This window comes from Calonectris borealis, chromosome 13 (assembly GCF_964195595.1).
Source record: "Calonectris borealis chromosome 13, bCalBor7.hap1.2, whole genome shotgun sequence".
Taxonomy (NCBI): domain Eukaryota; kingdom Metazoa; phylum Chordata; class Aves; order Procellariiformes; family Procellariidae; genus Calonectris; species Calonectris borealis.
In genome coordinates this window covers 8,557,017-8,627,685 of record NC_134324.1, presented here as the reverse complement: position 1 = coordinate 8,627,685, position 70,669 = coordinate 8,557,017, and the positions used below count along the sequence as shown (strand labels likewise).

Here is a 70,669-nt window from a genome sequence, read left to right as displayed (position 1 = left end):
TTTTGTTTCAAAATGTTTCAAAACTAAAATCTATCTTAAATAATTTTTAAATGGGCGTGGGTCAAACTTGTTGACCGAGTTCCACCTTAGCATTTTTGTTTTGCCAATGTTTATGGTCCAGCCTCCACACGAATATATTGCAAGGCAGAAGAAAATTATTCAGTAAGATGAATCTGACTGAAGCTCAAGTTAATGAGAGCCTGAAAATGCTGCTTTTATAGCAATATGCTCTTTCCACTCAGTTCTAGAAAATAACATATACCCAGAAATTTCATCTAGATATCCCCTCTCTTCTGTCATTTTTACTCCACCAGACCATCTGGCACCTCTCAGATTTTTTTCCTCGACCTTTTAAAAATATCCTAATTAAATATTTAATGAGATATCATCCTAACCTACATCTTTGGCTCTCTGCCTAATTATATTTGACAGTCTACAGATCACACATCTTAACAGCTTATCTGTTAGGGTGGCTTCCTGTAAACTCTGTGCTTTATTAAACTTTATCAGTAATAAAAGAAAATGAATCTGTGCCTTGGGAAAGTTTGCTGCAGCATTAGGAGTAATAAACTAGAATGTCCCCAAGAGAAAACATTGCATTGAATACCCATTTAAATCTGTTCAGCTGTTTGCAATATGCAAGCAAGCTTTATTTTCTCTTAGGTGTCTTCTCTGCCTGGTTTCAGAGAGAGAGGGGAAACACTGAAATTCTAAAATAAAGGTTTTCTTGTCTTGATAATTGTTTTTTTATTATTATTGTCTAAAACCTCAGGTTGTTATGCTAGGTCTTAGTCATAACTTTTGAATTTCGCCAGTAATTCGGTATGACATCTCAGATACCACACGAAGCCAATGAGATTAGACATAGGAATTGGTCTAAGCTGGACAACTTCTCAGATTTTCTGCTGTTCTTAAAAGACTACAAGATACAGAAAGACTGGTAAAACTGGGAAAATCACTGACTCCCAGGACTTTCCTTGGAAAGGGAAGGTGAAAATTGGGACCCTCTGCTGGTTTTCAGTGCCATGGATGAGCCGGCCGATATCCCAGCTGGTTCCCAATGACCAAGTGTCCAACTGCCCCTGAACTGCTGACACCTCCAGTGACCTACAGACCCTTGCAGCACCACCATGCAAATAATCGCAGAGATCAGCGGGCTTTCTTGTCGAGCAGAAAAGAGGAAATCAAATCAAACTGCCTTAGTTATAAACCCTGATGACAGGCAAGATGCACCGTCTGCAAGTGCAGGTGGTGTACAGACGTACTGAATAAATGTCACAGCCTCCTTTTTCTCTGCTTTCAGGGTAATGCAGCAGTGCACTGCGTCTTTTGGGACTTTCAGAAGAACAGTAAGTGTTATTTACAGAGCTGCCGCGCTTGTTCTGTCACCAGCCTCACAGAGCCTTCGGCTCCTTGACATTGCAGCCTGAAACTTTGAGGCTGTCCTGTTGAGTCTGTGTTTCTGGTTTCCATTGACGTTGATACCTCAGTAATCAGCGTTACTACTAGGGGATACGTGCCCGGCATTGTACAATGGTGCATCGACATGAATAAGAAGTCTTAGTCTAAGAAAAAAGCAGAAATGCAACGAAACGTCAGATGACTTCTCACAGTTACTTGAGGGAAGTCAGTGGGGGCTTTGCTGTGGTCAAATCTGGCCCAGATAGTCAACAGAAAGAGAAGTGTGTATTGGGTTAACTCAGAACACGTGGGAGAGGTTTTTCTCTGCAATTACTGGTGTTAGAATGTATATATTTTTTAAATCAGAAGCTTAGCTTCTGAACATGTCATACATGCTGCATAAACAGGGTCGTAGATTTAATCTTACCAGGGAAGATCTGGCTTTTTCAGTGCTACACTCTGCCTAAACAAATCCTCTGCCCTGTAAATACTTCTTGCCTTCTGTGTTTCCACACCCTGCAGCGTAATCTAGTCCAGTGCACTTTTCCTTCCCTTCTTGCTTTCTCTGTTTGCAGGCATGTAAATGACTTTAAATATTTCTTCATTCCACCAAAGGCTTTCATCCAAGTTTTGAGGTTCTCAGGCAACTATATAAGATGTGTTCCTGTGTGAAATCTCACTTGTGTGCTGCTAAATGACCCTGCAATCTGTACTAACTTGAGCTCATATTCACACATTCTGTGTGCTGCAGAGCTATAAATGACTGAGCATGACTAACGCTGCTTAAAAATCCCTTTTTCTCTATTACACAGATGGACTGGGTGGTTGGAATACATCAGGGTGTGAAATGGAATATACAGATATGAATTACACAATCTGTTTTTGTAACCATCTTACCCATTTTGGAGTCCTACTGGTAAGTATTCTGTGAATCATCTCCAAAAAAGTCCCATGGCACTAAACAAAGTCATCGCTAGTTTTGGGGAGAGATGGGAGACTCATATCCATGCAACCTGTTAGATATCTGCAGTTTTGCCAAAATCAGTAATAACAAACAAAACAGTTATAATAATTTTTATGGTATAAAGTCCTCTAAATGTCACTTGCATCAAGGCAAATTCATTTTACAGATGTATTTGTACTTCTTTGCAATGTAACTTAATCAACGTTAATGGGTTATTTGCTGCGTTGAAAATACTGTGTTAAATTTATTACCTGCCAGTGGCAACTAATGATATATTACATCTTTCTGAAAGTTTTATCCACGCTCCATCAAAAAAGGAAGTTTAATATAAATACAGGAGATGTCATTAATTATCGTCTCTTCTTTCTCTGTAATCCAGAGAAAACTGCCTCTAAAAGTTAAACGTCAAAAAATGAGATGACTGCCTGAGAACAGGCTGCAACAAATGCAAAGTGTTAGGCAAGTTCAAAGCAAACTGAGTAGGTTAAAGTTGTCTAATCCCAGCAGGATACAACCCACACGATGGGGTAAGGCCATCCCTTTGCCTTCGGATGCTTGCCCAGCTTCCCCTAGAGGTCAGCATCTCCCTGCTCCCAGAGAGGCACGAAAGCCATCCCTGGTGGGAAAAACGTGGCTTCTACAGGAAGGAATTTAGGTGTTACAGATTTCAGACAACTTGCTAAAGTTTCCATTCAAGCAAAGAGAATTCAGTCTGATTTTAAGATCACACCTCTTCTGCACCACCCCTTTAGTAACCAGCACAGTTACAAGTATTTAACAGCACCGTCGATTGTGCATCAGAGATGTAGGTTACTAGTCTGAGGTTCGAAGTTTCACCAAATAGAAGAGAAACTGTGGCAGGGCACAACAAAATCCTCTCAACATTACTCCTGGCAGCAGCTGTGGAGAAGCAGAGCCCAGCCTCCCAGCTGATTTTTGCAGAGGGATGCTTTCTGGATGTGGAGGATCCTCCCACGCTCCAAGACATTTAGCAGGTTTGTGCGGTTCCCAAGAGTGGCAGCTGACATTGAAAGAAAGTAGAGTTTCTCCTACAAAGAGAGCCCTTAGTGGAATAATTCTGGCAAAATCCTTATTGAATTTGTGGTTTCTGAAGTACAGCTTTTCTAGCTTCACAACTTACTACTGCGTATTTTTACTAGTTTGGATATTCTGTAGGACTATACAATAAGAAACACATAAAAATATTAATGGAAACCCTCCAAAAGTAGCAGTAAGCAGAACAGAAATCGATTTCTTTACCAATGTGAAAATGTGGAAAGCAATTTTCTTTATCTGCTATGGCAAACAACTGTGATTCTTTATCTTGTAACATAGGACTTGTCCCGGATAGAGATAGATATCACGCACGATCGTATATTAACTCTGATAAGCTATGCAGGATGTGGTGCTTCTTCCCTTTTTCTGGGTATAACACTGGTGACGTATCTAGCCCTTGAGTAAGTCCGATCCTTTTTCTCATATCGCTTTTAATATTTTAGCAATAATGAATTTGCAGCAACTATCAGAATGTTTGGTAATATTTGATGCTGTGATGGGAGGGAAGACTGGGAGCTGACAGTGTAAATAATGCTTTATTTTGACCTGTGACTGTAGTGAAATAAGAGGGATTCAAATACTCCTGCTTCAATACAGGCACTGAACTGTTCAGCAGCTTCTGTGTTTCTAAATTTCATAAATTTACCCATGGACATGGGTAAAATATCATGTCAAGAATCTGGAATATTCCCTGTATACAGACTATACATTGGATGATATCAACAGTAAAATAGGGAAACTCTTCTCTTCCCTTGCTCTTGGTCTTTCTTGTGTTTTGGCCTTCTGGATAGGTTTTCTTTTATATGTATGTACCAATGGCTCCTGGCACGATGGGGCCCTAGATTTAGGTAACTGTGGGTACTGTCATAATCCAGTAATATTGCAATAACAACAATATTTGATGCAGTAGTAAAAAGATGATGTTGAGTCTGCTTCTCCTCCACCAAGTGTGAAAAACCTAGCAGGTCTCCACGTATATAGAAGCTCTGCTTTTTCAGGCTGGGCGATCTGCTTCAAAAACACACCAGTGATTTGATATAAAACAGGTAGACACAACTTACACGACAGAAAGCCAATTTATACGCTGAATACACATTTGTGCTACTTTGCATTAGTGAATGTACCCAGCACAACTCATGCAATGATAACCTTGTGGACTTTCCCCTTCTTTTTAGAAAGCTGCGGAGAGACAATCCTTCAAAAATCCTGCTCAATCTTTGTGCCGCACTCCTGATGCTCAACATGGTTTTTCTCATCAACTCCTGGCTGTCCTCGTTCAACCGGCCGGGTCTCTGTATCACGGTGGCTGTGCTCCTTCACTACTTCTTGCTTGCAGCGTTCACGTGGATGTGCCTGGAGTCTGTTCACTTTTACTTGGCTCTTGTCAAAGTTTTCAATGTTTATGTCCCAAAGTACATCCTAAAATGCTGTATTGCTGGCTGGGGTAAGTCAGCAGATTTCTCCTCCACTTCTGTGCTTGTCAACTTCTCTAAGATAGGGGCATATCTGCAAAAATAAGTAGGAGCTGCCCACAGCCTCCACCCTGCATTGGTGATGCTCGGAGGTGATTCTGATCATCTCCTCCAGGCCTCGTGTCCTCAGCTGCTGTTCTCTGCATGATTCCCCTGCGGCGGGTGGATTTGGCTTTCATTTATAGCTCTCCTGAAGACCTCACTGGTTCACCTTTCCTCCAAGCACCAAGCATCAGGGACTTGTTTGGGACAACAAAAAGGACCCAAACTGCTGGCCCAGCTGTTAGAAAAGGTGTTATCAGAGGCACTGACCCAGACAGAATTTGGTCTCTATTTTTTGGGTTGCCATTAGATGCTGTTTTAAAGGGTTTTTTAGGCTTTTGAATAGTGTGCAGCATATCATCATCTCCATCCTTAGATATAACGTCGCACATAATCGTTCTCGGGGGCAGCCATCCGCAATGGCGTTGTCGGCAGCAGTCACTCTCAACAGAAAAGCCTGAACTGAAAGAAATACGGGAAATGGGAAATGAGTGGAAGGGAAGACCGATAAAACACGGCCTGGAAAATGTCTGTCTCTATCAGATCTTAACGCAAAATGCTGTGGTCTGCTTATCTTCTGACACTCTCCTTTTTGTAATAATCAGTTGGGTTTATTTTACCAGATTGGATCCCTTCTGGAGATGTTTGAACACTCACAAACATTTTGCAAACACAGATATTTTTATGCCTACTCATTTGTAATTTACATAAATAAGGAGATTAAACCTGCTATGCCACACATTTAATTACACTCATTTCAGAAGGAGCTTTAGGGATAGAGTTTGATCCCAAGATGTACATGTCTGCTGTAATTACTCATCAGAGATTATCTGACATCTTTCCATATTCTCCATTTTATCTTTTTTACCTAAATATCTCTTTTTCTCTTGCCTTCCATATTAGGAATACCAGCTGTTGTAATTACTATTGTGCTCATTATAAATAAAGACTTCTATGGCAATGGATCACATTCTGAGAGCAATCCATTCAGCAATTTGTAAGTATAATATTTTAAGCTTTTTGATGGTCACCGGAATATCTTAAAGATGGAAGAAATAACCAGGAGGCAACTTCTCTCTTGCTTTTGTCTTTCCTCTCCCATCTTAAGCCTTTCCTTTTAGTGGTTCTGGTTCGGTGGATCATTTTGGATGTCTGGCTACTACATGGAGTAACTCTCATGTCAGTGGACTGGACTTGAGGACAGGGAGGGCTTCTGCCGGTCAACTCCGGTTTTACTCTCTGGAAAATCTCTTTCTTTACAAGACATTAACTCAGCCTGATGGGACATTTGTGTATGTTCCTGCACGTTCCAGATTTCTGATAAAACCTAAAGGCAGAATAATTGCTCTAGTGTTTTGCACGTTTGCTTCTGTTTTTTTAATGTCAATTCACATCACTGTGAATCATTTCCAATTCTTTTATTAAATCATCTCAACCTCCTCTCTTTTCCAGTGGGAAAACACTGCCTTCTTTCATCCTTTTTTAAAAGGGTTTTATAGCAAAGAATGCTTCCATTTTTTTCGCTGCTTTCTGTTTAGCACAATCTGATCGCTTGATGGTGAAGATTACCTGGAATATTTGAATTCTATCCCGTCAGAGAGGCAACGCACACCCATGACACCTCAGAGGGAAAATTGTTACCCATCCTTAGCAAAAAGGCAGCAAAACTCACTAATTGCTGTCTGAGAAAAAGCTAACCAGTGCTCATCTTTGTGCTTTACTATTATTTAGACTCCTAATTAAGTCATATTTAACTCCGTTTTCCTAAGGCAGTGTGTCTTTGTGTGTATACATTATTAAGTTGTGAAACAATTGTCAGGTTTATCTGAATTGGGCAGAAATATTAAAGTCTCAAGGTTATTGAATTTCTATAACATCCATAAAAAAGGCAAGTGGAGAGATTCTATGAATGTCTTTATTGGGGGAAAGTAATGGGCATTAGGGAATGCCCCTTACTAGGTATTGGAGAACCATTCGGGAGACTTATTTTGGATACCAGGCTTCATTAGTTTCACTGCTCACAAAACTCCTTATTAAATACATACTCCCCTTTCTTGCAGTTGCTGGATTCAAGAGAACATAGTGTTTTACATCTCCATTGTGGCCTATGTCTTCTTAATATTTTTGATGAATACAGCCATGTTCACCACTGTTCTCCTTCAAATCCACTCCGTGAAGTCAAGGACACAAAAGAGATCCAGATTCTGGAAACGGGGTTTTCTCCAAGACCTCAGAAGTGCTTTCAGCTTGATGTTTCTTTTGGGCTTAACTTGGGGCTTTGTCTTTTTTGCCTGGGGAGCAGTGAGGATATTTTTCTTGTATCTCTTCAGCATTTTTAACACCTTGCAAGGTAATTTCTGAATGGAGTACTGCTATAAATACAACAGTTTAGGACCGTGGAATAGAAATAAATTTGTAACATCCTGTAATTCAAGCATGGGGGAAGAGGAGTACTCATGTAGCTTTTGTGTTACACTGTTTAGCTATTTTAATAGGAAAGCTCCATTGCAGTGGATGATAGTGTTGTTTAGATAGCATCGCTGTGATAGACATACTATTAAAGACATGAATTCATGCTTTTGAAACATGGGTCCAAATAAATGCATCGTTTCAGAAGCTGGCACAATCCTTTTCATCTGAGCATAAAAATGGTTGATAGAATCTACAGTGACTTGCAGATTATTCTTATACCAAACCTGCAGCAAGCTCTTCCCATTACCCTTTCATATGGACAAGGGACCTGGTGCAATTCTGGGCCAACCTAATGCTGGCCCAGGGACCACCTCTCTGCCCATAACATAACAACATACTGGTAACTGAGTGGCATACAAAAAGTTTAGAGAAGGGACAGCAGGTTGGAGAATCCACCTGAAAACCTGTGAATTTCTCTTCTTACTTCTTTAGGGTTCTTTATCTTTGTGTTTCACTGCCTAATGAAGGAAGAAGTAGTGAAGCAGTGCCGAGTACACTTTTGCTGGGGAAGATTTTGTCTGAGTAATTATTCTGGTAAGCGTTGAGGGGTTTTGTTTAGCTTGACTCGTAAGTCTTCGCCTGCGACTGGTGTCACGTTTGTTCTACATTAAGAAATAAGGCTCCCCTCAAGAGCCTTTCTGCATTGCATTGGGTAATTGTTCTTTAATAGGTCTTTATCTTCTTCCATTAACCGCTTATATGATGTGATGATGGGGTGACAGCATGCAGTAAAAAACGTAGATTTCTGAAAAAGATTTCAGCTTGATCTCTAATTCTGTTCTCACATGCCATTCAGTGGTGTGAGAGCCCTTATGGGAGCTATGTTTGTGGTGGCCTTCCAGTCTTCATAAAGCTGAATTCAGAAACTTATGCAGGATATTGGACATACTAGTAGCTATTTTTTATGCACGGGAGCTGGGTTTGCTCAGCCAGGGAAGGAGAAGGGAGACGTAATTGCTGTATTTGTCTATCTGAGGGGTAGTTATAGAGAAGAGACAGGCTGTTCTTGTCTTCTCACAGCAAGAAGACCAGAGGCAACAGACACAAGTCACAGCTAGGGAAATTCCCACTAAATATAAGGAAAAACGTTCTTCACAATGAGGGTAGTTAAATAGGTGCCAGTGGCCCAGAGAGGCGGTGGAGAGAGTCTCTCTCCTTGGAGAGTCAACATTCATCTGGACGGGTGCCTGAGCAACCTGATCCAACTCTGGGCAGGAGGTCCCTTCCAACCAAAATTATTCTGAGATTCTGCTATCTACCAGCTCAGCGAGAAATGTGCTGTGGCTTATTCCGGGCTACCACAGTGATGTTGATTTTTTACAGAAATCTGGAAGAACTGAATAACTTCAGTTCCTCTGTGTGTCTACCAAAATCAGATGACATAAAGAATGGGTATAACCAAGGAGAAGCTAACTCACTTTAGTCTTTTCAGGAAGCCAGCCTGAAAATCCCATATGAACACATATGTCCTGTACACAGTGGTCCTGTGCATTGTGTGCTGCCAAGGAATATGTAGCTTTCCATTTGCAGAGGGGGAGTTCAGCTCCAAGCAGCACATAGAGAATTCTCCCTTGAGCACGAGCCAGCTCGATGCTGTACGATACAATAAGGGTAAGGCTGCCGTTCCTCTCCTTTGTGTACCTCCTGTCGTCTTCGGTATGACCTTATCCAAATCAGTATTACTAGATTGGGTCCCTAAAGGGGAAATAGAAGATTGAATCGCTGGTATCCAGCCCCACCTGTGTCAGAGCTGGTGTAAAAATTAACAGCAGGAATTGTGCATTGTGCTGCACAGCTTCAGGGCAGGTACAAGGATGGCACAAGAAGCAAGCACAGACCTTTCTCCTCCCTGATCTCTAGTAGTTTGAGATGTGACACACGTACAGAATTTTATTCCTGTGCCTTCCACTCTCCGATTTCAGACTGGAGTGGGTCAGGTGCAACTGCTGGATCTACACCAAGGCATTTAAACCACAAATCACCGTCCCAGGCTTTGTGGAGTCTAAATTCTAATGGAACAAGCTCAACTTTCAATGGTTCAGATTTTCTTCCCAGGACTTCTCCAAATATAAATTTTAGGATCGGTAAGAAAAACAGTATGCACTGCATAGAATAGAATGCAATAGGTTCCACATGGTGACTGTCAAATCCCAACCAATGGAAATAAATAGGAAACCTTTCACTGCTTTGTCTATGCCAGACCTAATTTGGGGGTTAATGGCTGTGTTACAGCTGGCTTTTGCTGTACTAAGGAAAGTAAAAAAGCCCTTAAGATCCTGGTATGGCGCTTCTCCAAAAGGAAGAGAACTCTCTGCTCAGCCTCCACCTTGGGCACCTAAGAGATCCGCTACCCCGGGCCAGCCGGCGGTCGTTCTCACGGGACCTACTTCCAGTTAGGGAGCACGATAGCCTATCTCATGCATTCCCAAAAGAGCAAAGATCTTGGGGATTACAGAAAGCTGAACAGGACCTGCTGTCAGCCTGTTCAGTCCAGAAGAATCCCAGCAGGAGATTTTGCCTTCCGAGATGGAGAAATCATTGCAAACCTGTATTCTGAAAAAGGGATGCCTTTATAGGAATTCTGACCTAAGCACAAACCATTCCTGGCTGGTTTTGGAAACACACTGATTTCTGTTGTTTCTCCAAAGACATTAAATCAGTGAGTTTTGCACAGACGTGTTTTTTTCTAAATAAATTAAACCAAATTATAATCATGGAAAATTTTCCCTAATTTCTTTTCCATAGCTGAAGTTCATTACAACCCGAGTGCTGTACCTCCAGAAGATGCTGAGACCAGACATCCTTGTTCACGAAGAATACTACCCATGGATACAGGGCTGCACTACCCACAGAAAGCAAGATTTTTTCATTGATACTGAATTTTTCTTCTCATTATCTAATGATGATTCTCTTTTGTGGCATGTAGAAATAAACATTGATTAAATAATTACTTTTAATGTACAGTTATCGCTCTGAACACAATTACAGAGCTAAAACGACCCATGATTCAACTCTCCAGGCTTTAGTGGAGCGGCAGTACTGATCACGTAAGGATTCGGTCCCCCCGTGTTTCCAAGATTAGCCCTCATGTTAAACAGAGACTGGAAACATTCTCTTCCTCATCATTAGCCCTTCTCATAGTCTGTCCTCCTTTTTTTATCTTTACATGCTCCTGCCATCCCTCTGCTCCCTTCTTCATCTGATACTTATCCTCAGAACCAATAATACTGAGTTTCAAGTCATATTTTTGAGCCTGTTAGCTGGCTATCTCAGGCAGAGATGTCTAGGCTCCTCAAGCAGTATCTTTCCTTACTTCTTCTGAGACGGACTTTGATCAACATTAAGAAATTGGACTCAGCTTTCCAAGATGTTCCTTTTAGTTGCATGTTTTTATTTTCAGATGTGCTGGCACTGCTTGGATTTAGATCTCTAAAGAGATGTAGATGCGTGTTTAAATATTTGAAAATGTTGCCCAGTACCTTCAAATGGAATGTGGAAACAAGAAAAACTGAAATTCCTACCTCTAATGGGTATCCATGTGTACAATAAAGATTTCAGATTACCTCTCCTGCAAAAAACCAGGCCGATAGCAGATAAAATCCTACCATCTTTGGAGATGGTGATTAAGAAGTTCACCCTTTTGTAATACTTTGCTGTGAATACAGCGGGAGGTAAACTCCATTTCATAACATCACAAGAGAGACTTAACTCTCTTCTCCTACTGAAGAGGAGTTTTCTTTCAACAAATGTGTTTGAATCGGTAACTTGCCTGCTCAGCCGAATCCTGGTTTCAGTTTTGAATGCCTTTTTCTGTATCATTCAAGAAAATATTTTTTGTTGATTGCTAATACAGTAAAATACTAACCTGTACTGACGACAGAGAAGTAAAAAAAACATAATGAAGTGATGTCTTAGAGCTGGTACGTACGATACCAAATACAAAAGGTTCTTTCATTCTGTGAATAACTCCCACACAGCAATTAGTGGAAAAAGATGAGTACTTCAGTGTACAGTAGCTACAGCCAGCCTACTTGAAATTAGACAGATCACATTCGGTTCCTTGGTTTTCTGGGAGAAATGTTAGCATTAAAAACATACAAATAAGTTCCACCTCGTACCCACTTGTTTGTAACTTGAAATTGCTTTCAATGAGAAAGAAATTTAATATAAAATACAGTTTGATATGTTGGACCCTTGAACTACCATTCTCTGCTTGTATTCTTTATTTTCATTAGTAAACTCTCTGTTCCACAATCTGCTGCTGAACACAAGTTTTCCCTGCTTTGCAATGAGAAGCAGGACACGCTCTGCCCTGGTGCTGGGTGCTAAAGCTCTGCCTGACTCCCCGTGCACCCCTCATCTGGCTGCTGCACGCCCCAGGAGGGTCCTGTGAGGGTAAGGAAGAAGGCTGCGGAGGTCTTCAGAGGAACTGGAGCTTTAGTCCTCCCCTGAGTCCCTTTTACATCAGTTTGTCTCTGCTATGATATCGGCGAGTCTAGGTGGAGGGATAGGCTGACCCTGTTTCCCTCCCTCCCACCCTTTGACCCTCACTGTCCTCCTTTGTGCAGTAATTCTTTCTGCATACGCTTTATAGGACAGAGGTAATAGGCTTAAATTTCGACTAGACATTAGGTAACAATTTCTAATTTTAAGGAATAAGTGGTCTAGAGCGCACATGGAGTTGCCATCATTGCAGATCTTAAAAAACAGCCATAGTCATAAGACAAATATCTGCCAGAATGGGTGTAAGTAAAGTTGATTTTGCAACGGATGGACTGGAAGACCTGTTGAAAGTCCTCCCAACTCTATTTTCTATTACTCTGATTTAAAATAAAAAGGCAGCAAAAGAGGATCAGTATGAGAGCAACGTGAGACTGGCCTTGTCTCCTGCATACTATAATCGTTTTATTTCATTCCTGATAAAAGACAAAATGTACCTTGATTTTCTGAAGATTTTGCTAAATGCCCTCATAACATCATTAAATGATTAGGAGCAACAGAGATTTGGATAAAAGCTGGACAAGCAGTGAGGAAAGTGCTGGAATACTTAAGACTTCTCAGGCTGCCGAGAAATGGCTGGAAATGCCATTTCTTGGGCAGATCCGTCAGCGCATTTTCTTCTTTGGAGGTGTAACAGTGGGAAGAAGAGCAAGCTGCCGGGTGTGGAGCGATGTCAGTTCTCCATTCTTGCTATTGATTTTTTTTTTCTATTCGAAAAGCGGAATCTGGAAGTAAATTTTTAAAAACCTGTCAACTTGCTTACGTAAAATGCAAAGCGCTATTTGTTCTGGGAAGGCGGTTAGCTCACTTCCACTCTCCATGATATGCCTAATGGCTTTTCCAGCTAAACAGCGTATCATTTATGTTTCAAGCATGGCATTGTTTAGGTTGTCAGCCGGAATGAAGATGTGTAATTTTCTTTGGGCTGAAATAATATCTTCTGCGCCGGCACCATTACATTTGCTCTTCTCCAACGTATCTACGCTGACATTCTGTCACAGAATCGTACATTGATGGTTTCCACAGGGAGAGGACATGCACAAAGACAAATCTAATAAAAAATTGCTATGCGCTTGTGATTCACATCCTAATAATTTTAAGTGATGGGAACAGCTTCCGCAGCTCTGGCTTGAGCGTGACCTGACGGGCAGCGGTGCGTTACCGACACACGCAGCCCCCTCCCCGCGGTGTTGATTGTATCGGTTGACTCTGCTCGCTCTCTGAGAAAGCAGCAATCTAAAAACGCCTTTGATTTCTAAGTCATTCTCATTTACTCCTAGATTGCTTATTTTTAGCGATACATACACCAGGAAATGCATGCTCTATTTTAAACGAACGAAAGAAGGATTTCTGAAAGTATATTTATCTGTGAAGACAATTATTTGATGTCAGATCTCAGTGGGTTGTTAACAATAGGTTAGACGATGGAAAAGAAATAAAAAAATGATAGTAAAATCACAGCAGCAGCTGTGGTGACTCGGGCAAAACCCTCCCCACTCCCAGCTTGCTATTTAGACTGGCACCCTTCGTACCAACAAGTCAGTGGATGCAGGTCCAAGGCCCAGGCAGCTCCACCAAGAGCCCCTGCAGACTTTTTATGTCTCCGCATGGACAAGTGGCTAAAGCTGCCTTCTAGCTCAATGTATGTACGGCGCATGTGATAGATAAATATTACATAGGATGACAGTTAAAGGTCAGTACAGCTTGTTTAAGTTTTCTTCTGACAGTTTATGAATCTACAGTAGTTGTTAGCAATACAGGTATATACTAACAGCCAAGAGGTAGAATTCTTTCTAAATTTAGCAGGCAGTTATTATTGGGACAACGAAAGAAATGTCATTATGGGAAACGATTTGAGATTAAAAATCAAAATACTGGGAAGATAATTACCTATTGCATAAGATGATTGTTAAGTCTTAATGCACAATACTCTGTGCTTTTAGTTATCAGAAGGTATTTAGCATGTAATGGCACTCTAATGGTTCTAAATTAAATGTATCATTGAGAGTTTCAAGGATGCCCAGAAGAATTATGCTTGCTTTATTATTTCATTGCCTGATTGTTCCTGGAACGGAAGAAACTCAAGGATATATTCCAGAGTTTATTTTTCTCTCTTTTCTGAGAAATGACACCAGTATTTCACAGGCCATTCCCATACTGAAACCGGCTGAGGAAACTCTTGGAAAAGGAGGCTGGAAGGGATGCAAGAATGGAGGAACAAGATAAAAGGTATTTGGAACCGTTGATTAATGAGAGCATTTGAGATCCCGTCACAGGCAGACCAAGTCCCACTAACTCCACTGAATAGTCTGCATTTAGACATTGTATCAAAATCAGAAGCTGTTTTCTTACATTTTAACCAAGAAGATAGCGGTCTTGTTGCTGCACCACTGAATGCTGCTCCTGACAGCGCATCCGAGCTGACCTGCCATCTCACCTTTGTAACACTGAAGGCTGGGATGGCATTATTTTTGCTCCTAGACATGCTGGTAAGTCTTGTGGTATTTGAAAGCGTAACTGGATAGCTCATCTTCAGTTCCAAAAAACAGGGACGCAGTTCCAATCAACCACTGCTGTAGGATTTGATGCCCTGAGTGTTCAGCTCCCTCTGCCCTTGGTGCAGAATCAGCTCCACAGAGGTGACAGGGAGATAAAGCCAGTATTTTATCTGTATTTTTCTCCTAAACAGTTAGTCTTTGACAATGAATGGTTACACTCTGCTATGAATGTGACACAGCCAAGTAAATTGTCACTTAAGTGTCCTAAAAAGCTATTTTCCTTTCTAATAGCTCCGTAGTTTTTTTGTCTCCAAGTGCTGAGGACACTGGGCAATGGTAAGAAACCAAAATACAGGATAGAGAAGATGTGCCCATTTAGTGGTGCAAATCATCAGACTGACAGACACCGAAACCAAGCTCTCGTGCTCACAAGTGAAGAAATCCAGCACGGGCAGTGCCTTACGCAGCCTCCCTCCCACTGCCTGACTCTGGTAGCTCCGAAATGGATCCTGGCGAGATGGGGAGGTGACGTTCTCTCTGTTTAGGGAGGGACTCAGATGTAGCGCACGGAAATGACTCATTCCTTTTCCTGCAGCAGGACAGAGCAGAACTGGAAACAGCCCTGGATGCGTTAGTGATTTGCTCTAAACACAGACCGCTGTCTCCGACATCGACGCTCACTCCGGGTGTGCATTCAGGCTTTCCCATTTAGTACCTGCCTGCCTCAACACTAGAAAATGGATTGGGAACAGTCACACAAGTCATACAGCCCATCAAATGACAGATAAAAGCTTCATCTCACTATTGATGTGGGTTATGATACTCTTTGTCCCCTCCTCTTGCCATTAATTGTCATGCTGTTGGCAATTTCAGTTTAAAGAGCAGACACTGAAGCTGCCACACAGATGCAAGTCAGAAATAAGGCAATTACGCACACCCATTCCCGAGAGCCTGCTGTCTCTAGGGCAGGGACTCCTCTCCCCAACACAAAGGTGGCAAAGACAGTTCAGAAAACACTAGGAAGAAAAAGATGTTTCAGCTAACATAATTCTAGTTATAACTGCAGAGCCCAGCTTATAAGCTAGAGTTGTTCAAGGACTCCAGGCTAGGACTTCCTGATGGAGAAGCAACAAGCCTTCCTTCACCTTTATGTCAAAAGAAGGCGACCTAAAAGAAAGGCTACTGAGATTTGCTGGAAGGGAAAGATTTACATTGATACGGGCAGACTGCTAGACTTCAAATCGGTTTTCTGCCTCCAGGGAGGAGAAAGAGGAATGTGCCTGTGGTGACCCAACGGCAGAGTCCTGCTCTGTGCTGAAGAGCCTGGGCACGTGGATAGCAATCAGGCTCGTCTGTAGAAGAGATCTTAATCTGAGAAAAGCCTTTTATAAGAGAGGATGCCACAACAGAGTCTACCAAAATTCAGGACTAGGATAGACAAGCTGTTCGGTATCTCTCTGCCGTTAACACGTGAAGAACATAAACGTCAGTTCGCTCAGCAGAGAGACAGAGAGACATCAGCCAGCAATAAACAGATGGCGAAATTGCTAGGAGAGACAATTAAAGCAAGGGTCGAAAATGAGTTGGAGACATAAAAGAAGAATTAAGGCAACGAAATAGTTCTATGCAGAAATGATACAAATAACGAGCTAAGAAAGTGAGTTACAATAAACCTAAAAACACCCCAGGCTGGCTAATATAGCTGTAGTTCACTGTGTATCGGTTTTGTGGTCCTAGCACTCTAGCTGCAAAGGATTTTGACATATCTGTATAAATAAATATCAACTCTGCATGACCAATGTATACTGAAATAATAAAAATGCACTACACAAGCTAATTACAATTTTGGAAAATCAATGTCTTTAATGGGAGTTAAGATTTTGGCTGTTTTCTCCATATTTTGCCTTCGTGCAAAGCAAATGTTCTGAAGGATTTTTCTGAGTGGGTGACACTATGCAGCACATGGAAATGACTGAAGTCAGCAGTCACGCTGCATTAAAACAGAAAATTTGCATTAAAAATACAGCAAAATCATATACTCTTGAGTATATTACTTGGGTTTTTTTTTGCAGCATGGAGTTCAAAAGGAACATTCATTTTCTGTGAATGTTTTGTGTGTTTTCTGATATTTTAAACAATAGCCAGAATTATCCAAATTGCTTTTCCCTTCACCAGAAGACAGAGCTCTAAAATAACGCCTTAGAGTTGCTTACTGTTTGGAATAATGAAGCCATTCTCTTCCTTTTCAGCTGGATTTGCACAACTGAAAGCTATCGGAATCTGTGTTAAAAACGTGATGTGTTTTCTCCTGCCTGGTTTCTACCCATGACACCAATGAAGGGCACACACTGAAATTCTACCATCATAAGCAGATTGCGTATTTGATGTTTACTACCTGTCCTTCAGTCGTCTTGAATTTCCTTGGGTCTAGAGAATGTTATTTTGTGTGCTTTTTCAAAATAATATTTTTCATCTCCTAATGATCAACCACGACAGTATCTTACGCTCTATAAAGAGAGAACCTGGCTGACTAGCTAAAACCTGCAGTAATACAAGGACTATAGGAAGAGTTGTGAGAAACGAAGGAGCTTCCTTCTGCCAGATTCCCCCAAGGAGGCAGAACCTCAGGAAAAATACAATCTCTCAGTTGAAAGAGAAAACCAAGTAGAATTTAATGTTGCTGTGAGCTGGGTTAGACATATATACTGTGGTCTATTAGAGAGAGAGCACGAAAAATGCGTCTGTGTTTCCAGGTAATGTGGGCTTCTAAAGTGTGAAGCATCAGACTGAGCATTCAGGTTCAGATACATGAATTCAGGTCCACTTTGGAATAAACAGCACACGAAATCCCAGAAGTAAACAGAATTTTAAGCCCTTGCCGCTCTCTGGGGTTGCTTTCATCTGTGGCACATGTTGGTGTCCTCAAGAGGTTTAAATATGGGTTGGGAGATCTGTCACCTTCCCCTCCGTACCTGAATCATCCCCCAAAGCAACCGTTGGGAGCACCTCATAGCTCAGAAGTCTCCAGTCCTCTGGATGATCTCTTACACAGCGGGATATCAGGTCTTCTATCCCGCTGTACAAAATGATCGAGTGACAGAATAAACCAAGCCTCAGATTTCACGTTGTCAGCCCTAATCTCTCGGGTGGCTCCGAAAGCTCTGGGACCGTACGAGGTTGGGATCTACGCTGCTAGCTGAACTTTGGTGCATCAGCCAACCTCTAGTGCAATTCAAGGCAAGTTACAAGTTTCTTTCAGCTAAATTCCAGTTTCAGCTAAACACCTGATGCCACACTTGAGTATTCAACACTTGGTGGAGAGCAATTAGTTCCCAATGTTTGGTGATACCCTACTTCTCCTATACAGGAAATCTAAACATTTTATGTAACTATCTGACATTAAGCTGTCACAATCTGCTACAGTTGCCGAACTCTATATTAAATATAATGCACACTACTACGCCAGTGTGGGTGGACAACATAATCGGGCATCCTCAGAGGCACCTAAATCTGTGAGCAACCTACATACAGTGCCTGCACAAAAATATATATTATGGTTGATCGTGACAAGAACTTCTCTTCTAAAAGCACTTTTCCAAAAACGTAATTGGAATTTTTAACCCATGCATCCTTTTTGTACCAGTGACTCCTTCTTCCACCTGGCCACAGCACTGGTCTTCCATCTGATCTACCATCTACCATCTACCCTCTGGCCTATCACCGCCTGAAAGCTATGGCATAGTTGTGTTTGCAAGGATTGGATTGGGAGAGCGAAAATTAGACTTTTCATGCGTAGTACTTAGAATTTTTTTGAGTAAATGAAACAAACTTGATTTTGTGTGTGTGCCTGTGTGCGTGCAGCTAAAGATAAAGGGACTTGGCTATAAGATTGCTTTTGTGATTTGAGCAGGGTACCTTCTCCACTTGAACATCCCAGCTGAAGAACAATCTGGAGGCAAAAATACTCCAGCTACTGATCTTCATTTTCAAGGCATAAAGCTCGGTCCTTTGATATCTTTTCCACTTACGCTATTTAGAAATTAGACCTTGGCTTTCTTAATTTCAGGAGATTTAACTCGATAGGTGACATTCCTTGTACCTTAGTTTACATTAAAGTTAATCAAGAGTTCACCACAGAGCAGAGTTTAAGATTTGACTGTTGACTAATCTAAAGATAAGAAAACTCGTAGTACTAACATGTTTGATTGAGATAGCATCATGAAAAGTTATTTTTCTCCCAGAAGATTTGAATCATCAGTTGTACCACCCAAAGCCAATAAATACATGGATTATTGCAAGATAACAGGCTTCCGTACAGCAACTATCTATAAACCTCTTCAAACTCCAGCATAAGTTGTGGTTTTGATGGCAATGGGACTGTTTCAAGGGACAAACGTAAGCTTTAATATATGGCCATAAATTTCGATCTTGTATTGCCTTTTGGAAGGTCACTCCATTTCTGTGATAGAAAGACTAATCAGAGCAGAGACAAGCACAGGCTGTCTCTATGGCTTTTTCAGCAAATACTATCTATATTCTGAGATATTTTATCTGCCATTAAGGCATACTGTAGAGTTTTGTGTTAAATTAGTATATTCTATGCTTACCTGTACTATTGAGAAAACTATTCCAGGTTTTCATTTTATTTCCTTTTTAGAATATTTTGAAAAATATTAACAAACATTTGCTAGGTAATATGCAAACCCTAATGCTACAGTAATTACAATATTTACTTGCCAGCTACCTCCAAGAAAAAAACATCATTTCAGATAATATCTTTAAAGAAACCCCTTTTCTCTTTTTTCCTCCTCCCTCTCTGCTCCACTAGCTGAAAAGCCAATAAAAAAATTCTCCACCTCCTACACAGTTCAGAAGAAGATCTGTGTGCATTTCTCCTAGACATGTTTTGAGACCCAGAAGGGGATGAAAGTAGTTAACGTGCAACGGGAATCTTAATTTCAGAGACAAATCTGTACTTTTCTATTGACCTTGCTGATATGCTGCAAGCTAAATATTAAACCATTTTTTGATCAATTTAAGTCCAGCCCGGGGAGAAGAAACAGTTACAGAAATGTCTCAAGTATACTTGCATTCAGCTAATCAGACTTTGTGTGCATCTACAAATGGTACAGAACTGAAATCAATCAGTGATAATGAAACCACAAATGAAAAATGGACCGAAGACTCCTTTCCAGGATTAGAAATACTGTGCACAATTTATGTTACATACGCTGTGATCATTTCAGTGGGTCTCCTTGGAAATGCTATACTCATCAAAGTCTTTTTCAAGATTAAATCAATGCAGACGGTTCCAAACATCTTCATCACCAGCCTGGCATTTGGAGACCTACTGCTTTTATTAACTTGTGTGCCTGTAGATGCAACACGTTATATTGTGGATACCTGGCTCTTCGGAAGAATTGGGTGCAAGCTGCTGTCTTTTATCCAGTTAACCTCAGTTGGAGTATCAGTGTTTACCCTGACTGTTCTCAGTGCTGACAGGTGGGTCTGATGCGACTGCTTTGCCAGGAGATACCGCAGGTGTGAAGTTAGAAATGAATAAAAGAGCAGAAATGATCATTTTGCACAATATTAAATGGCACATTGTAATAGACTAAAAAAAAACCAAAACCACCACTCTCCTATTTAATTTTAAAATGTGTGTTAGAAAAATTGGAGCAGTTCTTTTTAATGGAGTGAAGTGAGAAAGACTCTTTGAGTCTTCTGACCTTTTATTAGCTTGAAGTACAGTATAGGGGTTTTTTCTCAATTGCACAGAACAGGGAAATTGCTTAAGGCAGGGAAAAGACAGTATATTGGTGCTATCTAGTGGTGCACTAAAGTAGTCAGGGAAGATGAAAAAGAAAACTGTGAAAATGACTGAGTGGAAATCCTTTGTCCTATGCACTCAGGAAGGCTCTAAAATCCCAGGACGTCAAAGATTGACATATGGAGTAAAAAGCCAAAAGAAAACACAGAACAGACTGGGGGACAAATGAATGACTCTTATGATTTGATGGTTACTGCAATACTATAGTAATTTTAGCTTGGTAAGTGCTTAGCGTGACATGACACAATTTGAATATTTTCTCTTATAGTACTTATATCTTTTCCAGAGATATTTTAGCCCAGAGGTCCTGGAACTAAACTCAGGTTACAATGACAGCACTGTTAGTAGGGATCAGTGCTCCCCTCTGACTGCTGGCAGGAGTTGCTGAGCAATCAGATTTCCGTGCACGTCTTTTCTGAATGAATAAAACTAAGATGAGATTTCAGTTCAATCAGCATGAGCATGTCAAGGAGCAGAAAAACCCAAAATGAATTTTAGTATTAAGAGGGAAAAAGATTTTCATCTCATATGCCAGCAATTGTATATTATATGTAACAGCAAGTAGTTCATGTGTCCAGAATTTAAGCAACGCTACTGTGACTGTACTCCAAAAAAAATCAGCCAATGCAGGAATGGCCACACTGGGTCAGATCAAGGATCCATGTAGACCAATACCAGCCTCCAGCAATGGTAGTATAAGGACAAGAAAAGACACATAGGAAGAATAAAAACCACTATCCAACACTACACTTATACCCTAAGCCTTCAGATGACCTCCCGAGCAGATGTGGTTTCTGTCTATTTAATAACATTAATGGATTTCTCTTCTAGATCTTTGTTCAGCCTCTTCTTGAACTTGTTTAGCAATGACTTTCACTGCCTGTTGCATGAACAACTCCTTTTTTTTGCTTTGCACGTGGCTTCATTTGATGGCCTTGGCTCTTGTGCCAGAAGAGACAGTGATCCCTATCCATCTCTCCAGGCTATTCATGTTATAGTCCATCCTTAGTATGTTTTTTTTTTGAGCAGCACATGGTGTTCAAGAGTTGCATAAACCAGACATACAGATAATTGCACAATAGTCTCTTGCTCTCCATTGTTTTCTTATAATTCCTAACATTTTGCTTTTTTGTTGGTTTTTTAGGGTTTGGTGTGGGTTTTTTACTACTGCTGAATATAAAGCTGATGTTTTCACTGAACTATCTATCACAGCTCCAAGGTCTCGGTCCTGTATGATGTCAGTTCAGAATCTATCATGGACTAGATGACCTTTAAAGGGTCCTTCCAACCCCAGCTATTCCACGATTCTATGATTTAGACACTTGCTCTGTATTTAATTCTTCATGGTAGCTGTTATGAAAATACTCCATGCTACATTTTCACAGGGTAACTATATGGTAAACTTAGTGAGAAAGCTCAGAACATCAGTCATGTGCGCAGTGCCAGACTATCATGTTCCAGTATGCCAGAAGAGCTCGAAGTCAATAAAAATGGTACGTATTTGATAAATAGCAGTCCAGCTTGCAGTTTTCTATTTAAATTTGCCTAGAGGAGAAAAAGACCAAATCCTCAGGTTGTGCAAAATGGTACAACTAAGCTGTCTTACCCTCTGGATCCTTTTTCACTGCCTTTCCTCTGATGCCAGTCTCGTACCTCACTGGAGGGGGCTCTTCCTTCTGCACCATCGAGAGTCCCTGATACTCTGGGAGCTGGGTATATTGTTTCCTGTGCTTCATCCACCTTCGTGGCAGTTGGTCCTTTTTCCATGTCCCATTTCCACACAAATTTTCACACATCTATAGATTTACCCAGATTATTCTCCTCTGTCTGACTCAGCCCACATGCTGCAGAATCACAGCCATGAATCAACAGCCGCGTTAGCTCCTGTTTCATAAACATGAATGAATACTGGAGCATTATTTTGAGTCAGATCACTGCACTCAGCTGGGATCTCAAGAACATGGAAGAAAGGAGGGGTGTACATGCTTGGTTTCATGTATCTATAAAATAGTTAACCTGTTTCATACCTTTACCAGTTTTGCATACTAATTCCCTCATTTACCTTTCTAGGCAGCGCCATAAAAATAGGAGAGATGATTGCCCTTACTGATGCTAATCCAAACAGTAGAAGTCATCTTTACTTAGGAAAGCTTTAATGACAAGTCCTGCCAGCCAATTCATTAAAATACATGCTTAAAATTAACTTTTACATGTCCATCTTAATTACAAAGAGCTAGTATCTCTTTTCATTTCCAAGACAATTCTACCACCCTTAGTTTAGCAAGAACAGAGGTGGCTTTATCCTCAAGAAGTTTGCATTGTCAGTGCTTGCATTATTTCTGTATTTATTCTGACAATGATGTTGGTTGGTTTTAGGTACAGAGCCATCGTTAAGCCCTTGGAACTGCAGACTTCGGATGCGCTCCTGAAGACCTGCTGTAAAGCTGGCTGTGTTTGGATCGTCTCCATGATATTTGCTATCCCAGAGGCTGTTTTTTCAGATTTGTATTCTTTCAGCAATCCTGAGAAAAATGTAACTTTTGAGGCATGTGCCCCCTATCCTGTATCTGAGAAGATCCTGCAGGAAGCTCACTCCCTGGTTTGCTTCTTAGTGTTCTATATTGTACCCTTAGCTGTCATTTCTGTCTATTATTTTCTTATCGCCAGAACTTTATATAAAAGTACATCCAACATGCCAGCAGAAGAACATGGTCATGCCCGTAAGCAGGTAAGCTACAATCAAGCACTAAAGTGTCCAATTTTCCAAAGTCTATCACACCGATTAAGTCTGAATTCTTGAGTGCAAAACCTTTGCCTGATAACAGAGTAAAAAGCTCCATAAACTCAGCCCATATTAGCAATCCAAATTCAGCTATGCCCTTAAGCACATTCTCATGACTCATTAACTTAATTGTGAGTGTGCATGCTTTCCTAAAGAGGGATGGGGTTTGTTTTGCTTTATTATGACCCTATTAAACTCAGGAGTTAAAAGGTTGAATTGTAAACACTGAGATCTCATCCATATGAGCTGACACATTAACTATAGTACTTTTACATCCTAGTCTAGATGAGATTGCCATGTGATTTATAATGGGAAGGGAATGTGCTCTGCACTGGAAATACTTGTTAAAAAATTATGAAATAGATTTATTTTTCTGTTGGTTTCTTGGTTTTTTTTTCCATTTTGCTTTTTTGGTCTCTAATGCATTTAGGGTTTTAGACCCCTTTGAAAATCACATAAACATGTGTTACTAATTGCTATTAATACCAGACGTGCATTATTTTCTTGTAGATTGAATCCCGCAAGAGAGTTGCAAAAACAGTGCTGGTGCTTGTTGCTTTGTTTGCCTTTTGCTGGCTGCCTAACCACATCCTCTACCTATACCGCTCCTTTACATACCATGCTTCTGTAGATGCTTCCACCTTTCATCTGATAGCTACTATTTTTTCCCGTGCCTTGGCCTTCAGCAACTCCTGCGTCAATCCTTTTGCTCTTTATTGGCTGAGTAAAAGTTTCCGGCAACATTTTAAAAAGCAAGTCTCGTGCTGCAAGGCAAAATTTCGTACAAAGCCTCCCAGTGCTACCCACAGTAATACACCTACCAGAGCCCTGTCAGTCACGGGCAGCACACATGGCTCAGAAATCAGTGTTACACTGCTAACAGATTATAGTATCACAAAAGAAGAGGAAAGTGTTTAGTCCGTCTGGGATGAAGAAGGACAGAAACTGAGCCTTTGCAATCAAGTCACTACTACTGCGATCCTGGAAAGAGGTGCCATGCCTTGCCCTGTCTGTGAAAGAGTTTTCATCAGGAGTTCCTCATTTTTTTAAACATACAATAAAGAAATCAAACTGTGTGGGAGAAGAAGCTGCAACAGCTGAACTTTCCAGCGTAAGCTCAAAGTGATTGTTCATGTTCCCAAGCACGAACACGGATCCCTAGCTGGAATTCCTGGACGGGGCAGGACAGGAGTCAGCAGAGTTGGTGCAAGAATTGGCTGTGAGGATGGTTTTGTTCTTGGTGACTTGTTCTTTGATTTGTGACTGAGAGCTCCCTCTGTCAAGTACTTGCATCTACAGCCAGCAAGCAAAACCACGTATCTTCGTAACATGACCAATCAGGCAGATTTCTGATTTATTTCTTTTTTTGTCCCGAATGTTAAAAATACATCAGAAAGTATGCTAAAATGAAAGAAAGCAAAGGTCTGTAGTACGGTGTAGTAAAAAAGAAAAAGCATTATGGGCCAGATCCACACTAACCTTTGCTCTGTCAGTGACTGACTTTGAAACTCTGGGTAAGAGCTGACTGCTGTGTAAAGAGATGCCCTTCTCAGTTCCTAAGGAAGTCAAGGGAACCAGCAGGTGATCATCTCTCTTAAAAAGCTATCATCATCTTTAACCACACTTGTAAAATTCTTTGTGATCTATGGGTAAAACATCTCAACAGTGCAGAGTTCTCTATTGTTATACTGATTTAACATCAAGAAATTGGAGTGGATCTGTATTAGAGTTCTAGTTTGGATTTACAGTGCGAACTTTTGAAGTGAACTGCTCAAACGTCCTCTCCTGCCTTACTTTGCTCTGTCTCCCAGAGCGTTCTTGAGTGCACAACCTGGATTTCTCTCAATGAAACCGTGCATCCAGTCCACAGAACCAGACTAGAGCGAGTTTGAAGTAAAGCCCCCAAAAGTGTACAGCGTGGGGGGTCAGACTAACCATTTACCTCCACAGATCCACTCCTGCGGTAGTGTACGCGGTCATATCTAAGTGGTCTGCACCTTTTCAAGCATGCTGGGAGAGCTGGATTTTTCTGTTGTACTAATTTTCTATTCTTCAAGTTATTCAAGTAGTATCCCTTTTTAATATTAGGATAGACTGTCTTTATGAGATAGACCTTCTAATCTCAAAGCCACTGATTTTATGACTTTGCACGCAGAGGCAAGTCAGTGACAGCCTGTCATGGGCAGCCCTAAAAAAGCTCAGCAGCGCTGCTGGCAGGGACTGTCTTCCCATCAGGAAATACAGGAGGCCCACATTACAAAAATGTTGAATGACACTTATTTTTACGAATTTCGTGTACCATGAACCAAAACTTTGTTCTGTGGGAGCTGATGATAGAAAACACAATAGATTTTCCATTGCTTAAACTAAGGGACTTCTATCTCAAAAAAGAATTTGTGCATTGAAGTATAGCAGAGAGGTTGCAACATATGAATTAAACAAAATAGTGCTGTCAGTCACAGAAGTTTCAATTTTAAGTAACCCTTGAAGATATAACACCCCTCCAGCTGCACAGAGCCCCTAAGACATGGTTGGAAATCCATCCATCCATGCACCATTATTTGAGTTCATTATAAGATGAGAAAATCTATTTGTAGTCTCTCTCTGTTGACTGCGCTAATCAGAATAATAAAACCAAACTATAAAACCCAAGGGCATTGGAATACAACCTCTATCTTAAACCAGTTTAATGAGTCCATTTTAATCCCATCAGGCCTGGCCTTATTTTACTACACTCTTCACGTTACAAGCTGCAGGGCTATAAGCACTAATTGTCAAATGGATTCTCCCTTTTATTGTACCAGTTGTACACCAGGATAGCACCAGTGAAACAAATGGAAATATAACAGCACAGAAATACAATTTATGGCAAAGCAGACTCCAGAGACCTTATTTTACTCTCTTTGTCTTAATATAACACATTCCCTGGTAGTGAGCTATGTACAAATATAACAAACATATTGCACTGATATTTTCCCCTTCTCTTTTTTCTTAATGGAGCTGCAGGGTGAGACTGAAATAAGTAAATAAACCTACACAGTTGTGAGCCTACTTTTATCTTCCTGGATCTTACTATAGGGAATTCTAAACAAAAGAAAAATCAACGAACATTACAGTTCCTTACATCATTATTTATTCTAGCTTATTAAAGCCTTTGGAGAACAAATCTGCCATATGTTTCTGGACTTCGCAATTTGTCTCTGTTGGAGACCAAATCCCCCACTGCAAAATCCTTGGCTACACCTCACAGTAGCCCTTAAAAACCAGAGTTTCCTAATTCACCATTTTCTTTGCTTTGCATGCAGCTACTTTTTGCATGTGTAACTACTCCTCTAACTGGATGGTCTATCTATTGCTAATATATCCTGTTACAAAATTGATGTTTTTGCTGTATGCTGCACATGTTTTGGTTAAAGACTGGCAATATTTCAAGCCATAATTTAACTATTCTGTGTACTTTATGCTTTTATAATTCTGTACTTTCAAATATTCGTGACATGTTTAATTGGAGTGATATATTGGACAACATTTATTTTTATCTAAACAATCTGATATTATTCATTCCATCTATTCCCCCAATATAATTACCCATAAAATGTCTCTACATTACCATAACTGGATTTAGGGGAAAAGGGCTGTTTCCTTTGCGATCTTTTCTCAGTGTTCCAGAAAACAGTTTTTTCACCCCTAGGTAGTACAAGTGTAATTCTGTAAGAGCATATGGGAATAATGTCTATTTACAGAAGTACTGAGTGTTATTTAGCAAAGAAATGGCATGAATAATTAGGGTTTTACTATTTATATCCACAATGAAAGAACAGGTAGAAAAAAGGCACAAAATACTGAAAGGCAAGACTCCATCAAAGGTCTTGTTCATGTGGAGTCTTATTAAGTAAATACGATTTCTAGGATGTACCTTTCTTATAGTTTGTTTTGTGAATGAGATGGACACATTAACATATAAATGTACAGATAAGTGTAACAATTAATGTTCGCGTTAGCAACAGATTTAGTATCAGTACTCTAATTCATGCTGTCATTACGAGATGCTGGTTTAGTTAAAAAAAAAAAAAATTCCACAAGAATGAACAAAACCATGTCAAAGCATGGATAGAGTGTAACAGACTGCATCTCCAGCAAATGGCACAGAATATGAAATTAACTACAGCCATTTTAAAGCTCACCCTCCTGTTTTCATAGAAAGTATTGTTTTATTTTACATAGTTAAGTATGGCCTGCCCGCTGGCACTCATGTGTTTCTGCTAAGAATATTACAGTTAACGAATAAGCTAAAGTTACACACAGCTACAGCACTTACACATTTCAATCAGAGGTACTTACAATTAAAAAAAAAAATACAGGCTCTATTCAGCGTTTAGTTAGAGGCTCTGCCACAGATGGTCCCCTCAGTGCAAGGTGAACTGTTTTGTGGAATTTCCTTTGTCAGCATAGGAAAGGGTATTGAACTTCCAGCACATCTGGGTCCAGTCCTGTCATTTTTTGCACGGTGAAAATTCCTCTTCACTCTCACTAGTCTGTGTAACATCTACAGGCTCCAGCCCCATGGAAAGCCCAAAGAGGAGTAACCTCTCTGTGCTTAATCACTAGTTACTGCCGCCTTGATTTGACATAACAAAGCATCTCAAGAAAAGAGTGTTAACTCTTTACCTAATTAAGTATTAGCTAGTGAATTGCTGGTTCCCCTCTAATAGATAGCAAACCACCACTTCAGGAAAACCAAGATTTCAACACTTTTAGTAGGTGGTATCTCTAGACCAACGATCAGCTCTGATGAACCAAGACTGCCTTTTAAGACACAGAAGAGTCAGACACAGATACAAAATCATCATGCTAATGCCTCCTTTTAATATTTACTTTGAGACATTTTGTCAGGATTTAAAACACCATTTCTTGGCAGCTTAGACTGATCTGAGCTGTGTAACACTCGAGCTCTTCGCACCATCCCCAGAACACGCAGCTTGCAGCCGCAGTGCTTGCGCAGCCATGAATTATATCGTTTCAAGGATACGATTGAGAGGAAAGCTGTCTTGACCCCCAAAATGACGCGTTTCCAGCCGAATCAGCTTCCTGAGCTGGCTCACTCTGCTGTCTTTACTGAAGAGGAAGAGAACAGACGGTGGTGACACGGTAAGAAGCTGTGCCGCAGTAGCTGCCGTCACACATGCTGTTATCTGCAGAAAGCATGAGGGAATTTGAGGTAGTTTGTCCTCATAGCTACGTTAAAGTGTGCAGATCAGATTTACCATGCACTGACCCTGCTGCACACAAGCATGCTCTCACTTCCATCAGATTGAGATTAAATTTGGATCTCCTACTCCCCAGGACAGTGCCCAAAGACTTGCTGTAGGCAGATCTGCACACTAGGGAAATCTGTACTGTGTGGGCACAGACTTCACTACATTCGCTCAGGTTTTGAATGTAAAAAAACGCCAAAATCAAATAAGCAGTTTAAGACTTAAATTGTATCGCTCTTACAATGTTTAAGGCTATGATTATCTTACTTCCAAACATAAATCCAATTCCAATTTTTATAAGCAAGCACAGTTTATGTTAAGCCTCTCATGCTCCTCACCAAAATCCAATACCTATTTGAGTGCTAATACAAATGTCTCTTAAGCTGTCAGTTTGTAAGTGATCACAAAACAATCTTTGGACAACTATCGTAATAGTCCTGCCACGAGAAAATTCTTGAAGCATGAAAGATGTCATTAACTAGGCTGGATGTTCTTTGTGTAGCAGCCAAAGGTTACTACAAGTCTATATTTATATCCTGAGCAATTTCATCTGACGGTCTGTTGACCAGCCAGTTAGCTGATGTTGGTCTCTCCCTACAGAGCTTCACAAGCTCAGGATTGTGTCTTCGATTTTATTATCATTCCAGTCTGTATGACAGCAAAGATATATTTGTTCCTGGTATACTCATTTCCAGAAAACTTCTGTACTGAATATCATTTTCATTTCTGAGTGGAAAGATTGCTTTGCCAGTGGCAATCAGCCACTGCCAGCCTCGATGGGGCTGTTCAGCTAAATTTCCATTTAAGACACATGTACTGTTTTAATACCCGGGTTTTATAGCTCTAGGTTAAATTTTGCAAAACAAAACCTAAACACTGTGCTGCTTCATTCTCTAAATAAAAATACTTTTAAATACATACTTTAGCAATTAAATTTGGTTTTGATGTAATGTTATCTGGATTACACTGTGAAAACCACTAGATGGCACTGAATGAAGGTCTTTTAAAAGAACTGATTCGAGTAAGAAAATTATATTTAAAATATTTAAGTATCCACAGACAGAGTACTGCACTGACTAATAACTAATTGCAGACTTCCTTAATGCAAAGCAATTCAAAATTTTGAAGACAAGCCTCATCCCTTGCATCGTACCAACCCTTTCGGAAGGGAGCGCGACAGCCGTAGCTGGACGCCCTCAGCCTGTCACACCCCGATCTGTGGAAAGGAGGTACTGGTGCCACCCGGGCAGACCCGAGCAGCGGCTCCTTCTCCCCAGGAGGCTTCATTGGTCAAACCATTTGCACCAGCAACCCGTGCCACGTGAGGAGCAAGAACCAATGTGATTTTTTGACATTTAGCATGCCATTTAAGTGTTATCGACCTCTTTCTGGTTTTGTCTTTGCCTCTAGTAGGATATGAAAAGAGACTTTCAGTCTCAGTGACAGATGACGGCCCGCTAGCTGCACAGCACCTCAACTGACAGCCTCAACTTGACTGTTCAGTGTTGCCAAGGCGCAATAGGGAAAAGTATTGCAGGAGGAAGTACTTTCAGTGCTTCGTGCCCCTTAGCAGGCTTTTATTTGATCACATAAGTACAACTTCAACAGCCTCCATGCAAGGCCCATTTAGGCACGGCTCTCCACCCACAGCAGGCCCAGGAGGGTCTTCAAGCCCAGGCCTCAGGGCCAGCGACCCTCATGCCAAGGCCCTGGCTGTGGTGAAACAGAGCTGCAGCCGAAGGGAAAGGATCGAGGCCGGCCTAGAGCAGCGAGGAGGCCGCCTGCCTTTACCCCAGCCCAGCCCAGCCCAGCCCAGCCCCTCGGCCCTGAGGCTGCGCCATCACCGCAGGTCTCGGCCCGCCCAGAAGCGGGAAAGTAAGCTCCGCCCCCTTCCGCGCGGCCCCAAGCGCCCGGCCCTCTCCAGGAAGGGCGCCCCTCCCTCCCGCTCTCCTCCCCATTGGCTCCGCCGCCCTCCACGTGATCAGCCAGCCCGCGGGTCAGTGGCTGCGGCTGGGATGGGGGCGGGAGCGAGGAAAAAACCCCGTACGCGGGGCGGGGGGTCACTTCCGCTCCTGCGTGCTGCGGGGCTCTGGGACGGTCACCGGCCGCGTGAGGCGGAGAGGGTCCGCGCGCGCCCGCCGGTCCCGGCTGCGCGTGCCCGCGCGCTCCCCGGCCCCGCCGCCGAGAGGGGCGGGGCGAGCGGGCGCCTCAGGCGGCGGCGGCGCGGGTGCCTAGGCCCGGTGCGGGCGTCTCCCCACCCCACCCTCCGCCGAGGCCCGCCGAACGGGCCAGGATGAGCGGCGAAGACGGGAACGAGGAGTTCTACCGGCAGCTGCAGCTGCAGCAGCAGTACGAGGCCGAGCCCGGCGGCGAGGGCGAGTCCGACCCCTTCACCTACGTGGACCCGGCCGACGGGGCCGCCTACGAGTGGGACCGGGAGAAGAAGGCCTGGTTTCCCAAGGTGGGTGCGGGGGGCGCCTCAGCGCTGCCTGAGGGCGGGCGGCGGGGCCCGCTCGGTGCCCCCTCCCCTCATCTCGCTCTGAGGAGCGGCCTCCCCGCCTGGCTCCGGTCCTCTGCGAGGCAGCCTGGCGGAGTGCCTCTCTCTCCCCCCGCACACCGCCGTGGGGCAGCGCTTTCCCGGTGGCATGCCGAAGTTTTCCCCGAGGAAGGGTGAGAAAGAAGAACGGTTTATGTTGGGTCTCTTCAGCACGGAGGTGTCTCACTGGTCTGGATTTAGCCAAATAGATGTCTGTGCAAAGTCTCTGTAGCACTGAAACACTCTTTTTTTAGAGGCAAAACCACGGCAGCTGGCGTTGTCTCCATCTGTAACCTAACCGGCTGCTTTGTGCTCTTTTGTTGCGAAGAGCTGTAGGTTGGCTTTTCTCCTTGGCTGTGAATCTGTAGAATTGCTCGGGCCTGGCATGAAGTCACAGTTATATTTGTGGATCTTAACGAATCGGTACTGCCTTTGACATGTTTAGTGTTTTTTTTTATCACAGAAGTTGTGGTGATCTTTGTCTTTGATCGGTGACTGGTGATCTGTAGAAGTGCACTGGTCTGTTAAGAGGTCTAGATGAAAATGGGCGAGTATACCCTCTTCTATTATTATCTGAAAACGATGCATGTGTAAAGATGTCTTGTTCCCTCTCCTTCGACCTTGGAAATGCACTTGAAAATTAAGCGTATTTGGCTTAGAGGCATTCCATAGAATGAAAACATGTTACAGTTTTTCATCTTTTTTTTTCATTAAATATTTTAAATATAAAAAATGAACTTTCTATAACAACGTGAGTCTTCAAGGTGAGAGGGAACATAGATTTAATGTGTTGAGCCAGCCTACTGATCTGCAAGTGAAACAGTAATTTTGTTACTATATAACAATGAATGAGGGCAATTATTTAATTTACAAATATTAAGACATTTTATAGCATATACTTGATAAATGTAATGTGCCAGTTCTTATTTGTGACTCTGAATTCATTGCGATTCAGAGAATTTGAGTGAGAATGAGGCCTGTAGTGCCAAGTTTATATGTGTGTAAACCTAGTAAGGTGTCCATACAGCAGATGGCTTACGGAGGGGTAAAAACATGTGAAAAATCCAGACTCACAAAGTGGAGCAGCGGAGAGCTGAGTATCCCTGGCTCCCTGTGGAGTGCTATATCCAGTAAGCACAGTTACTTTAAAAAGGGTTTTGTTTTTTTTTTTTTTTCCCTTTATTTATCTCTTCTTCTCAGGAGCATTGGTCTTTCCTAAATGCCTTTCTTATCTCAAATTTCCATTTTGGAGAGGACACAATATTAAGGATTAGACAGATTATATAGGAACAGCAAAGTTCATTAGTAAATGTGATGTATAGTAGAAGTTGGTAAAGAATCATTGTGAAGCACTGTGTGTCATAGATAGGTCACTGAGCTAGAGATCATAGTATCTCAGGTTACTTCATTTTGCTCATGATTATTCAACACTGTGTTTTATCAAAATAGATTTAAGAGACCGCAGGAGCCAGAAGTTGTAGTTCTTTGTCTACTCCATGAGCAGTAATAAAATTCCTTATCTCTGTTCTCTGACAAAAGATTAAAATATTCTAACTGGTCTAAGTAATCATCATCTACAGACTGGTATTGCACTGCTACTCTACTTTGGGCATAGAGTATCTGCTGGACTTCTATTAAAGCATATTTCAAAGCAATGCAAAAAGTTAATGATATTAACTGTCAACATTCCTCAGAAAAATTTGGAGACAGTCAAGTATTTAATGAAAGTGATTGCAACTTAGTGTATTATTAAATGATTTTTCTTTCAATGCTACTATATTGATAGATACCAACTTTTTATAGTCCTTCACAGACAGCACAGAATCACATGTTGAATTCATCTGCCTTCCTTCATCACTTGCTATGAAAAAACAAGATGTTGGATGTCTTCTGTAAGCGTAGGGTATCTGTTCTTCATTGGGTTAATCTATTCCTTTCCATTTCAGTGTGACCAGTAGTTAATCACATGCTAGTGTGTCCTGTAGTATTGTATTTCTTTTCCTATAAGCTTAATTGCCCCAAACTGTACAACTGTACAACCTACATGGAGGTAGAATTCATCTCTTTCTGTGATGCTGTCCACTAGAACTGGATTGAAGCCCCAAGGAAGACATTCTGTGAGTGCTTGTTTTCCATGCAGGCATGGTATGACATATATTCCAATAAAAGCCTTTATACTTGTATAAATTCCTTTATGCTTGCAACATTTTAAAATGAACTAGTTATAATGGTATATATGGTGGGATGATAGCATATTATGGGAAAAAAAAAATCTTTGTTATTGACTGGCAAAATTTGACAGTCCATGGTAGGAAATTTGCTAAGAATAAATTTAGCATTACGTGAGAATACGGTTCCCCCTGAAGTTGAAAAATAATACTGCTGCCGGAAGGTGGCTAGTTGTTGCAAGTTTAATCACTAATTTATCAGTAGGTTCTCTGATGAAAATGAATAATATTGTTCACCAGAAAGTTTAAAAGCTTAATTCTCTGGATTTCACTAACTGTGAAACTAAGGATTTGGTAAGATTGCTAGTGTCGAATATAATGAACCTTATTAGAAGACAGAGTATTCTTTTCTTCACTAAAGGTGGTTCCACTCTTCCTTTCTTTTGACATTGTGTTATGTCATGTCCATAAGAGCAGCCACTTACATTCCTGATCGAGGCATGTTGCAAATCTTGTTTAGCGTAGGAGCTATTTCATGCTAAACTTTTAAGTTATATGGGGCTCCACAGCATCTTGCATTATTCATGACAAGCCTGTTGCTGTCAATTCTGCATTTTTGATTTGTCTTAATAAAAGCTTAGAGTTGAAACATCAAGCTTCAAATCACTATGGAAGATGTGAGATTGCATTATCATTGACACTTAGTACTGTCCATTGTGCCGGTCTCTTACAATAACTTAATGACATTAAGTTTTGTTCCCTTTTGAATACAGATGAAGCAAGTGCAGCACAGGTCAGAGTCAGATAAAATTTTCAAAGGTTAAGGCTCAGTTTTGGGGATAAATCATTTCAGAGTATGTAGCTTCAGAAAGTACTTCATAATGCAGTGATGCTAGCAAAATCAGCTATGATGTATTATCTCTTTGCATGTTATTGCTAGTGGCTAGTATTAAAATTTACCTGGCTGGAAATACTGGGTGTAGTTTGTAGGGTTTTTTTGTTTGGGTCTCTAAAAGATAGACATTAGCCAATCTTACATTTTATCCAAATATAGTCTCTCTCTAGAAAAGAGCGAGCTAATTATTTTTCTATTAGTAGGATATAGAGTATATGGCCTTCTAAACAGTGTGTTAAGATACGTCTCCGTCTAAGTGCAATATTTATTGCGTGTCAACACAAATATATGTCATCTCTGAAAATGTTTCTATGAAAAGGCAGATGCCTACAAATGTCAGTCATTCATCACCTGTGGATAAGTTGTTGGCTTACCTTCAGTGTTACTTTATCTCTTCAACATGGTCAGGCGCGCTTGGTTTCTGTCCTTCAGGCAAATCCAGTTATGTTGAAAGCAGAAAGCTTTGCTTGAAAAAATGCAGAACTTGTGAAATATTTGTTTAAAAACTTCATGTGCTATGTGGGATTCCTGGGTTAGTCTAATTCAGGTAATGTCTGAACTGGTTGTTTTTGTTGTGCATATGGCTTTACAGAGATGATTTAACAACAGTTTTAAAATATTGTTACTTTCTGTGTTGTCGGATTAGAAAATGGCCATCATCAATGCACTAACATTAAAACACTTACAAACCTGAATTTGTAGTTCTTGAAATCTTGGATTAATTTTCCTAATTTCTTTTCAGATAACAGAAGATTTCCTGGCAACATATCATGCCAACTATGGCTTCCATGCAGATGATACAGACAGTTCATCTGCTGCTGGCACAGCAACTGAAAGTAAGCAACCAGTAAGTTCTAAGACATCAGGAACACAACCGTCAGCAAATGAGAAAGGACCACAACAAACCGTTCCAAAACAAAAAGCAGAAAAACGGAAGCTTGAGCCAGGTAAGTGACAAAGGATTTCCCTCTGGGTAGGCTGCAATCTGTATAGTACTGAGTGGAAACTGGCAATTGTTCAGTGTTATTGTGTACAGCAAAGAGATAGGTTGTTCTGAAAATCTCCAGCATGATTTTAAAATTGTATGATACTTCATAGGTATCCTTCTAAGTCCATGTACAAGGTGGGAAAAAAGGAAATTAAGGTGTGTTCAGAGCTCTTCTGTGGACAAGCAGAAAGTCTTAGAAATCTGATGGAATGTGAATGTTAGTGTATGCTCCCATATTTAATATATTGGCATAACTGAATTAAAACTCTGTTTTTAGGATGGTTTCATGTTGAAGAAGACAGAAACACAAATGTTTATGTGACTGGTAAGTAATAGTGTTTATTTATCTACTTTGAGCTAAAGATGGTAAAAGAGAGTTGTATATGTCTCGCTGACTTCTAATATTACCTATTCAGTCTGCCACTTGCAAGCTACTTAACATTACGTTCCTGACTGCATAATGTCTTTGTGACCTTTAAATTGCAGATGTGGGAAAGTAATGTAAGGACCATATTCCATGGTTTTATATTTTAAATGTGATATTCTGTGAGCTGTGTCAGCTAAGTCACTAATTATTTTTTTAAGTAAGCACAGCCAAGAAAAACAACCTTTGCAAACTCCTAAGGAATAGGATGATGAGAACAAATTATAAGATTGCATTGACTATACATATCATTTAATGGTTTAGTCTTTAATTTTTCTTTGATTTTATAAATACATAATTAAATTATTAGATAAGAAGGAGGAAACAGTAAGTACAAAAAAAAAGCTGGAAATAGAATGAGCAAGTAATGGGGAAGCTCAAATGAAGTTATCTGTGCATTTATTATGGTATTTCTCTACCTGTTTTGGATGTCGGAGTGCTATCTTTAGGTGCATACACAAAGGTACATTTGGTGGTTCTGAGCAGTCACAGAAATGCACACACTTGAACTCAGAAATCTTCATCCAGGCCAAACTAGCGTGGAACATTCACATAATTTTCTCCTCCATTTTGTTTTTTTTTCTTGTCCTCAATTTAAAGTTCAGACTTTGAAAACTCCATACATTATCAGTTGCCTTTTTTGTCAAATTTGTGGGTGGAGAAAATAGTCGTCTGTCTATAGGTTGGGCGGTTTTTTTTGTCTCTAATCCGTAGAGGTGCAGTGGAACTTAAAACTTGGGCAGGATAGTTAAGTTCACATAGGCCATTGTGTCCACTCCAATATGAGTGTCATGTATAGCAGTAAAGCTCTAGGTCTGCGTGTTAGGGAGCACAAAGATGTTGCTGTACGTTACACCTATTAAAAAGTAAAAGGATTTTCAAAATACTGGTATGAAGTAATGTTTAAAAGGTAATATAAGAAATACTGGTCCCAAGGGCAGTGGTTTCTTACTGTGTATGTAAAATTTCATCCTTAAGTTTGATATCTTTCATTTAAAGAAACACTGGGGGGGTTTTGTTCTAATGAGGTTTTTATAAAAAAATGAACATACTCAGGCCTTCTGTTTTAATTTATTTTGCAGGTTTACCTCCAGACATTACAAAAGATGAATTTATACAAGTCATGTCAAAATGTGGTATCATTATGCGAGATCCTCAGACAGAAGAACACAAAATCAAACTTTACAAAGATAAGGAAGGAAATCTTAAAGGAGATGGCCTCTGCTGCTATCTAAAGGTCAGTGGTGCACTGAAGTGCAGTTTTCCTTCCCGTTGAAGATCAGGCCACTGATTCAGAATCACATTCAGAAGATTCTTGAAATATCTAAAGTATAACTTCAAATTTAGGTGTCTGTTTTAAAGATTTAATCCAGAACTGCCCATTTACCTGCTTGTGCACCTCATTCGTTTTCTCTTATCCACCCCCACTCTCCCCCTGAAAATGTCCATAATACCTGCTCAACATGTCTCTACATGTTCCTGTCTTGGGTGCCAGTGATTATGGGGTGAAATGAGAGACCTCTTCACCTTCTACTTTGAAAATGCGCCAGTGTGTGGCCAAGAATACAGAAATAACGAGACAGGAAAGAACATACTGTAGTCCTGTATTTACAGCTTTTAGTTGAGAACTGATTAGGTTCAGAACTGTTCTTGCATTCTATATTAATCTATAAAAGTTTAGGCTGCAGTGCTATTTCCTTCATGTGTTTCACTTGTTAATCATTTGGAAAGTTAGTGCTTGCAAGTGCAATCTGCTTTAATTCTGCAAGCAGCACCAGGCAGTATTAAATCAACTGCCTTGTAGTCTATGCTAGTTTTGTAATTTTAGTAGTTAGGGCTGTTTAGTGCACAAGTATAAAGACAGTCTGCACTGTCTTTATATGTTAAAAATTACTTAAGAGCCTCCACGTCTGCTGTTCTTGGAAAAGTGATACAAGCTTTATAGAAAATCAGACCCCTGAAATTTTTTTATTCTCGCTTCTAAGTTCATCAGCTTGCTTGACCATTGCAGATTAGTTTTTATTTGATTGAAACGTATGCAGTTGCTTTTGGGAGCATTGATCTGCTATGACAGTGGTGAAGAAAGACTGGGTTTTGATAAAGAAAGCATTGCCAACTGTGTGTCGAGAGACTTGGAAGAGATAGGGCATTATGGTTTTCAGTGACAGGGAATTGATTCTTCGTATAATATTCTTAATTAAATGTTATTGGAATAATTTGACTGTGCGATGTGCTTTAAAGCTTGTGTTCTGTTTTATCTTCAAATAGAGAGAATCAGTTCAACTTGCACTGAGACTTCTGGATGAGGCAGAAATTAGAGGCTATAAATTGCATGTTGAAGTTGCAAAGTTTCAACTGAAGGGGGAGTATGATGCAAGCAAAAAGAAGAAGAAATGTAAAGACTACAGGAAGAAGTTGTCTCAACAGCAGAAGTTTGTATTTTTTATTTCAGTAAAACATTGCTTGAATTCTAAGTGCTATTAGTAAAGCGCTGCTTTCTTTCAAATGCAATGCTTAGAGTTATGCAAAAATTGAAGTCTTATCTGACAGCGAAATAGCTTGAATAATACACATTTGGAGGGGAGGAACTCCTAAATTAAATGTTGACATAATGAACTTCTTCGTGATTGACACATAAAAATAATACATAGGGAACCAAGGTCCTTTCAGTTACAGAAAAAATATTACAACACTGGGGAGATAAACGACTTTTCACTCAGTGTGTAAGAGTGTGCAAGTCCTGTCACCATATCTAGGCTTACTTTTTTAAGGTAATAACACTCTGGCTGTCCGCATATTGTTTGTACCATACTTTACATGTTACAAAGGGAAGAGATGCTAGCTTCCATAGGAGCAAATACTAAAATATGTCTTTCCCCAGACCTCACTCTCTGGTATAAGATATGCTGGTTTTTTTAATTGTACCTAGATTCATGCTTTTGTCACTTAAAAATTGTTTTTCTGCCTTTCGGAACCAAGAAGATGCGGATTAAAGAAGAAAAAAGTTTTAAGTATATAGAACTCTTAATATTTTAATGAAAGCAGCATTCCAGTAAACATTTTAAACAGTAATGCAAAAATATTTTGCCATAGTTAAAGGGAACAAAGTCTACTTGACATCTTATCAATTAAAAATAAAAGCAGCTTGAAATTTATCTGCCTCAGAGGTACATTGCCAGTTCTTGCTATAGGAAGTCTTCAGTGTGGAGAGAGAAGTATGAAAATAATGAACTTGCATTTGACAGCAATTTGTGTGAATAAACTGACTTCAGGTGGTGTTCCTTTTGAGTTGAAGAGCATAATTTACTTGCTACGACCTTCATTGGAAATCCAAGTTTTCTTCAGCTGAAGTAACAGACACAAGAAGGAATTTAAATAAGATTCCCTGCCCCCCCCCATGTTCTTGCATGTTTGTTTAAATAAAAGCAGTTAAATTTTACCAAAGGGAATAGTGGATCTCCTTTTGTACAAAATAAGTTAGGAAAAAATGGTAAAATACTGACATTTTTATTATACTTGGAAGCAGCGGATTCCTGAATCTGAGCTGATATTAGGAGGGAGTTAAAAAGAAGATTATTTTTTCAGTGTTTAAGAAAATGCTTTGATTTTTAAAATAATTTATATTCCCTCTATGAGCATTTAAGTACCTTAAAACCTCAACTGCTTTGTAGAAGTGGTAAAACCGGATGATTATTGCATTTTTTAGAAGAGTAACTTAACTCTTTGTGTCAAAATACATGTTTTAGTTGATATGTTGCAAGAAATGCCAAATTAATGATTTTTTTTCAACAAATACTTGTAGAAACTGAAGAGAGCCGCAACAATATCTTCTTACTGTTGCTTCATTTCATTAGACAGCTGGATTGGAGGCCTGAGAAGAAAGATGGCGCAACTCGAATGCGACATGAACGCATCATTATTATCAGGAATATGTTTCACCCAAAGGACTTCGAGGTAGGAAGATGCAGTTTGCTACTGTAGATTGTGCTGTTACAGTTAACATTGTCTGAACTTAGCAGAATTGTAGCAAAATTCTAAGCAGATGAGAACAAAATTAAACCTACTGTTTGGGCAGAGCTTTTTCCTGTGCCAAGCATCTGCTTAAAATTCGTTCATCTATTTCCAAAAAGCAAGACAAAGATATTCATATATATCTTTCAAATCGACAATATTCCTTTTTGGGATGGAAAGGGGAATAGACAGTAACTATGTTAGAATGGAGAAGCCGTATTAATAAGTAGCATTTATTAAATTCAAATAAGGGCTGTCTACCAACTCCCAAGTGGTTTTGAAAATGCAGCATAACAACACTTAATTTATGAACTTTTAATAGATTGGCAGATGCGTTCCATTGGTGATTGAACAAAAATAAAGCTGAGAGAAGTAAGTGCTTCTGTTTAATTTAACCTGTGTGATTGCCTTGCAGGAGGATCCCTTAGTGCTAAATGAGATCAGAGAAGATCTGCGGACAGAGTGTGAAAAGTTTGGTCAAGTAAAGAAGGTTCTCATATTTGATGTAGGTATTTTTTATAGGTTGTGTTGGCAGAATTAATGTAATGTGTAAATGTGCAGAACATTTAGGATTCTTGAAATATGAGTGGAGCATTTATTTGCTTTTGTGTGTTTATTTCATGGAAACTTGACCTAATCTTCCACTATTCTACAATTAGCTGGTTTGGAAATTTGTAAGTATCTGTGTACTTCAGCCTATGTGAAGGCAAACTCTAATTCTTCCCAATAACTTGGTTACATGTCACAAGTTTGAAAGTTTATAAATACATTTATTTTTGCTAAACTATTTGAAACATTTGTTTGTTTTATGTGGTCAAAAAGTTTGTTCTGTGAACCAATAGAACAAAATGTGAGAACTTGCAAATTGAGTTTTTCAAACATGTATGATCAGGATGGAACTATATCTGGTTGATTTTGTAAGACAATCTAAAGCGTGTTGGAATAAATACACTATTCGGAAAACTATTAAATGAAAGTTGTCTCTCCTTACAGCGACACCCTGATGGCGTGGCTTCTGTGTCATTTAAAGAAGCAACAGAAGCTGATCTGTGCAAGCTAACTCTAAATGGAAGGTGGTTTGGTGGACGTCAGCTCAGTGCTGAAACATGGGATGGTGTCACGGATTATCAGGTAGCCTTTCATGGTCCTGTTTCATCGAATATTTCTTCCAAACTGTAAATCTGTTTTAATTTGAGAAGTGCTTGGTGTTCCCATCCCCATACCCTTCCCCAGCCCCATCTTGCTTCTCCTCAAAAACTGCTAGATGTCTCTGAAAAATCATCCTTAATTATTCAGTTTAGCGAAAATTTAAAGGACCTGTTAAAAATTGTGTGTTGGAGATGTAAACTTAGAGGATTAGTCAGTGGATGTACGGATCATTAGTTCACAGTCAGCAGGGCCTGTTGAAGTCTTGAGGTATTACTGCAATATAAATGTTCGTATAATTTTATCTGTAAATATTCATTTTTACAAGTATGACTTTGAAATTATATGTATAAACATATCTTTAATAGGTGGAGGAGACTGCAAGAGAAAGGGAAGAAAGGCTCAAGGTGTGGGGATCATTTTTAGAGGATCCTGATGCAAAGGAGCAGCAAACTACATCTGATTCAGATTCCGCAACAAGTAGTGTTAAACTGCCTGAAGGCAGACAACCTTCAAAAGTTAATGACACATCTAAGGAGGATGTAAATGATGAAGCCCATAAGAGGGAGAATAATGGTGAGGGCATTAATGAAGATGGTGCTCCATCTACAGACAGCAGCCTTGCAGGCAGTGATGTTGAAGCAGATACATAACATCTTTAATGCTTTATGAAAGCATGGTTTTTAGGGTGATGTTTGAGTTTATCCCTTTCTTCAGGGTGACTGCAGACAATGTTCATAGGAGTATATGCATATTAGAACGTCATCAACTGTGTGCTTTGAAGTTTTCATTAAAAGCAGTATTTAATGAGGTTCTAAAAGTTTGTATTAATTGGCTGTTCAGGTAAAGTAACTCAAGTTGCCAAGAATGCAGTAAAACTCATCAGGCTTCTTTTCTTCTAACTATGCTTGTCAATGTTTCATTATGTAAGTGTGAAATATGTTCCAACCCTTAAGTTTATGTAACTGTATGTAACTTAAGTAATGCAAAATTATTACAAGATTTGTGGATTTTACTGTTAATTTTCCTGTACCCCTTGGAACTCGGTATCTCATCCTTAAAAATTACTCTTGTCCTGAGTACTTTGGATCATTTTATGGAGCAGATGCTGTGATATGTATAGAGTGAATGCATTGGATACGTTGCTATGCATTAAGTAGCAAATGATAAGAGTAGTACCAAGTCGCAAACTTAAAGGAAGTGGAAAACAAACAAGGTTGCCATAGCCAACATAAGGCAAATTGAGTGAAGATAGATTATTAGATCACAGCATTCAGTAAATTCTTTTTTCTTCCCCTGTTCAGATCTTCTGTTGATGCTTAAATCTTCTGCTGAGGCTGGAATTATGTCAAGGAGACTAGAAATGCATGAGCACAGGCATTCTAGGCCATAATGAAATAAGACTGATCTTAAACTCTCATGGTCTGTATGCAGAATAGGCTTTTGATTGATGTTTTGGCTTTGTTTAGTTTTTGCTTTAATATTAGAGTAAAGGTTTTCGTTTAACTTTGTTAGATGATGAGTGTGAGTTCTCTTCAGCATTTTAGTTAAGCCCTACGTGCTCTTCAAAGTGGGGAAGATCTCCCATATTTCATAAAATGTAAAGGCTTTTGGCAACTTGAACTACAGTTTGTTGTGCAAAAGTTAGAATACTTGAAAATATGCTTTCAAATAATATTCTTTTTTATGGAAAAAGCAAATGCTAGCCCTCTTAGAAATACTTCCAAAAGCAAGGATTTAGAAGACATTCTAACTTTAGATAATAAGTGGCAGGCTTTCAAAAATAACTTTGGGGGAGCCGTTTTGGGCGTAGTCATTCTTAATTTAGAATCCCATTATTTTGATAACTAAGGATAGAAGAATACAGATTTAGGCACTAAACAATTAAAATATTAGTGCTAAATTCATAGCACGCTGTTCATATGGATGGTTGCTAGTGCACGTTTGTAAGGAGGATCTTTTGTATTTTTTTAATTCATATTGGTTTGCAAGATAATTCTTGTATTTCCATCCTGAAGTATTCAGAATACTCTGAAAATTGGTGTTTTCAAACTTTGTGCTCTGAGATTACCATCTATATTTTTCCAGAAGCCTATATGGTACTCTAAGTTTGTTGTGTTTTTTTTTTTTTAGTATGTAATTGGTATGCATGGGTAGCTATGCCAACCAGAGCATCAAGGTTAACACTTGCCACTGTGGTTATAAATTATATCCTTTTGTGACAAAATATCTGGTCTTACAACAGAGATAATATTTGAATTCAGGGTTTAAAAGTCTGGGGGCTCTTTATCAGCTGGTGTGACAAATTTCCAATTTTGAATTGCATTATAAAGAAGAGCTGTAACTTTTGCCAGCTAAGAAAGACCATTTTCTCATCTTTACAAGTGTGCGGATTGTATGTTTCAGCAAAACAGGTCTTTGAACAGTTCAGGGAATCTGAAATACTGCCTGGTGTGTAGCTGCACGTAGTGGCATATTCAGATTACATCTCTGGGTTGTGTTGGTTCTGCCTTAGTTATTTTTATTGGTAATAAGCACCACAGACCTTTGAGGGCTGAAGGTTTTGGCATATGAAGAGTGTAATTTAGTGTGGTGGGTATTGCTTTCAGTGCTCCTTTTTTTCTTCCAGCTTCTAGACTCCAGGCTTTAGATCTGTTAGACTATTGTGTTTTGTTAGCTTTTTTTTAAAGAAAGCCTAGTCATATAACATTCTACACAGTTAAATCACCTGTTTTACAGTGGAATTACAACTGATATAGGGAAACTATTGACAAATGTATAAATATTGTACAGTTCTATGAAGCCTTATCATGGTATCAGATATAAAAAATAAGGTTAGTGTTAGTGTTTGAAAACAGTCTTTGAAAAATAAAGAATCGTTATATGTGCAGTAACCTTCCTCTCTCCAATTGATGTACAAATTTGATTGGCTTGCTTCAAAAGTCAAACATGATGTTAGTCTTTTCACCTTTTCCTCTAGACTTCACACTGAAGTACAGCACCGACAAAGACTGAGACCAAATGCTTTGCTGGCTTTCCTATTAAGTAGGATTCTTAAGAAAATAAAAGCTGTTTTTCCATGCAAATATGTTGTTCTGAAGTGCGGCATTACACTCAAACTGGTATTTTCCTTTTGTCTACCTCTGTTATTCCCCAGTAATATATAAAAATATATTTTTATAAACTATTCATTGAGCTATTGAGGCATTTAATAGTGTATGGAGAGGTTAATACAGCTGTGACTTTCTTTTCAGCGGATTTTCATTGAGACCAAATTCTTTTGATGTTCTCCTTTTTTAAATGATGCAGATTTTTATAAATTAACCTGAACATAAATTAAAATTTTTCACAAAAGTTAAAATTACTATTTTGAAGTATGATTATGATAATCCTGTACTATAGAACACTGATGTTTAATACCAAATTTTAACAAATCTGAAGCTGAACAAGCTGAGTTGCTTTTTAAACTTAAATTTTTTTCTGACTGAGCAGCTTCATAAATAAATTGGTAAGAAGTTAAAACCCCAATGCAATTTTCACTGTATTTCTTCTTTAATTAAAGTGCTTTCTAATGACTTGTCTTGCTCATTAGAAGTGACAAAATCAAACTTTTTGCTCAGTTTCTAGTTTTCCCTAGGTTCCATTCCAGTGTTCTAGTATACTGCACGTTCCTTCATCCCTAGGCTTTTGGTGAGAGGTTCATTTTAAGAAAAACTGTCTTCTTCCCTCCATATATTATGAAAACACTAGCAGTAGGTTGAAACAATTTGTGGGTAATCATTGTTGCTCAATTTTGAACTAGAGAAATAGCTGTTTCTATTAATTCGCACAGTGTAACAAAATGGATGTGAAGCCACTTAAATGTAACAGCAGGGAAAGAGTATTAACTGATACTTCAGCATAATTCAGCATAGATAATCACTTTCTTAACCATGCAATACCAAATCACTTGCTTAGCTTCAAGATATATTGGTAGTTTGCTTTACAATCAAATGCTATTTAGTGGTTTGCTGGCAAGGTAATTGTATGGAGTTACCAGTATTCATCAGAGATTACATGGTTTGAGGAGCATGGCCAAGGTAGACATCTGGAAACAAAAAGCCCTAAAAGAAAAGGCACATAAGTTGTAGCGGGTTCTCGAATGTTCATATACAGCTGTAAAGAGAGAATTAGTTTCATTTTGCATCAAAATGTTTATCTGTTTCTCCTGCTGACTTTTTTAATTACTTTTTTTAATTGAATTTCAGTCCCTCGTACAACTTAAATTTTGTATAAGGATTGCAATTCACTTAAAATCATTAGTATGTTAAATGCAGTGCATTTTAGCTAAAACATGTCCTAGACATCATTCAGTTAAGGTTAATCTATTTACAATTACAAATATTTAGCTTAATTCACTTAAGAAAACTTAAAGGTATTGGATGCTTCATAGAAACCCAAACTTGTCTAAATTTTCCAGTAAAATCAATATCCATACCCCGAATTCTTGAACTGTATAACCTAACCAAATTCTTAAAATAATAAAAACACATGCTTATAGATTTTAATTGGATTTTAAACTCTTATTTTTATTTCTGAATTTGAGGAAACATACTGCAGTATGATAAATGAATTATGTAAGTTGTGTACTTGTGTTGATTTGACTTGTCTGTACTTTAGTGCTCATTATACAAGGCTTGAAGTCTTACTGTCAGGATACTCTGAAAGTTCTGTAAAATATTTATAGAATTATGAAATCTTTTGCAGCAAATTGTTTTTTGCTCATTCTGTAATATGAAAGTATATTGTTAGATTAAACTTTTCAGTAAGTTGACTTGGAATTTTTCTGACAGGTTATTTTCTTTCGATAAGTTAAATTGATCATTTTCATTCATCTTTTAGAAAAGCAACATTAAAAAAAAAATCATATTTGAATGATTTCTAGACTTGTGACAACATCTGAGAATTCCTTGATTTGTCTTCAATTTTGTTTCTTAAAGGGGTTGTGTTTTATACTACCTTTTTAATAAACAAACTCGTGAACAAAACAAGTCTTTTCTGATTAGTTTTGAGATAACATATTTGTCTTACTTTTTTCCTCAGTAAAAGGTACCGTAGCATTTGGTGCACAGTGACTTCAATTTAGAAAGCATATGTGTTAACATGCCAGAGCTTTCCAACTGGAGTCCAGTATACATGTCGCCAGAACTGTAAGTGTTTACAGTGGGACATGGTATTTGTTCCCTCTTTGTGGGTTTTGTCTCAGACTTCGTTCTGGCTCGGTGTGTTAATGGACCTTGCACGAAGGTAAAAGGAGCAGGAGGAATGACTGCAGACGCCAGAGTTATAATGGAGGTTGGGGGGTGTTTGTTAAGGACGAGCAGAATTTCAATTTTTGTTCTCAGAAACGGAAGATTTAACAAAACTTTTTTTTTTGGTTGTTCAAAGCTTAACGTTTTGAATGCTTAAAAAGCACTGGAAATCAGTTGTTTCAACTCCTATACTACAAAGGAACAGGGATGATAATCCCATTTTTACTCAGTAATCCCATTTTTACGTTGGGCTGTTCACCTAGGAGCTTTCAACTGATGCCATCTAACAACCTTGTGAGTGCTTTAACTGCCAGCCTAAGAGGAAATTCTTGAATGAGGTCTTGAAAAGCTTTAGCAGAAGAAATCTCTGCTGTATGAAACAGTTTAGCAAAGGGGAGCAAAGAAAGAGGGATTGAGATGTTGAGGGCACTTGCCCTGCTGATAGACTGGAATCCAGTCTGTCTCAATGAAAACGTGTTTATGCAAAGAGTGTGCCAACAAAAGACTAAGCGCTGTCCCGGGAAGTCTCACAGCCTGGTAGTTAAGTTGTTCTGGGAGATGGCAGAGGGCGGATTCATACGTATTTAGGCAGAGGGAATTGGATTGTGCTCTCCTACTTTCTGGGTGAGTAAACAAACTGTTAAGCTACTGCATAAAAGACATAATGTCACCAGTTTGGTGACTCTAGTTCCCCCAGTGTATTTTTCCAGCGGAGACTGGCAAATTGGACCCTGATTCAGCATTTCTGGAATGGCTGCAATTCGGTAATTTTGGTAAACTTGCTACAAAAAAACCCCAAGCTACCTGTTTCTTGCTACAGCCCTTACAGAAAAAAGAATGATATTTTTATTTTCTCAAGATTTCTATAGTCATTTAAACAGATCTAGCAAAGGAGAGAGAGAGAATTGGTTATCCAGCTTATCTGGGATGGAGACAGGTGATCTTTTTCTTCTCGCAAATGTTTGTAGTTACACACTTAATGCTGAATATGCTCTAACCTGGCATAGGAAAGTCCTTTCTGACCCTGGCCAAGTTTGGTTCTCTGCCACAACTTGTTTATCGTCTTACTCTAAACTCTTCCAAAGTCCAGACACTGTTGTCTTTATTGTGTACACATTGTCATAAAAAAAAAAAACCAAAACAACAAACCTACTTACAATCCTATTTTCCTCATTCCTGAAACCTCCTAACCCGGTTGACTTGTTGGAGTGCATTTCATGCATTCTTAGCAGATAGGCTGAAGGAAACGCCTAGTTCACTCGCAGCTAGAGGCTAGAAAGCATGTAGGGAGTTCATGCACGTTGCTTGTCTCCTCCTGCAGTCACTGCAGAGGCAGATAGCCTGCCGGGGGAAGGATCCCACGCTGCTGGCCACAGCATGACCGTCCCACATCTGAAAAATCTTACTGGTGTGACACCGCTCGTGACAGTGAGTTAAGGTAGGAGAATTCAATGATAATTTCAATGTGTGTTCACTGACTTTCTCAAATGTTCCCTTATTTGAAAGCTACTTGATGAAAGAGAATGCCTGCTTGTTAAATTATTGCTTAATATTTGGGAAGTGGAAATTTTTAAATTTTATTTATTTTTAAAACTGGTTTGGGCTGCGTGAAATAGAGAATACAGAGTTCCCTGTCTGATGCTACAGTGATGGGTAATTAATAGTACCAGCAAGGGTGGGGAATGTGAAAAATATTGTAAAGTATTGTCACTTGTGGTGAGCAGTCGACAGCCACGTCTCTTAAGCCTGTGTTGACCGTGCATCCTTGTCCGTCTGAAGGACGAATAACCTAGACAATTACTTGCACTATTTTGCCATAATTAACCCATTCTGAGAGTAGTGTGAGGTGAGCTGAGTCCGTTTCATCCTGAGCTCCACTTCTACTATACTTTGACAGGAGTTTGTGGCAGACACAAATCGGAAGGATTTCTGCCTTTTTTTGCAGACTTCCTGCTGGAAGACGGAAGAATGGGCAGTTCAGGTAATGAAGAGCACAGTGCACCAAATCTAAGCCCTGACTCTTGGGACATTACATTCCTCATGTGCCTATGGTCGCTGAGAGGACTGAGGTATAACCGAGGTTATATCCAGCCTTCTTATGACTACTTCTTGGAAAGCGCAAGAGGTTTTTAAGGGAAATGAGAAAAAAATAGATAAATGACCATTCTTTCTTCTAAAAAAATGTATTTTTCTAGCATTGTAACTACTGTGATCACAATTCACATAACAGCTGCTACACACCAATAAACGGTGCTAAAAGAACTTACAATTAATGTCACGAGCAAGTTAAGCATGTTAATAAAGTGGTGCAAAGACACAATGGCTGGCTGAGTGAGGAACGGGAAAAATTGACCTCTGGGCCAGAGCTCTAATGCTTTTTAAATTGTATGTTGATGTGTAGCGGTGGAGCAGTGTAGGAAGAGCTGGTTCGCTGCTTGCTGTCGAGATGGCCTGATGTAGTCCTTTCTCAGGCCATATGGTCGCTGATGACTTTGCCAAGCTTTCACCGCTTGGGTTGGAATTTTCCATGGCAAGCCTTGGCCTCCAGCTGAGCAACCAGAAAGCTTCTTAACCTAAAGTGGGTTGCTTTCTAAAACAAGACTGGGAAAAAATAGTGTCTCTTCCTGTGCTTGAAGTTCTTCCAGTTGTTTGGCTGGGTTGTGCTAGTTCCTGCTCCCCTCATGTGCCTTGGGAAGGTGCCTGTAAATCGGGAGGAAGGTTTTTCGGTTTAAGTTTCTGTGTTTGGGAAAGTTTGGTCAGTTTTAAAGTTCTGAAAGATGGTCTTCTGAATCAGGTGACTATTACAGAGTATCCTTTTGCATTTCCGAACTGGTGACCAGCCTGCATGTGTCCCATCCCCACCACTGTGTTTGGGTTTGGAGCTGGGGAAAGGATGCAGGAAAGGCAAAGCAAAAGAAATCCTAAAATGAGGACCGAGAAACTCTTGAGATTGAACATAATTTGGTAGTTGATGGCAGGGGATTAGGGCTAGCTGAGCAAGGGATCATGAAGGGGGGAGAACTGAACAGAGAACATAGGGGAGGTAGAGGTAACAAGCAAAACTAGACATAGAAGCAAATGATAAACAAGAAGTTTGTAGATGAAGGCTTAAGCATAAAAAGGGGGATGGATTATGGCTGGATAATCTTAATCCTCATATTTCTTAATGTCTGAATACTTGGGTTTGCAGCCTGAACAGTGTTTTCATGTGTAAGAAACACTGAGAGACCATTTGGAGGCAGCCTTTGCAGATACTTCAGAACACCCTTCGAGACACAGATAAGTGCAATGTTTATTAGGAAGCTTCTGAGGATTTGGGGGGGTTATGATTAGAAAAGAAATCAGATAAATGTATTGGAATAGGTTAAGCAATGCTGCGTATTGCAGGGTTAGTTGGATGGAAACACAAATCTAATGATTCATTAGGTTTTGCATGATACAACTGGCTATTGGCCGAAGGTTTCCCTGGTCTCTGAAAAATAACAGCCGGCTTTTTGCTACCAAGGTAAATCAGTTATGCTATGCAGTGTGATGAGCTGACAATGAGACTGGAAAATTGAATAGAAACAGCAGGCGCTTCTCACTGCATCCATAGCCTAAGCATTGCTAAATATGATTTTGATTACAGCAGAACGTATGAGCTCTGGTTGTAGAACTAGCTCCCCTGTGGCCAGAAACTGCACAAATGCATAAAAACGATGCTTCTCCAGGGCAAGCAGTGACGTTCCTTGTCCTACTCTTACCATATCTGGCAGCAGAGATTTTTAAGGAGAACAAAAAGGAGTCTTATAGTCTTCTGTTGACTTCCTGCAAACTCTTTTAGAGTAATTCCTGCCCAAAATCCATAACTTCTGGTTGAGCTACAGTGTGTGTTTTAGCAGTCTTGCTACCAAAGTTTTAAGCAACTGGCAGACCTGCCACGTTCCTAGGTAAGTTGTTTCAAACAAAAGAAGTTTTTTGTTTGCCTTTTTTTTTTTTACTTGAATTTGCCATAATTTGAATTTCCAATCATGTAATCTGAGTGTCTTTTTCTAACAGGTGAAGCAACTAATTACTCTCAGAAGTCTTTTCCTTGTGGGGGTGTGTGCTGACAGTGATCAAGGTACTTTGAACTTTACCTTATCTAAATTTATTATTTTAAGCTCCAATTAGTATATTTTTCTTCTTTAATTTTTTTTCCGCTTTGTCAATACGGTTTTTGAACAATGCAAAAACCAGAGTTGGACAAAGCATTTTGATAAGTTCACCCTGAGCTTCATCCAGGGCTAATGCCACCTCTATATTGTCTGAATTATTTGCCGAAGTGCTTCAGTTCTTTCAGCACAGTTCCATCCTCGGGGTATGTTTGCACAGTGCTAGGTCCTAAGCCCAGGGTTATACGGATGGATGAAGGCAGGGGTGAGAAATGACAGCTGATGGATAGGTGTGCTCGTTTTATTCTTCAGTAGAGCCGATGCCATAGCGTTGGCAGGTGACTCATACAAGGTTGGTATCCATCAGGCTCTCTGCATCTCTGAGCCATTCACTGCTTTCAGGGTGCAGTATCCCTTACTAAGGTTGCATATTGTACAGTTATATCAAACTTAGAGCTCATCAGCAAAAGATACTGCATTGAAAGAGTTAAAGACTCGTTGGACTCAATTTGTCTGACTGGGAAGAATGCACTCCCATCACAATTCTGAAAAATGTAGTACATATTTATTGAAAGGTTTCTCCTTTTGTTTTATACTTAAAGTATTTCATATTAGAACTATATAATAAGGAAATCAGTAAAGAAAAGGTGCGTGGAAGAAGCAGAAACCCAGATAAAGAATCTAATCTTACTAGTAACAGCTCTTCTGGCCCTACCAGTTTCAGGAGGAAGATGGGCTCACCACTGACTGCACTTTCTTTGACCGATCTGGTTTTTTTTGGCAGAGGCTGTTGGTTCTTGAAAATGGAAGAAACAAGGAAGCTCTCTCCAAAGCCGTGTAAAAGCAAAGAACCTGTGAAAACAGAATGGGGGTCTCAGAGTGTGGTATTTACGTATTTCCAAGGGGATATTAACAGCGTGGTAGATGAACATTTTTCTAGAGCTCTAAGCAATGCCAAGAACCCGCAAGACCTGAGCACAAAGCACAAGGGCGAGACTGTTGTCCTGAAGAACGGTGAGCCGCTTTCCATGCGTGAGCGTGGCGTTAGACGGGGGTGACTAACTTTCACTAAGGAACTTAAGACGCAGCGTGCTTAAATTTGGAACTGTACGCAAACAGAAAGCAAGAAAATTGTGCTTGCAAAGCCCTGGATTATGTAGCTGGGACTTTCAGGGTAAATCCCTGTGCTTGCTGGGGTGCTTCCCAAGCTCTCCATGGGCCTGTTGGCAGGACTGGGTCCTCATTTTCCAGCCAAGAGCCTCCATCACTGTCAGATGCATTAAGTGCATTATGATTTAATTTATCGTCTTTGCAAAAATATATTTGTCTAAGCTTGCAATTGTTAAAAACCTGCCTATGCTAGTGGCCTGTAAGAAAACACATGTAATATTTATTTGAAAGTATTGATGGTGGTGGTGTAGTCTGCTTTTAGTGTGAATTTGTGGTTGATTTTTAAGATAAGCAGCACTAAAGTGAATATATATTTCTGTAAAAATGAATATGCAGTCTGGTAGCATTCCCTTTGAAGTCCGTTGGAATTTGCCGTGGAAAAAAAGTAAGAATTGATGGGACTTCAGATGCTTTCTTTCTCTTTTTAAGTAGATAGCATGTCTCCCCATCAGTGGAATTTCTCTTCACATTGCTCCAAACCATATCCGTCATCTTCTGCAACAAACATGCCAAATTCTGGTCTGAATTTTTCTGCTGCTGGTATGGCAGGCCAATACCAGCCACCAGCTCTGCGGAGTCATCCAACTCAACCTGCAGATTTATGGCCCTTCCCTTCGATGGGGACTCCCAGCCTTACCAGTTCGGTATATCATCATGCCTTGCCTGAGCTGCACGCGGTAGATGAACCGATCTCTGACAGGAAATACGGTTCTCTTCTTGGTCTCCTGCAACAGGAAAGGTGCCTAACATCCATGCAAGAATGTACCATGAAGCAACACTCAAGTTCTGCTTGTATGACTGGACCTGCTAGGTTACAAAATATAAGTCAAAGTTCAGCTCCTGGGGGAGGTAAGGAAATACTTACTATCACTTTATTCTTTGATGACATCTTATGTAAAGAGACAAAATAATACAGTCTGTTCCTAAGGTTCTCAAATTGGAGCCTTCTTCGGCCCAGCTCAGAGAAGTTTTTTTCAATAGATAACTCATGATGTGTGCTGTGGTACTTGGGATTGATTAGCTATATAGTATGGCTTAATCAAAAAATATGCATTGCTGACTTGCACAATATTTTACCTTCTGGCTTACATTAGGGGGATATTTTAAGTGAATATAAACATTATTCACGGTGCTATCAGGATCTCTACCTTATAGGTAGCAGGTATGGTGTGTACCAGATGCTCCGGTATTATGACTGGAAAGGGGTGGCCAGTAAGACCCTGAGCAACCTGTTTTACTGTGTAGGGTGTTAATTGATGTTCTGAACACAGGAGGTGAAGCTGCAGCCCTTACCAGAAAGGCCAGGGATTTCTCTCCCTCCCCAGTCTCTGTCTGTAGCTGGAAGGACGAGGGTAAAGGGGCTGGCGGGCCGGTCTTGCTTTGTCTCCCAGCTAATTGCTGCCTGCCATGAAGCACTGCCGCCCTGGTGTCAAAGGCTGCGATTGCTCTCCGCAGTAGATTCCCAGAGCTAATGCAATTCATGCAGGAGCGATGATTGTTGCTTATTTATTATTAACAATTAGTAGGAATCCCAATCCTAGGTACTGCCAGCACACAGAATAAAGATGGCTGGTGTCTGAAGTCCATTTCCTGGGAGCTGACGTCCCCACAGCACCTAAGACTGCTGGATAAAATTGCTCCCTTGTGAGTAATTTCTGCCTTTGAGAAGCTCTCTGGGATCAGGCTTCCTGGCCAGAGCCCTGGCGCCCTGTTAGCGTACGCCTGCATTGCTGTTCCTGGGCGTTACCCAGATAGTCAGCTTGGCAATGGTCTCCAAGAAAAAGGGTTGTGAAATTGTTTAGGGAGTCTGCTGGAAAAATACGACGCCTCCTACCCGGTGCTTCTAGATAAAAAGGGCCAGGCGTGTGAAGAAGTGATCCTGAGTCTTAGGTTTTGAAAAATAAGCAGCTGTGAAATACCGATGGGTTACCCAGTTCCGAATCTGCATCAGCAGGAATTTGGCAGAACACGGGCTAAAAGAACGGTTTATATCTGCGGGCAGTCTTATCCGCAGGTCCTCTTCTGAGGCTATACCGAAGCTATGTGGTTATGAGGACCCCAACTGTAGGTGTCTTGCTAACTTATTCCTGCTAGAGTGTCTAATGCCTGTGTGTGTCTGTGCATGGAAAAGGGAGAGTGTGTATGTCTCCAGCTGGAATACAAATTTTCTGCTTACGATACGTAGTTAGATAGATTTAGCTGAGGCTGTATGTATGTATTGCACAGGCACGCACCCTAGACTTTTTGCAGCTAGTAAATGACAGCCTAATTACTTTAAAGACACTGTCTGGACTTCTAGGATTTCATTTAAGAACAAGGTTAGGTGCCCTCTTCCCGCAAGGGGTCAATGTGAGCCTATCGAGGCTTGGGAGCCCGAGGAACCGACTCCTCCAAAAAAGGAGATGTTGCATGGAACTAATCTTGGGATTGAAAAAGGGGAGCAGTGCTAACAACAGTGGACTTTTGTCCAAAATTTCAGAAAGAAAATGAGAGGGGAAAAATTGAAAAGGAAATTAAACAGCTCAATGTTCCCCAACTATCGCCAATTAAATCCTTTTCTTTCAGGATGTTTACAGGGCCTTTCTGAATGTTCGAGGAACCTCATAACACCACACGTGTAACGCCACGCATGTGCTTATCAAGCAACCCAAAAAGAACAGATAATAAACGGCTGGCCCTTGTTCACAGGGAGTCTTTGGCAAATCCTTAGGATGTGTGCATCTAGTCTGGCTGTGGGAGTCCCTGTTTCTTGGCTCTATCTGTTAAATATACTTCTCGTTGCGCTGTGTCATGTTTAAGAACAGCTGATATTTATATTTATGGAAGTGTATATTGCTGTGCCAGACAGCACAGAGCTCCCCAGCACCTGTGCTATAGGCTGGGCTGCAAAAGCACAAGATTTCTTTAGGAACTACTGCCTACTTTTAGCTCTATGTTGAATCTCTGCTCATCTCCAGTATTTTATTTTTTTTTAAGAGAGGAAAGCAAGCTCTTACCAAGGCTCAGAAAATCCCAGTGTAAGCCATGCCACTGCAGGTGAGTAATGAAACCAGGAGGTTTGGAACAAATTAATACTCACCTAGGCATGATAGCTGCCTTGCTTACGCACACAGAATTAAAGGTGCTTCCTTGGTTGCTTCCAGACTGTATTTCAAAAGATATACAAGATATACACACCACCTCCCATAACTACGTTAACAGAGAAGAGGGAAATTAAAATTAATTTTAAATACATGATTAAATCAGAATTAAATACATGATTTTCTAACTCCATCTACCTTAGTTTCTGTGGTTTTATCATCAGCCTGCCACTTCACAACGCCTATTTTGCGCTGGCTGTCCAAATTTCAGATCCCAGAAAGATAGGACACCCCTTGCTTTGTATCTCAAGCACTCGGCTTAGGGTGAGGTCCCTGTTGGACCTGCGTGCTAGCGTTATTCCAGCTTTCACCAGCAAACCCACCACACTACTAGGAGAGTTGTTCTAAGAAATTATTCCCAAAGCATTCAGGCTTCCAGATTTTTATTGATCTCTTGAGACTGTGTCATACCCTGATGTTGGTTCTTTGATGTGCAATATTTTGGGGATACTTTGGATGGGTCATTGTGGTTATTCTAGTAAGGGCCTTCTTGCATCAGACCCAAAGGTGCAATTTTGTTTGCGCAACATTCTAAGAGATTGCATGGACTATGCTGTTTGACTGTCCTGATACTGCTGTGTCTTTCAGGTATTCAGATTCATGACAGAAGACGAGATTTGTACTTTTAGCAACTGGATGTTTCTACTTTATTCTGAAAGAGAACTGCTTGCTGTGAACTTTTACTATTTGCAACTGTGAATCAAGAAGAAATGAACTGCAGCTATTCTGTGCTTTTTCTCTCAGTTGGAAGAATACATGTACTATTTACTATTTGGGGAATGAAAAATCATCTTTTTCTACTCAGTAACTTCTAATAGCTGTGGTATTAAATCTGACAGTATGTTTGTTGTGAAGAAATATTGTCTACTTAAGGCTTTTCATGTAGCCCTCTCCGAAAGGACTCTTAGCACTTTTTAATCTTTCTGTGTTTATTTATTTATCTCTTATAAGAAGCACAATTCTTATCAATGCAGTTAATAACTGATAACTGCAGGGATGCAGTTAGCGTAAATTCGGTGCTGCAGCTTCTTATCTTGATTTGATATCTCTGTATCGTTTAAAATAGTCTTAGACTATGGGAAGAGACTTCAACCACAGGTCAGCAAAGCACGTTATCATATTTATGTTTTGGAAGTACAGTAATTTGTAACCATACTTGCAATTCACAGGGACATTCTTCAGAAACTATGTAATATGCATATGCCCGAAGGTTCTGTTTTGCCCTCTCATAATGTATAATCATTCTGTAGAAAACAGTGAATTAACACGAGATCTGGGAGGAAATCTGGGTCCTCACTGGATGCAATTAAAATACCAGTGAGCAAAAAGCTGGAGGTGGGAATGATCTGTTTTCCCAGGCTCTCCGCAGGTGTAAAAGGTTCTTTTTCTAAATAAACCCTGTGTGGTTGAATTTTAAATTATTGAGCTTAAAGGGCTCTGTCACCAGAACAAGCAAAAATCCTTCCGTTCGCGGTAACTGCATCCCACTGACCTCAGAACGGCTGAGCGGGGGGTGGTCTCGATGCTCCCCCGTGCAGCAGACGTGGCAGCCATGAACCGTGCCCCGATCCTGCACGTTCAGATCCCCACCTCGCTTCACCGCTCGCCCTTGGGAAATATGTTTGCTGAAGCTACTGTGAGTAAAACCTCATATGACTGATGTTTAGGTTTGTGTATATAATCCCTCCAGTAAGAGCGACTGCTTAGCCTTCATTGTAAATCCTAAGGATAAAAAAGATTTGGGTTTATTTTTCCTTCTTCATTAGCTATACATTAATTTAATGTAAAGGAGCACAATTAACTTTATCTGACAGCTCTATGCAGTTGCTTAAGGAAAGTTGACGTTTGAGATCCTAGAGCTTGTGATTTACAGGACAAATCCTTAGCTGGTGTTAAGTGTTTGTGCCTCTGTTTACAACAGATATCTACGCTGCCACTGGTCTTTTTCAGTTATAACGCCTTGTGTAATTTTATAAATAATTTGAGTTCAGCAACTTTAGACATTTATGGTACTGCTTAAAAAGAAAAATTTTAAAAATCCCGGTTTATATCATATAGACTTGCTCTAGCATATACACGAGCTAGACCAACCTGAGATCACATACAAGAGGAATCATTTTAACTAAATTAATAAAAGGTAGACCAACGTCCTGTCTTCCTGTAGATAAGCACTGAAAAATCACTCATTTTTAATATTTCTACAAAATTGCCTTTCTTCTCTTTTATGTTTAGGAATACCTCTCCAATTAGTTTTCTTTTGTCATCCACAAACCACTTAATTCTCTGATTTTTAAGGCTATGTGGTAATACAATCTGACTTCCTCTATGGGCTGAAGCAAAGATGTACTCCGTATATCTTATCTTACTAGCGTATTCTGTAATTCCAGTGAAGCTACTGCTTCAAACTACTGAAAAATTATTTTTGTCTCCCTCTGTCATACCTCCTAAAAGAAAATGCTTAAATAGTTTAGCTCTAAGGTCTGAAAAGATATATTACAGTATATCTAAATGCTCTTAAAATGCAGTGCGTCTCGGAACAGTTTGGTCCTGTGCATGTCACAGCTGGGAGTATTCAAGGTGACTTACAAAGCCCGTGTTTCTGGTGAACCAACCAAATGGGGTTGGACAGCGCAGGGGAAAAAACCCTTGTTTTTAAATGCATGTCACTTATTGCAAGGACACAAGGCATCACTGATTCTGCCTCGACACGGGAACACTTTGAGTCATTGCTGCCAGGTTTGGCAGCGCCGCGTCCTCGCCATCCGGCTGTGCGGCAGACCTGGGGAAAGGGAGCAAGTGCCCGGGCAGCCCCAGGGCCGGTGTCTGATCCCGGACCCCCCTCCTCAGCGCCGGGAGCCGTGGTGCCGGGCTCCGCACCAGGCACGTGCTCCCTGGCTGTTAGAAGAACGATGACCTTGGGGTAGGGGGCTGGGGGATGGAGGCTCTTCTGCTCCGGTATTTTGTTCTACACCACTGCAACGACGTGCACCAGGGCGTGCCTGGGTTTGTAGGCATCTTAATTTTCTTCTGTGATAAACATAGTTAACCCATCGGTGCAATTTGCCTGTAATGATTTAGTACGAATAGAGGTTTGAACATTTCACAGCAGTTTCCTACAGTAGGTAGGCTTTTATATATACATGTATATAATATATATATGTAAAATAGATACATACATATATATTCCTCTACAATATTGTTTGTCCAGAGTGAAGTGTTTCTTGCTTTCCCACTCAGGCTGTTGCTGCATTCCCGATGCTGCCATACTGCCGTCATGCTCCGATGATGGCGTCTTCATTCCCATTCAGTACGTGCGCTCTTTTGCTCGAAAGGACTTGGCAGGCGGCGCGCTGCCTTCAGCAGCTGCCATCTGCTACTTCCCACGGTTATTCTCGGTTCCTCCTCTGAATGCAGCCATCGGGTGGTGGTGGGAGGAGAAGGGATGCGGGATGTACCCGTTCCAGCAGCTTCCGACCCCCCGAACGCGAGCGCACCTCTGCAGAGGCCGCTCCGAAGGACAAACGTGGGTCCGGTGTTACATTTTCTGGTAATTACCGACCCTGTGGGAAAGCGCTATTTGCCTTCATGTGGGTCCCTTTTCTAAAGCCCTATCCAGGAATAATTTCTTTGCACGGATGGTTTTTCTCCTATCTTTTTCTGATGGGCAGATAAGATGCAGGCTACACGCTCTGTGAGCCCTGTTCAGAGATTAATGCGGAGAAACAACACTCCAGTGTTTGACGTGCCCACCCCGTGAGGAGTCTGGGGCTTTTTTTAATAAGCCGCAGGAACTGTTGTACATTTGTTTCACCGTGCATGTCCCAGGACACAAACATTTTCTTCCGCGTGTCTCGTGTTCGCCGGCGCCTTGCTCTGCCTTCTCGTCCGGGATGGCCCCGGTCCAGCCCCTCCTCTGATGGTCAGATAAAGCTCGTGGGTGGCTGGGAGCAGCGTAGCTGGCTTAGCTACTCCACCCCATTTTAGTCACTCATTAGCAGTGTTAAAAATAGTCCCGGATTGCAATGACAAACAAGAGAGATTCTTTTGCTATTAAAGAAAAACCTAAAGGTTAAAAAAAAAAAAAAAAAAAAAAAAAAGGCAGGAATGCTACTGGGTAACTCGGCCACAGTTTATATGGCCTCTTCTGGGCGTTCATTGCCTCTCTGCCCCATCAGCCTCGCTTTTTACTTGAAGTCAGCCTAGTCCCAGAAACGTGACAGAGATGTGACAGTATGTTTGCATTTATGTTTGCATTTATGTTTGCATTTATGCATTTTACAGGCTGGATCGATGGGCCGAGGCCAACTGTATGAGGTTCAACAAGGCCAAGTGCCGGGTCCTGCACTTCGGCCACAACAACCCCAGGCAACGCTACAGGCTTGGGGAAGAGTGGCTGGAAAGTGCCCAGAGGAAAAGGACCTGGGGGTGCTGGCTGACAGCCGGCTGAACATGAGCCGGCAGTGTGCCCAGGTGGCCAAGGCGGCCAACGGCATCCTGGCCTGTATCAGAACTAGTGTGGCCAGCAGGAGCAGGGAGGTGATCGTGCCCCTGTACTCGGCACTGGTGAGGCCGCACCTCGAATCCTGTGTTCAGTTTTGGGCCCCTCACCACAAGAAGGACATGGAGGTGCTGGAGCGTGTCCAGAGGAGGGCAACGAAGCTGGTGAAGGGCCTGGAGCACAAGTCTGATGGGGAGCGGCTGAGGGAACTGGGGTTGTTTAGTCTGGAGAAGAGGAGGCTGAGGGGAGACCTCATCGCGCTCTACAACTACCTGAAAGGAGGTTGTAGCGAGGTGGGGGTTGGTCTCTTCTCCCAAGTAACTAGCGATAGGACGAGAGGAAATGGCCTCAAGTTGTGCCAGGGGAGGTTTAGATTGGACATTAGGAGAAATTTCTTTACTGAAAGAGTGGTCAGGCCTTGGAACAGGCTGCCCAGGGAAGTGGTGGAGTCACCATCCCTGGAGTTATTTAAAAGACGTGTAGATGAGGCGCTTAGGGACATGGTGTAGTGGGCATGGTGGTGTTGGGTTGATGGTTGGACTCGATGATCTTAGAGGTCTTTTCCAACCTTAATGATTCTATGATTCTATGATTCTATGTTATTCCTAATTTTGGTTGAGCAGCTGAAAGAAACACAAATTCTCCTGCGTGCACTGGGGCTGGAGGTGGCAGCGCTTTGCTGGGGTGCTGGGCTGTCTCCGGGGTCACCGGGAGAGGGCTGGCTGTCCCCAGCCCAGGGGACCGCCATCTCGCAGTGATGCTAACAGCGATGTCACCTGGGAAAATGGTCATAGCTGGTGGCCATCAACCTGGAGCTGATATCCCTCATCCCTTTCAGAGAAGGGAACCCAAGCTGCTGTTGCTTTCATTTTTGTTCAGGTGTCAACTAATTTGCCCCGTCACAGGTGAGAAAGGGACACCATGTACCCACACGTGGGTGGGTGGCACATAGCCTTTGGTAAACACTTGCTCATCACTGGGGTTTTTGACTGTCTTGCGATTTTAAGCCTCTTTTCTGGCAGGCTCTGCCAAGCAGGACAGTCCTGCTCCTGGTGAGGGGCTCAGTCATGCAGCAAGGCCGAGATCTGGCTGGAGCACATCAGCGCTGGTGAATTTGTAGTTGCCTGAACTGAAGGTGTGACCTGTGCCCTGCGCAATGCTGCAAAGGTCAGGAAATGTCCAAAATCCCTTTTTTTCTTTTTTTTCTTTTTTTTCTTTTTTTTCTTTTTTTTCTTTTTTTTCTTTTTTTTCTTTTTTTTCTTTTTTTTCTTTTTTTTCTTTTTTTTCTTTTTTTCCTTTTTTTCCTTTTTTTCCTTTTTTTCCTTTTTTTCCTTTTTTTCCTTTTTTTCCTTTTTTTCCTTTTTTTCCTTTTTTTCCTTTTTTTCCTTTTTTCCTTTTTTTCCTTTTTTTCCTTTTTTTCCTTTTTTTCCTTTTTTTCCTTTTTTTCCTTTTTTCCTTTTTTTCCTTTTTTCCTTTTTTTCCTTTTTTTCCTTTTTTTCCTTTTTTTCCTTTTTTTCCTTTTTTTCCTTTTTTTCTTTTTTCTTTTTTCTTTTTTCTTTTTTTCTTTTTTCTTTTTTCTTTTTTCTTTTTTCTTTTTTCTTTTTTCTTTTTTCTTTTTTCTTTTTCTTTTTCCTTTTTTCCTTTTTTCTTTTTCTTTTTCCTTTTTTCTTTTTTCTTTTTTCTTTTTTCTTTTTTCTTTTTTCTTTTTTCTTTTTTCTTTTTTCTTTTTTCTTTTTTCTTTTTTCTTTTTTCTTTTTTCTTTTTTCTTTTTTCTTTTTTCTTTTTTCTTTTTTCTTTTTTCTTTTTTCTTTTTTCTTTTTTCTTTTTTCCTTTTTTCTTTTTTCCTTTTTTCTTTTTTCCTTTTTTTTTCTTCCCTCCTTCCCTTTTTCTTTTTCCTTCCCTCCTTCCCTCCTTCCCTCCTTCCCTCCTTCCCTCCTTCCCTCCTTCCCTCCTTCCCTCCTTCCCTCCTTCCCTCCTTCCCTCCTTCCCTCCTTCCCTCCTTCCCTCCTTCCCTCCTTCCCTCCTTCCCTCCTTCCCTCCTTCCCTCCTTCCCTCCTTCCCTCCTTCCCTCCCTCCCTCCTTCCCTCCCTCCCTCCTTCCCTCCCTCCCTTTTTCTTTTTCCTTCCCTCCTTCCCTCCTTCCCTTTTTCTTTTTCCTTCCCTCCTTCCCTCCTTCCCTTTTTCTTTTTCCTTCCCTCCTTCCCTCCTTCCCTTTTTCTTTTTCCTTCCCTCCTTCCCTCCTTCCCTTTTTCTTTTTCCTTCCCTCCTTCCCTCCTTCCCTTTTTCTTTTTCCTTCCCTCCTTCCCTCCTTCCCTTTTTCTTAGAAAAATAATCTCAAAAGTGGTTTATGTGGGAAAGTTCTCAAAGCATTGAAGAAAGCAAGCAGTTTGGGGGAAAAGAACAGTGAATTCATGGCATCCTTCCCCCCAGCATGGAGAGCAGAAGCACGAGTAGGAAAGAGCTTGCAGCCTGACCAGAGAGGCTTTCACCTTCACTCGTGAACGTGACAGCTCCTTGTTCCTGGGTGGGTGAGCTCCCAAATCCCCCTAGGAAAATGGCAGCCAAACCGAGCCAAGCCCTTTCTATCCCTTTCTGAAGGGCCGGCTCTGCCTGCTTCATTTCCAGGCAGCCTGGCAGGCTGGTGCTGCCGCCTGCAGCCGCCCCAGCCGGAGCTGCGGTAGGGAGGGGCACCGGAGCCAAACCTGCCTGCCCCATCAGTGCTCTGCTCAGAGAGCGCAGTGCTCTGCCAGCCTTTTCCAAAGCTGGTGTCAGTAAAAATGCCCCTTACTTTTTTTTTTTTTTTGTCTGTGTTTGGGTTTTTTTTCCCCTTGGGCAGATTCATGACTCAGTGACCATGTGGTCTTGGTACAAATGAAGACAAACCCGAAATAACTGGAAAAGGCAATTTCCTGGGAAGGGTAAAAGCGTTGTTGCACTGCAATCTATGAACCAGCCCTGTTTTCCTCTGCTATCTGGTTTAAAACACTGCATGTTTTGGGCTCAGGCCTCTAATCCACTTAGCTGCTGGTCCACTGAGACCTTGGTACTTCCCTCCGAGTTAATATATATAGTTACACTTGGAGGATTTCAGCAGAAAACTGGGGCAGATCGGTGGTTTTGGTGCCTTGGTTGCTGGGAGGATGCTCTCCTCATTTCAGTATCGCACACCGTGTCAGAGGGCTGTGTGTTACCGCACTGGCAATATTGCTGCGCAAGCAACTCGGCTGTGGTCGCATCATCTAGATCTCAATTTCTTTGCTGAGCAGCTGCAAAGGCGGCTGGCGGGGGGAAGTCAGCGGCTGGGCTGCAGCCACGGGGCTCTGGACCAGCTCGGAGGATGCTTTTGGGTGGCTGGAGCCATAATGGAGCTGGCTGACCCAAGCTGGCTGTGAGCCAACACAAATGTGGTGTTCCCCAAAACACCGTCCAGCCAAAAGTCCCCCAGGTCCCCTCTGGGCCACCGTGAATCTGGCTGATCTTGAGAGCTCGTCAGCACCCACGCTGCTGATTCACGCTGCCCCTGCAGCCTGGTTTCTCGGCGGGGATTAAGCTGGGTGCAGCGCTTCCCAGGAGCAAGGCTGGCCTCACAAAGCCCTTGCACCCCAGAAAGCTGGCTGCTTCCCCGACCTCCATCCTCAACTCTGTACCCCCATCTCCCCCCATTGCCCTAGCCTGGGCTTTGCAGGCTCTGGGTTTGAGCCTGAGCAAAGCAATTTGTGTTTTCCCCATCTCTCTTTCTCCACCTGGCAGATGCTAGGTACAGCGCAGGGCTATAGAAATATTACCAAGCAGTATTTCACACTGAAATACAACAGGATTTCATCTCCTGCTTACTACCTTTCCACCTGAGATAGGGATAAAGTAACAGCTCTCTTCCACAATTATAATAAAAAGTTTCTACGCTCAGCGTTGTGACTCACTCGCATTAGCTCCCAATGCTGCACGCTTACCAAAGAGAAGTGGCACTTTAGGTAAATCCCTCTGCCAAACAAAAAAACAAATTGAGCGGATGGAAGGAAACGGAATGTACCGAACACCCAAAGGGCATCTCTGGTAATTGAGCCTAAAATAATCCTGTACTGGCTGCTGTCTCCCCGTGCCTGGACGGCTGCGAGTGACTCCATCGGCAGTGGAGAAGCATCCCTGCACGCACGGGCTTCATCTGGTACCTCGTGTTCGTAGGCTCAGAGATGACCCAACTCTTGCAGGTACCACTGAAGGATGTGCTCAAGGGACAACGCTTTGTTTTGGTCTTGCAGAAGATCAACCCTGTCTTGGTCTTTAGCCATGAGTTCTCATGAAAGCCTTGAAAGTCTGTTTGTCTCAAAGCTTCGTGGACCCCATCCAGCTACTTGCCCCAGAGAGCAGCCCCCATCTCTGGCTGGGTCTGGTTGTGGCTCTGGAAACCAGGACCTCTGGATTTGTGTAGGTTGTAGAGCAGTATGGGCTGATGCAGAAAAGCCAGGTTCTCAGGAGGGCAGGGAGGAATGATGTTACTTCTTGTGAACTACCCAAATATCGTCAAGTCTCAAGCATGTGCCAGATAAATTATATTTAACAAAAGTCGCCATGTGCAGCTCACCAGCGTGAGGAACGTTGTGTGCAATCTGGGTACTGTACTCAAATCACTCCAGAGAAAAACACAAGAGCTAATTAAAAATGATGGGTAATTAGGAAAGTTCTCCAGCTGGACTTTTCAATGCATAAAGGAGTTTTTTTTAAGGTAGAATAAGTAGATTTTAAGGAAAATCTCCTGGCTTTAGTCAAGCTGTCACATAACTAAGGCATTTGAGACATGTGATACTATCACAGTTCCACCTACCACACATTGTTTGTGGGTGCTGGATTAGTGCCATGTTTTAAGAAAAGATTAGCATTGAAATATTCTTTTTCCCCTGCCTAAGGTTCCACCAATAACTGCTGATTGTAAATGTGCAAAGAGCAGCCAGGTGTTATTTTGCTCGTGAATCATAAAGGTACTTTGCTAGAATAACAGCATCAAGGACTGCGCCGCGCTGGGGGGTTCGCAGCTCCCGAGGTCTCTGCGTAGCACGAAGGTGAGTGATTTGCTCTGAGTAAAAGGGCTGGGGCAGGAGGGGCAGGGTGTGTTTCCACTCTGCTCCACGCAGGTTCTAAGCACCCTCTCGTTGACCTCTACTGTTGCCGACAGAGCATGAAATGATTGCCCAACACCCGCCCTGGGTGATTTGGACTGTTTTTCTGGGTTTGACCAAATATGTAGGACCAGAATCACAGTTGCACCGTTTGTCCTCTTTCTTGCAAAAAAAATAGTACAGGGGATTCAGTTTATTAGATGGTTTTAAGGCATAAAATCCATATGCATCATCTATAAGATGGCATATTGAACAAAGCTGGTCAGCACATGACTAACGCCTGCCCACACCCAGGCAGGGCTGGAGGATGAGCCAGGTCTGATGAGGAGGCTTCTAGGTCGGTCGTTCAAAACACGCTGTTACGGACCTCTTGTCTCGCAGGAACACCCGTGGGATGGTGTGATGATGGGGAAGATCAGGAGGCAAAGCCACATGGGATCTCACAGCCACGGGCAGGCAGCGAGTCGAGGGATGCACCACGCATTGTCATCCTGCAAGGCATCGCCATGCAGCGTCCTCCCAGCACCGGCGCAAGCGGTGACCCCTCTCCCTGCACAGAGACCCATTCTCTGCCCACAGGCTGTGTAGTGGTATCCCAAAAAGTAGGGGGGTTTAAAATTATTTTTCCTTCCTTACACAGGAAAGCAGCCTGGAAATACTGGTGAGAAATGAGTTTGGGAATCACCTCTGGCATCATCCCGCAGGGTGCTGGTGCTGCCCGGGCTGCAGCAGGCTGCCAGGCTGGTCTTATTCTAGGCAGGTTTCCCACACTGACAGGCTGTAGGGCACAAAACAACCGTGTAACAGTGACTCATGAGAATTGCTGCCCGTCTCCATGCAGAAACTCTTGGGAAGGGAGGGGTTTCGGGGAAATAAGAGCTTCTCTATCGCTCCTCCTTGCCTGGGAAAAATATTTCTGTGGCTTTGCAAACTGGGGAGTGCGGGAACCTGCAGCCAGGTTTATTCCCCTGTGCATATCCATCCCGCTCGTCTCTCATATACACAGCTGCAGCACACACAGAAATTTGCTTTAATGCAGACTCAAAACCAGAGGATTTTCTGGCCTGATTCCGGCTTTTATGCTTCTGAAGACAGATACACACTTCCTCGCATGCAGCGGTGCATCAGGAGTTTAAGCCATGGCAGCCCTGCCCGTGCCTCCGACTTTGTTTATGTCAATAAGAGCAGGAATGTTGCACATCTCTGCAGGCACAACCAAAGGAAAAAAATTAGTGTATCTAGTCAAGCTGGCTCCGTTTGAGCGGTGCTGGGATTGTGTTCTGAATCTTTTTTAGCAATCTTGAAAGGAGGGAGAGAAATCTGTAATTAAATCAATACATATGTAAACGAGCATCTGCCACAGAACCAGTCTAACTTCTTTGTGTTAAACATATATTTCTGTTGACGTGTTATTTGTGACATATTCTTTGTATATAAGGGTGTTATTAAATTGGATTTTGGCTTGATTTAAGCAATTAAATGAGTCAAATCATTCTATGCATTTGCAGGATTTTTTTAAGCTGTTATGTTGGCTCGTGATGTCTGTTCTTGAGACTGCCTCGCACGCAGCTGACAGCCACTTTTATGATTTATGATTATTCAGAAGTAGGTTTGGGTAAATCGTGCAGCTGATAAACTGTCAGTGTTCAGGTTTTCACTGACCAAATGTGGCTGGATGTGAAACTAAGAGCCCTTCTCGCAAGGCTGCGTTTGGATTTGGTTTGTTTCTGTGCTTCTCTAAAAGCCCTTCTGAAACCTCAGCCAAAGCGATGGCTTCAGTAACTTCAGTCTAATTCTTTGGTGGCTCTAAACTCAGGTAGCTCTATTTCAGTCATCTGGCACATAGTAAAAATACTGAGAGCCTGAAGTCTTTATGGCATGAAAGAAGGTATTGTTATTTTCCATGTAGGAAATGAGTCTGGTCTTGCATTTCCTGAACGCTCAGTGCTGCCATTTACTCCCTGGATAAACACGATCCATTATTCCTTGTTTCTTTTGAGGGCCTGGTTCAAAGCTTAGACCTCCCTAAATCTCTCTTAAAAAAAAAAAAAAAAATATTCCTAGCTGCTCTCTTTGAAAAAGACATCATATTGGTGATTTTGCTGTCTGTGATCACTCATTCTGTAGGGATACTCCACCGTGTGCCGGGCTTGTGCACTGGACTTGGGTGCTGCTGGCGTGTGGGTGGCAGGGTCAGAGGATGAGCACCTCTTCTTCCTGAGGTGTATACTGGTTTCTTCCTAAATTGGGAAATCCAGCTGTGTCAGTATGGCTCAGTCAGGAAGGACGCCTGGTCTGACCTCGTTAGGTGGATATTTTTGGCTGCAGCAGGTTTTCACCACGTGTGCATAGTCCCCTGTGTCTTTGGATTATGCAAATGTTGCGTGTGCCTCTTCCCTTTTGCAGGGTATTCCTCTTATCTCCTGCCTCGTGTTGCTTCCGCCGCCGCAGCGGAAGGAGAGTGGGGGCAGTCCAAACAGCAAGGGTCATCTCTGGCTGCTTTTGCATATTACAGCACTTTGAGATTATTAGTGCTATTAGCGGTGCTTTGCCTGCCTGAGGATATGCAATGTGTTTGCACCTATGCAATTAAGTTTGCCACACATTTGTGATTCATCGTGCTGCCGGTGATTGCGATAGATATGCGGTGCAGCTCCTGGGTGACAAATGTCATGTCATGATGCTAGTATGGTAATTCCAGAAGGCTCCATCAGGACAAAGATAATCGGCTGTGTAGATGCCCAGAATGAAAAGATGCTCACTGATCCCAAAGACCTTATCACGCTCTGCTGCTGCTGCAGTCTTTGAACATTACATTTGCTGTATAGACAGCAAAAGAGACAAGAATAAGAAATGGATTGAAACAAGAAGGTATTTGGAAAAGCTGCCTGCAATGCCCAGTGGAAGAGGGATAATGCAAAGCTCATGCGTGCTGCAGGCGCAGTGCTTTGCATATGCCTCGCTCCTCAAAAGGAGGCAGTAACAGACTGCAGGCCAGCCAGCTCTTCTTCCAAAGGTCCTGGCTCCCACAGCTCCCGCCGCTTCCCAGGGAGCCTCGCTGTGTCCCAGAGCTGCCGCCAAATGGCGCAGTGTGGGAAGCAAACTTCCCACCAAGTTTAGCTTGAAGAATTGCATAAAACAAATGAATTCCCACGGCTAAGGAAATGAAAACTGTAGAGCAGCTCGGCAAGGACCAGACAGACAGGTGGAACAAGGGAGAACAAGCGTTTCTCTTGCAGCATGTAACCAAACCGCGGTGCTCCCAGCTCAGGGGTGCCACGGGGGACAGCAGTACGCACAGGTCTCTCCAAATGCAGCTCTCTGGATGCAACCCCCAGTTTAGGAAGTTACAAACAAAGCTTGGCTGGCACAAGGTGGGTCCTTAATTTCCTTGATTATCATCTACTCTCGGAGGTGGGCACTGGATCTTTGATCTTAGTGTAGGATGGCTTTTATGCCTGGTGTCTCCTGAGCTCCAGCTGGTCTGGTCTGGCGTTGTAACCCAGCCCTCAACCCTTGTGATGATGTGTGTTGAGCATCATGCAACCGCGTCCCGCATCCTCTAACGCCGTGCGTGAACCAAAACTGCCGGTCAATGTGCTGCCAATCCAGGTGAGACTTTGTGCCCTGCCTCCGCCGAACCTTGTAGGGACACAGCAATTCAGGAGTCACTTCTGCTGAGAGCGTCCTTTGCCTTAATCACATCCCAGACCTGCTGAGCGTTGGGGCTTGGTGTTCACCAAGGCTGTGTGCTGGGCTGATGTATGAACCGCTCAAGGGCTCTTCATTAATTTTGTATGTTAATATCCCCAGGACAGCTATGTAAGTTCAAGAGCATTTCATTTCCCATGCAGAGCTCTGGCCTTTTTCCTACCTGAGGCATAATTTTATGAATGACTCGCTGGCGCCTTGCCTCCCAGCAGGATCCACCAGGTTGCAAAGGATTGTAGCGGTGGCTGTTAGGGAAGAAATTTCCTCCTTCTTCTGGGAAGGAGGAGAAAGTTGTCCCATACCATGAACACTGCTTATCCACAGGCTGTGGGGAGGACACGGGAGCAGAGGCTGCAGATGCCCCACGATCCTCCAGGCCATGCGAGGAGGGGTGGGCACATCCACACCTGTGCGAAGGGGTTGTAAATTGTCCTTCCTCTTGAGTCCTTATAGGCAGCTGGAGAGGGATTTCTCAGGGTTTTTTGAAATCTGCTCAGAGGAAGGAATTGGTCTCTGCAGAGCTCTTTGGTCTTATCTCTCTTCTCTCCTGGAAAAGTGTCCCTGCATCAAGGTGGGCACCGTGTCCAGAGCTGGCATGGCTCCACGATGTGTGCGCCTGGTGGGGTTTTGGCTTGCACACTTCAGTGTACACACAGCCTTGGCCTTGACCTTCACCATCCCTTATGGGTAGAGATGGTTTCAGCTCCAGATCCCACGGCATGGCTGAGACAGCTCACACTTCAGTGTGTCCGCGTGGGCTCCCACACTCCGTTCTTCAGAGACAGTACTGCAACTTGCTTCTTACCTCGACTTCACTTCAGTGGAGTTTTTAATAAAAACAGCTAGTTATTTTAGGAGGTTTGTAGGAGAAGGAACATCACGTAGGCATTGTGGTGGTGTCTGTGGTTACCTGCCTTCTCCTCTGCTGGATGACATGTGTGATAGTGCCTTTGGCCATAACCGAAGAGAACCTGGGGAACTTGGCCTGGATTTTGGCGGGGACAGTGTTTGGCAGCTCCTGAAATGGGCTAAAAGGACATAGTTGGGTCTAACAGATGCCCATCATCTACTGTTAATCAGATACGGCCTTTCCATATGTTCTTTGCAGGCACCGTGAACCTCAAGCTCCATCCTCCTGGGAGATGCCTGTCCATCCTTTCCATGCAGGGAGGAAAACTTGCTTTACATCTTCTCGCTTTGAGCTCAGGTATGTGAGGAAAGGTGATACGAGAGCTCTGGGTTTGTGGATGCTCAAAGGATTATTTGAAGACTGGGGCTCATTGTTAGAGACCTGAACTATGTGCTTCTACCCTCTAGGACAAGCTCAGTGGTTTTTCTGGCAATAACAGACCAAGAGGTCATTTCTACCACTAAACTCTTCTGAGGCTGTTTGCAGCAGCAGCCAGCGCTCAGAAAATGAACCTGGTAAACATTAGAAGAAGATTGTGTAATTGCCTGGTTTTGTGGTTCGTTACAGTTTTGCATGGGTGGGCACTGTGGTGTGAACCTACTTTCAGTTCCATTGATGTTCTTGCCTTGCAAAACTAAAGAAAAAAACCGGAGTCCCCTTTTCAAAGATCCTGACGACCGCCCCAGAGGCGGCATGCTCTGCTATTATTTCACGCACCTCGGGAGGGAATCGGGGGAAATTCGCCTTCCTGCACCAAATCCAGGCTATTGCTCAGAAACTGTGTCTGCATCATGTGGCACTGCCACAGACCTTCACGGTCCGGGGGGCCGGTTAGTAGAGATGGGAGGGGGGTGTGTGCGGCAGCACTGAGACACAATATTGCACTATGTAATTATTAGCTGTAGCTATTCAGCTCAGTTCTTTCAGAAATAGGGTGAATTCACGGGTCAGGAAGCCAGGAAGGGCAGTGATGCTCCTCAGGAACCGCACTGCAGAGTGGGAAGTGAATGGGGCTGTGGGAGGGCTGGGACCTTGTGGTGGGTTGACCTTGGCTAGCTGCCAGATGCCCACCCAGCCGCTCTCTCACTCCCCCTCCTCAACAGGACGGGGGAGAAGATAAGATGAAAAAGCTCATGGGTCAAGATAAGGACAGGCAGATCACTCACCAGTTACCACCACAGGCAAAACAGACTCAACTTGGGGAAAAAAGAGTTCTGCTAATCCTGCAGCCTCACCTCGAGATACAATCCACTCTGAAATAATATTGCTCTGAAGATTAGAGCTGGCGTAGTGGTTTTTTTCTATATCCACTGAATATATTTGGCTGTTTCCATCTCTGGATCTTTACTCTTCCCAGCAACAGAGATGCCTTATTTCACCAGTGATGAAATTGAGACCGTTGACGTACCTAAGGTATCATAAGCAACCGGACACAGGCAGCAAGAGAAAGCCAGTGACCTGCCTTCCAGATCTCTCCACCTATATGCCCAGGTAGTGAAGGCCAACAGGATCCACATCCCGGCTGGCTCCTGGCCTGCGGCGGGGCGTGGGGAGGCTGGTGCCGAGGGATTTGGCTGGGATGTGCTCTGGGTTTGCTTTCTTTTCTTTCAAACCACTTAGCCCTTTTTCCAGTGCGGTTCCCCCAACTTACTGTCACCGGGCTGACAACACTCAATACTTCCGTGGGTAGATTTCCTTGTGGCTCAGCAAAATGGTGATAATTTCTTGACAGCCACACGTTCTTCTTCCCCTCCCTGAATACTGGGGGGAAACGGTCCGTTTTTCTGTCCTTATGGTTAGTGCCATTTGGGTGTTTTCCTTGAACAGGGTGTTTGGGGTTTTTCTTTCACTGTATTTTGCAGCAAGTGGCCACTTCAGCGTGCAGGCCTCTCTGATTGCATCCTGTCTGTGCGATAGTTCCCTCCAGGTGTGCAGGGGTTTTTTAGGCCAAAAGTTTTCCACTTTAAAATAAATGTTGCTTTTCTGCTAAAAGGGAGTGACAACTTCTGGGTTTTGGTGACTCATCGAAGCAAGAGAGGAGAAGTGTGTCCCCCAGCCTGGGCTTATGAGGAGCTGCTCTGGGAAGAAAAAGGTGACACCCTGAGCAGCGTTTGGGTGTCATCAGCTGACATGGTGGCAAGGTGGGGATGTGCTGCCTGGGGCTCTGGCTGAGCCTGGGCATCAGCAGGAGACCTGAAATCCCGTAGCTCTGCAATGTGATGCCAGGATCTGTCCCTTGAACCCAGCACCCACCTGTGAGGCA

The 70,669-nt window shown here is 41.8% G+C and overlaps 3 protein-coding genes and 1 long non-coding RNA gene across 5 annotated transcripts; all 4 read left to right on the top strand.

Annotated features, from left to right (window-relative positions):
• The first annotated feature begins 19,476 nt into the window (after positions 1–19,476).
• BRS3 (bombesin receptor subtype 3) lies at positions 19,477–23,935 on the top strand. Its single transcript, XM_075161802.1, has 3 exons — positions 19,477–19,907; positions 22,612–22,963; positions 23,528–23,935. The coding sequence occupies exons 1-3, from the start codon at positions 19,477–19,479 to the stop codon at positions 23,933–23,935; spliced, it is 1,191 nt and encodes a 396-aa protein (XP_075017903.1).
• A 6,438-nt stretch (positions 23,936–30,373) lies between these two features.
• On the top strand, positions 30,374–45,253 carry HTATSF1 (HIV-1 Tat specific factor 1). Its single transcript, XM_075162013.1, has 9 exons — positions 30,374–30,733; positions 34,614–34,818; positions 35,137–35,184; positions 36,366–36,520; positions 37,552–37,715; positions 39,138–39,237; positions 39,710–39,799; positions 40,288–40,425; positions 40,809–45,253. Exons 1-9 carry the CDS (start codon positions 30,566–30,568, stop codon positions 41,091–41,093), a joined length of 1,353 nt encoding a protein of 450 aa, XP_075018114.1. The 5' UTR covers positions 30,374–30,565; the 3' UTR covers positions 41,094–45,253.
• Positions 45,254–45,457: 204 nt separating this feature from the next.
• Positions 45,458–58,713, top strand: VGLL1 (vestigial like family member 1). 2 transcript variants are annotated; one of them, XM_075162015.1, is made up of 7 exons: positions 45,458–45,629; positions 47,053–47,169; positions 47,677–49,833; positions 50,649–50,878; positions 51,467–51,883; positions 54,011–54,070; positions 54,763–58,713. In XM_075162015.1, exons 4-7 carry the CDS (start codon positions 50,668–50,670, stop codon positions 54,801–54,803), a joined length of 729 nt encoding a protein of 242 aa, XP_075018116.1. In that variant the 5' UTR covers positions 45,458–45,629; positions 47,053–47,169; positions 47,677–49,833; positions 50,649–50,667; the 3' UTR covers positions 54,804–58,713. The 2 variants fall into 2 exon arrangements, with proteins under 2 accessions (XP_075018116.1, XP_075018115.1); XM_075162014.1 differs by having other exon boundaries at positions 51,464–51,883.
• Positions 58,714–58,900: 187 nt separating this feature from the next.
• On the top strand, positions 58,901–68,864 carry LOC142087902 (uncharacterized). The gene is made up of 3 exons (XR_012675666.1): positions 58,901–58,965; positions 68,605–68,703; positions 68,814–68,864. It is a non-coding gene; the product is annotated as an uncharacterized LOC142087902 (long non-coding RNA).
• The last annotated feature ends 1,805 nt before the right edge of the window (positions 68,865–70,669 follow it).

Bases quoted from the DNA above. Each gene is read 5' to 3' on its own strand.
- BRS3 (XM_075161802.1), top strand. From the start codon at position 19,477: ATGTCTCAAGTATACTTGCATTCAGCTAATCAGACTTTGTGTGCATCT. The intron at 19,908-22,611 runs GTGGGTCTGATG...GGTTGGTTTTAG, and splicing joins ACTGTTCTCAGTGCTGACAG to GTACAGAGCCATCGTTAAGC. The intron at 22,964-23,527 runs GTAAGCTACAAT...ATTTTCTTGTAG, and splicing joins ATGGTCATGCCCGTAAGCAG to ATTGAATCCCGCAAGAGAGT.
- HTATSF1 (XM_075162013.1), top strand. From the start codon at position 30,566: ATGAGCGGCGAAGACGGGAACGAGGAGTTCTACCGGCAGCTGCAGCTG. The intron at 39,800-40,287 runs GTAGGTATTTTT...CTCTCCTTACAG, and splicing joins AGAAGGTTCTCATATTTGAT to CGACACCCTGATGGCGTGGC. The intron at 40,426-40,808 runs GTAGCCTTTCAT...TATCTTTAATAG, and splicing joins ATGGTGTCACGGATTATCAG to GTGGAGGAGACTGCAAGAGA.
- VGLL1 (XM_075162014.1), top strand. From the start codon at position 50,668: ATGGAAGAAACAAGGAAGCTCTCTCCAAAGCCGTGTAAAAGCAAAGAA. The intron at 50,879-51,463 runs GTGAGCCGCTTT...TCTCTTTTTAAG, and splicing joins GACTGTTGTCCTGAAGAACG to TAGATAGCATGTCTCCCCAT. The intron at 51,884-54,010 runs GTAAGGAAATAC...TTTTTTTTTAAG, and splicing joins AAGTTCAGCTCCTGGGGGAG to AGAGGAAAGCAAGCTCTTAC.